The sequence below is a fragment of the Homo sapiens genome, chromosome 16 (assembly GCF_000001405.40).
Source record: "Homo sapiens chromosome 16, GRCh38.p14 Primary Assembly".
Classification (NCBI taxonomy): domain Eukaryota; kingdom Metazoa; phylum Chordata; class Mammalia; order Primates; family Hominidae; genus Homo; species Homo sapiens.
This window is the reverse complement of record NC_000016.10, coordinates 33,467,286-33,539,374: the sequence shown is the minus strand read 5'-3', so window position 1 is coordinate 33,539,374 and position 72,089 is coordinate 33,467,286. Positions and strand designations below refer to the sequence as shown.

The following is a 72,089-nucleotide window of genomic DNA, read 5'->3' as shown; positions in this document are numbered from 1 at the left end:
GATGACATGAAATGACATAAAATGAGATGAAATAAGATGTAATGATGAAATGAGATGAAATGATGAGATGAGATGAAATGAAATGGTGAGATAAAATGATGATATGAAATGATGAGATGAATGATGAGATGAAATAGATAAGAGGAGATGATGAGATGAAATGATGAGATGAACTGATGAGATGAAATGAAATGAAATAATGAAATAATGAGATGAAATGATATGAAATAATGAAATAAAATGAAATTGAAATAAAATTGAGATGAGATGAAATAAGATGAAATGAAATAAAATGATGAAATGATGAGATGTGATGAGATGAAATGATGAGATGACATGACATGAAATAATGAAATGAAATAATGAAATGAAATTGAAATGAGATGAGAAGATACGAGATCAGATGAAATGATGAGATGAAATGATGAAATGATAAGATGAAATGAGTTGATGAGATGATGAGATGAAATGATGAGATGAAAAGATGAGATGAAATGAGATGATGAGATGAAATTAGATGAAATGAAATTAGATGAAATGTAATGAGATGAAATGAAATGACATAATGAAATGAAATAATGAAATGAGGTGAAATTAAATGAGATGATGAAATTAAATGATGAAATGAAATAATGAAATGGAAATGAAATGGAAATGATGAGATGAGATGAAATGATGAGATGAATGATGAGATGCAATGATGAGATGAAATGATGAAATGATGAGATGAGATGAGATGTAATGATGAGATGTAATGAAATGAGATGAAATGAATGAGATGAAATGAAATAATGAAGGAAATTGAATTGAGATGAGATGAGATGAAATGATGAGATAAAATGAGATGAAATAAGAAATGATGAGATGAAATGATGAAATGCTGAGGTGAGATGAGATGAAAGGAGATGAAATGATGAGATGAAATGAAAGGATGAGATGAAATGATGAAATGAGATGAGGTGAGATGAGATGAAATGAGATGAAATGATGAAATGATGAGATGAGAAGAAATGAGATGAAATGAGGTAAGATGAGATGAAATGATGAGATGAGATGAAATGAAATAAAGTGAAATGAAATGAAATAATGAAATTGAGATGAGACGAAATGAGTTAAACTGATGAGATGAAATGATGAGAAGAAATGAGATGAAATGATGAAATGAGATATGATGAGATGAAATGATGAGATAAAAATGATGAGATGAAATGATGAGATGAATTGAAATGAGATGAAATGATGAAATGATATTGAAATGAAATTGAAAGATGAGATGAGATGAAATGATGAAATGTTGAAATGAAATGATGAAATGAAGAGATGCGGTGAGATGAAATGATGAGCTGAAATGATGAGACAAAATGAAATGAAATGAGATTAAATGAGATGAAAAATGATGAGATGAAATGATGAGATGAAATGAGATGAGATGAATTGAGATGAGATGAGATGAAATAATGAGACTAGGTGAAATAATGAAATGAGATGAAATGAAATAATGAAATGAAATTGAAATGAGATGAGAAGAAATGATGAGATGAAATGTTGAAAGGAGGAAATGATGAGATGAGATGAAATGATGAGATGAAATGAATTGAGATGAAATGATGAGATGAAAAATGATATGAAAAATGATGAGATGAAATGAGATGATATGAAGTGACATAATGAAATAAATGAAATTAGATGAAATTAAATGAAATAGTGAAATGAAATAATGAAAATGAAATGGAAATGAGTTGAGATTTGATGAAATGATGAGATGATATGAGATGAGATAAAATGAGATGAAATGATGAGATGAAATGATGAAATGAGATGAAATGATGAGGTGAAGTGATGCACTGTCACGTGTGTGTCTATTCTTTTTCCCAACCAACAAAAATTATAATTCATTTTAATTTTATTATTTAAGAATATTCTTAAGAGTTGAAGGAAAAATAATATCTACATTATGGGTTACAATCTAAGTATAAATAATACATAAATATATTAAAACTTACAAAGAATACGTTTTGGAATCAAATATACCATGCTTCTGTGATGACAGTTATTTCATGCTGGTTGTCACAATTTTACATGAAAAACTAATGAAAAAATGTTTTTAACTGTTTCTAAAAATAAGTTTCCAAAAGAGTTTTACATTCAAAATATGAAAAAGATGTCTTTGCGTTTCTTAATCTGATGAGATTTTCACACTCTGCACATGATAATTGTTAGATTTTTATTGTGTTGATAAATTGTATATCAAATAAAAAATGTTATTACCTCTTAGGATTTTTAGGTGATATAGGCAGAAAGGAGGGCAAGTTTTTATAACTTTGTCTAAATGAACTTTCTAAATGCCTGAGTATTAAAAGATAACGTCTATAAATCACAATGTATATATTACTGTATGACCTAGGACCAATCAAAACCGTTATCTCTGATAACATTATATTGTGCCCAATATAAAATAGATATAATAATACCTCAAACTTAAATCCAGGCATTGTCATTGAATATCTTAGGAATATGCAGCAAAGGTGCTTTTAAAAATACAAGCTAGTGATTGTACTAAATTTGTAAATCACATAGGATAGTGGGTCATTTTAAGAATATTAGTTATTTCAATCTATAAACGTGGATGTCTTTCCTTTTTTGTGTTTTCTTTAATTTCTTTCATTAATATTTGTCATTTTTGTTGTAGAAATCTTTTACTTCCTTGGTTAAATTTATTTCTAAGTACATTTTTGCAGCTATTGTAAAAGGAATTGCTTTCTTAATTTCTTGTTTCAGCTAGTTTACTATCAATATATAGAAATGCTACTGATTTTTGTATGTTGATTTATATCCTGCAACTTTATTAATTTCATGTATCACCCTAAGAAGCTTTTGGTAGCATCTTATTTTTTTCCGTGTATAAGATCACATTGTCTTTAAACAAGGACAATTTGACTGTCTCCTTTCCAATTCAGATATCCTGTATTTCTTTCTCTCACCTAATTGTCCTGGCTAAGACTTTCACTATGTGAAATATGATTGGTGAAAATAGGCATCCTTTTCTTGTTACAGTAAAATCTTTTTCTTGTTCACAGTAAAATCTTTCACCTTTTCCACACTCAGTATGATCTTAGCTGTAGATTTGTCCTTTATGTCCTTCTGTGTTAAGGCATATATTTTCTACACTAAATTGTTAAGAGGTTTTTTGTCATGTAAGAATATTTAATTTTGCCAAATGCTTTTATTGTGTTTATTAATTTGATCATATGGTTTTCAGTATATATCCAAAGGAAAGAAAATCAGTATATCAAAGAGTTACCTGCACCTGCATGTTTATTACAACACTATTCACAATAGCCAAGATATGGAATCAACAAAAGTGTCCATCAACAGATGAATGGATAAAGAAATGTGACATACATATATAATGGAATATTATTTAGTCGTAATAAAGAACAAAATCCTGTTATTTGTGGCAACAAGAATGCAAGTGGAGGGCATTATGTTAGGTGAAATAAGCCTGGCATAGAAACATAAACACCACATAACTACGTGTTCTCACTTATGTATGGAAGCTAAAATTTTTAATCTCGTAGAAGTAGATAGTAGAGTTTTGGTTACCATATCCTGGAAAGAGTAGGAGAAAGAAGAGTATAAGAAAAATGTGGTTAATACATACAAAATTACAGGTGGAGAGAAGGAAGAAGTTCTAGTTCTCTACAGCACTGTTGGGTGACTGTAGTTAGCGGGAATTTATTGTGTGTTTTCAAATAACTAAAATAAAAGATTTTGAATATTCTCACTGCAAAGAAATAATACATGATTTAGGTAATGGATATGATAATGACTGTGACTTGATCTTTATGCATTGCATAAATATATCAAAATATCACTCTGTACCCCATAACATGTACATTTATTATATGTCAAAGTAAATTTAAAAGAGAAAAAATGAGGTAAAGGTAAATGTACAGAATTTAATTACTTTTTCTTCTATAAAACCCAAGAGTCAGTACCAAGAAGAGTCAATTTATTAGTTTTCTAAAATAAAAAAAATCAAAGTCGCCAAAAAAGAGCAATATCCAAGAAAACATTGAAAATGAAACACAACATTTAGTAAGAATAGAAAACTTGGGCACTGTATCACCCTGTTCCTAGATACCGATTTACTGATAGCAATTTAAATAGAATTTTATTCTATCTAATTCGTTTATACTCCCAGAGTTCGAAATTACATTTTACCTACAATAAATGAGATAACACTTGCAAATTATATGGTACTCTGCCTAACACACGTTAATAACTCAATACATGTTAGCAATAAACTTTTAGTATAGTAGTCAAAGTATTAATTTCTCACATTGCAAAGTTCCTTCAAAGACATGAATACAACCTTTCTAATGACTCCTTGTTCATCAAGATACCTCTTCAAATTATTCTATTTATTTCATTCAGTATATTATCTGTGTATACCGATATGATATTACACTCTTTTTTTTTTTTGAGATGGAATCTCATTCTGTTACTGATGCTGGAGTGAGGTGGCATGATCTCGATTCACTGCAACCTCCACCTCCCAGGTTCAAGCGATTCTCCTGTCTCAGCCCCCCAAGTAGCTAGGACTACAGGTGCACACCACCATGCCTGGCTAATTTTTGTATTTTTAGTACAGTCAGAGTTTCACCCTGTTGTCCAGGCTGGTCTCAAACTCCTGACCTCAGGTGATCCACCCACCATGGTCTCCCAAAGTGCTGGGATTACAGGCATAAGCCGCCGCACCCAGCCTGATATTGCACTCTTGGATTTTGAACACTGAATATCTTTTTGAGAGATTACACCTCTTTACCTCTTTGTGCTTCAGAAATTATTTTCCTTCAAGTGTTCTAAGAGTCTAATGAAGAATGAAGTCATGTTTTATCACTTTTGTCCTTAAAGATTTCAGACATGCTGAAACTGATTGAAGTATCATTTGCTACCAGATAGATTAATTATCTCTAGTTGTAGGAGTGGATACATCTTTAATGGTATATTTTGGGTTATTGTCTTATTTTTGATGCAGTGTTCTATAAATAATTTATTAAACCTGGCATCCTTGGGTGAGCATGGATTTTTCAACTTTGGTGTTATATTGTGTTTGCTTTTAAAAACTGCTTTTGAGGCCGGGTATGGTGGCTCTTGCCCATACCCAGCACTTTGGGAGGCCAAGGTGGGCGGATTACCTCAGGTCAGGAGTTCAAGACCAGCCTGGTCAACATGGCAAAACCATGTCTCTACTGAAAACACAAAATTAGCCAGGCATGGTGGTACATGCTTGTAGTCCTAACCACTCAGGAGGCTGAGGCAAGAGAATCACCTGAACCTGGGAGGCAAAGGTTGCTAGGTTGCTGTGAGCCAAGTTCGCACCATTGCACTCCAGCCTGGGTGAAAAGAGCAAAACTCTGTCTCAAAAAAAAAAAAAAAAAAAAACCACCAAAAACTGCTTTTGAATGGAGTTGTACATACAATCTTTATGAAAAAAAATATCAAGTGCATAAGTTCATAATAGAAAAACCAATAATACTCCAGGCACAAGTTAGTACTAAAAAAGTTATGTTGAATATTCTCTAATACAACATGCTTTTTCCCTTCATGAACGATTTGTGTTTTACTGAGAAGAGTCATTGTTTATGGTAGACATTAGACTACAGATGAATATGTACTTTAAACACTCTTAGTTGCTTTCGTAATTTTATATCTGCTGCTTTATGCTTCTGTTTATTTTCATTCTTTCCAATGTCCACATTCTAGTAAATTTGAATATTTTAATCCAAGTTTATATACTATTTAATATTGCTTGTATAGTTTAGTATTTTTAAGACTCAAAAAGGTTTACAGAAAGAAGAAAAAGATCAACATGTTATTAATCATTTAAAGATCATTTTAAAATCTTTGACCTTTATATTTTAATGAATAAAATGTTGGTAGTTATTAGTATAAAATAATTTATGTCTTTTGGACTTAGCATCCAGTATTTCTTTTTTAATAAAGAAAATAATTATTCTCTTGCAATATACTATGTTTATCTGGGTTTTGAAAAATGATGTTTCCTAATATGAGAAAGCCATTTACATTTTTAAATCTACAAAGGCAAATGGAATGGTACTAAATTATTTACATAATAATGTTTAGGTGGTGGCCCTTATAACATTCTTTCTATACTTCCTACAGAGTTGGGGATATGCAATCCTAGAATATTTCTGGGAGCTAATCCTTTAGCTTGATGAATGAAACAAGACTTTTAAATAAAATTAAACTTTCAAATTATCCAGGTAATGGGCCTGTCTTTTAATTCAATGGATATGGAGCATAATGAATTATCCCCTGTTCATTGGGTAATAAGTTCTCATTCTTAACTTCTAATACTCAAAATGTCCTTTAATTTTTAATTTTCAATAGTCATATCATTATCCCTAGGTATTTTAGCTTCTATCTTAAATTCTAAAATAATTTTGAAACAGGAGAAAGTATTCTTTATTACTATATGTATTAAACATCATGGTTTTCAAATTTAACTGCAAATGTATCTTTTCATTGCTTCTTGGTGACGCCCTTCACCCTATCCATATTGTCACTACCAAGTGGTGATTACTTTTCAGGTTCACATACTTGTTCTTTAGAAAAATCTTCCCTGTGCCTTATAAAGAATATGATTGTTGGCATTCAAAAGCCAGCGAAGTATACATTATTAGCCTGTTGCCTAACTCATTTCTTTAAGAAACTACACTAATTACCCACATACTTATGTTTTTATTTCCTCATTATTTCTGGAGAAAACAAATACTGCTAACATGATATTTGTAAGAGAGAAAAAAGTCTTTTCTTGAAAAGTGCTGTCATTGTAGTACTAACTTATAGTATCAACTTCTTTATCAACTCCTTATACACTTTTTATTCTGAGAGAAATAAAAAAGCTAAAAGTGAAATGACTTTTTTTACTCTCCATATTATAAGCACCCATCTTGGTAATTTAGGGTCTTTATAGTTAGGGTAGGTTGTGTCATACCGAGGTTACAAAATAATAAGTATTTTGTCTCTTTGGGCCTTTCCTTATTCAGTAATACTGTCAGTTTGGCTTTTTTTCTAGGTCAACTTATTGATCTCAGTATTCTGAAATAATATGTTTACTATCTTTTGATAAGCATTTAAAATATTAGATTTATTGTTACTCTTCTGCCTTCATTGGGCTGGAAGAATAATTGTTTCTCTCACTCCACAAAAGCCAAGTTGCAGAGAAAAACACATAGACATTCAACTGCAAAGCAGAGAAACTCGACTATTTCCTGCAATTTTAAAGTGTATATTGAATAAAACCATCTTTTTATTTTCTTTTTTGCTCACTGGCAAATATTAACAACATCAAGTGTGTTATTATAATGTTATCTAGTTAAAAATCTCAAAAAGTTTTCATAATTACCATTTAAAAATATATAAATAGGTGACCTAATGTTAATTTGTATTGTCTGAGACCATGTCTGTTATTTCACTCTTTAAATTCAGTTAGTCATGCAGAACCTAGCACTTAGTGGATACTCAAAAATTATTTGCTGGATAAAAAAAGGTTAAACATGTAATATATACAAAATGTACTAGAAAAAATGCACCAAACAATTTTGTTATGGCAGTTTAATGTAGAATATTGCCTTTAAAAGATAATATAGTTTTCAGGTGTCTACAGTGATTTTGTAATATTTGTGCACATATAATATTTCCAAAAATGTAATCCAGTGAGGAAATATACTTTCTAAATTCTAGATTTATAATTTAGGGTTTAAATTATAAAATCATTAAGACACAAGTGAAATATAGTCAAATATCCCCTTGGAAAAAAATTAAGTGGCCTCTAAAGTGAGGTATTCATATATGTAATTTTACAATCCTCTAGTGATAGAATTAATTAAATACACCACCAAATTGATTAATTCCTACAGTGTTAAAAGAGAAGCACTAATAATGCCAGTGACCATGTAACATGGATTAAGCTACAAGTCATAGAAATGTGATGAGAAGCCTCAGCGCTGTAAAACAGAGGGTGGAGGAAAGCTTTTCCTCTCTCAAATGAGATTTGCCAAGTATACTTCTTGAAGAATAGGAAGTTGAAGTGTTCAGGACTTTTATGTCTATTCTACTTTGGCTTAGTTTACATGATTCTTAGTTTATTAGCCTAGAAATGGCCAAGAAAACTTAAGGCTCAATAATTAGTTATAAATATGAAATATCCCCAATTTTTAAGATAAAAACAACTTATAAATGTATTTGTCTGTAAAAATTGTGTATATTTTTACAGAACATCTATTTCTTTCTTTTTTTATTTTTTTATTATACTTTAAATTCTAGGGTACACATGCACAATGTGCAGGTTTGTTGCATATGAATACATGTGCCATGTTGGTGTGCTGCACCCATTAACTCATCATTTATATTAGGCATATCTCCTAATGCTATCCCTCCCCCCTCCCCCCACCCCACAACAGGCCCTGGTGTGTGATGTTCCCCTTCCTGTGTCCAAGTGTTCTCATTGTTCAATTCCCATCTATGAGTGAGAACATGCGGTGTTTGGTTTTTTGTCCTTGTGATAGTTTGCTAAGAATGATGGTTTCCAGCTTCATCCATGTCCCTGCAAAGGATATGAACTCATCATTTTTTATGGCTGCATAGTATTCCATGGTGTATATGTGCCACATTTTCTTAATCCAGTCTATCGTTTTTGGACATTTGGGTTTGTTCCAAGTCTTTGCTATTGTGAGTAGTGCCACAATAAACATACGTGTGCATGTGTCTTTATAGCAGCATGATTTATAATCCTTTGGGTATATACCCAGCAGTGGGATGGCTGGGTCAAATGGTATTTCTAGTTCTAGATCCCTGAGGAATGGCCACACTGTCTTCCACAATGGTTGAACTAGTTTACAGTCCCACCAACAGTGTGAAAGTGTTCCTATTTCTCCACATCCTCGGCAGCACCTGTTGTTTCCTGACTTTTTAATGATCGCCATTCTAACTGGTGTGAGATGGTATCTCATTGTGGTTTTGATTTGCATTTCTCTGATGGGTCTATTTATTTAAAACAAAGGGAGGGAAGTCTCATTTACATTCGTTTTTTTCATAGCCTTTTGAACTTTGCAATTTCTATGTTTCAGAACCTATTTCTTACAGTTTTTCTACGCTAAACTCTGTCCTGGTCAGTTCTAGAGTGTATGGAGAACCAAATGATGTAACTGTATGCGACCTGGCTGTAGTGGAACAAATTTGACTCTTAAGTATGCAGGCTCTAATTTTTCTGTCTGGTTTTGGTAAGTATTCCTTACACAGGTTTTTCTTTGAAAATCTGGGATTGAGAGGTTGATGAATGAAAATTAATCCTTTCACTTTGTTGTGTATAGGTTTGCAATAATTAGGTCAGAGTGGAGTTTTAAGGTCATGGAGGGGGCTGATGACTTACAAATAATGGGCTCTGATTGGGCAACTGCTCATCTGAGTTCCTTCCACTTGACCTAATTAAGCTTGTGAAATTTACACTAAGCCATGAGCTCATCTTTAAAAAGTTTTATTAAAAGATTTTCAGCTGTTCCAAATAGGACTTATTGGTGGAATGTGTTTTAAAGGATCCTATCAGATGAATGAAAGGTATTTGATCCTTTGTTTCCTTAATAATAAAATGATGGTTTGGAAAAATAGGCTAGAGTCTAACCACAGTGTTATTATTAGGCTTTCTTGTTAAACATAGGTCTAAGCCCAAGTATGTCAATACAACAAATACTTACTGTTTCATTTCTAGTAATAAAAAAATAAAGTCTTTCTGGCATAAGGATGATTTTCATCTGGTTATTTTGAAACATTTTTGTAAAATAAATTTCCATCTATAAAGAACATTTTTAATTTGTAAGGAGGGGTATGTCTCTGTGCACTGGAAGAGAGGGAGGACTAAATCACTGGGAAGTCTTATGATAAAGAAGCCATTGGCTTAAATCAGCAAAGCAAGCCATCCCTTGGTTTAAGGTGTTTTTCCTGGCCATCCTGTCTTGACTAGAACTTTACCTACACCTTCCTTTTTGGTTTAGGCAAATTATCATATCTAAACCTGAAGTCTCAGCTCTGTGTCTTTGAGATATAAATGTTCTACCACGTCTTCTCTGGAACCTGATAACTATCTATCTCTTTAAAATGCAAGTCTAGGGAGATGACTCATCAGAAAAAGAAGAAAAAAGAGGTATTTGGAAATTGTGCAAATTAAAGCAGCCCCTGATGCCAAAGTCTACACATTCCTGAGTGAGTCAGTTCTGGCCAGTTCTAGCTGGATCAAGAGAGCTCTGCTGGGCAAGCCTGAAGAGCACCTGGATGGCAGACACCTGAGGAGCCAGGTGCCTGAAACTTCCTCCACCTGCTTGAGGAGCGCTAAAGCCCAGGTGCTGGCTGGACAACCCCTTCTGGTTGCCTAAGCAGGTGGCAGAAGAAGGAAACAAGGTCAGAGGCAGAGTGTTGAACCCTGCCTCCCAGGTGGGTGGAAGATGCCTGTCGCCAAACTAGGGCCCAGCTTGCCGGGTGAGATGGGTGAACTGGTGATCCCCCGAGAGAGTGGACGTCAGAACTACATGGTCCTGGACCTCACCTCGGCCAGCGAAGGAGAGAGAGGGTTAATGTTAACTGCACGAGGCCCACTCTAGCCTTAAATTCTGAAATTCAAACCCTTCCCTTGGAGACAAAACAAACATGACAAGGAATTCTGACATCAGGGGACAAGAATCACAAGTTCCCTAGTGGGAGACTGAGGAGGCAGTGTCCTTCCTGCCCTTGGTCTACTGGCTAAGAACCTTCCTCAGCCTGACCTTTCCACATTGCGCTTCCAGCTCTGTTTGCAATTTTCCTCCTTTAGTGCTGAGGGAATCCCAGTGTTCGATCCTGAAATCTATAGGTTCCTAATGGGTGGTTAAAAAAAACCTCAGCGAGAGAAGCAGAAAATGTTTCCTCTTCCTGAAAAACTGTAGAAAGGCAGGCACCATTCTGGGTGAGGACATGGTCCTTGCAAATGTCTTTGTGTTTTGTTTTGTTTTTTTATTTTGAGATGAAGTTTTGCTCTTGTTGCCCAGACTGGAGTGCAGTGGTGTGACCTCTGCTCATTGCAACCTCCGCCTCCTGGGTTCAAGCAATTCTCCTACCTCAGCCTCCTGAGTAGCTGGAATTACAGGCACCTGACACCACACCTGGCTAATTTTTTGTATTTTTAGTAGAGATGGGGTTTTGCCATGTTGGCCATGTTGGTCTCTTAACTCCTGACCTCAAGTGAGCCACCCGCTTCTGCCTCCCAAAGTGCTGGGATTACAGGAGTGAGCCACCGTGTCCCACTGTGAGTGAGTGAGCCACAGCAAAAGTCTTTAAAGACAGCATGTTTCAGAGGCTGTGACGGTGCCCTGTGAACATGCCAAATCTCGCAGTCCCGGGAGCTCTGAGGAGCAGGCCCAGCTCCTTGCCAGGCTGATGGTACTGAAACTCTGCTCTCCAAGACATAACCTGATGGCCGTGCAAGATTTCTTAATTGACTGTGGACCGTGAGAGTCTGCATCTCATTTTAATTAAGACAGGAAAAGAAAGAACAAAAGAGCAACTCCCAGGTTATAGAGAGACTGGATTTTAGTATAATATTCAAGTGTAGCATTGCTAATAATAACAAACCTTTCCCCTCCCAAACGGTAAACACTTGCACTGCCTATTATACAAAAATTCAACCATCCTCTCTGTTCCCCCAATATCTCCTCCCCAGTGACCCCCCTCTCATGCGGCCTCATGAGCCTGGCCAGTGGTGAATGACACTTTCATGGGCATGAGACTCCACGTGAGTGGGACTCAGCTGGGACCCCTCTCCACGTGGGAGCTGGAGAAGCCACCCTAGTACCAGCTTAAAGTGTCCGTGATGTCCCTGCTGCTGAGGTAGGGGCTGCCTCTGAGCTGGTCTCGGGGTGTGAGCTGCTGCTGGTAGTGGGCTCTGCCCTGAGGGCCTGGTGGCTGGTCGGAAGGGCAGGCACACATGGGTGACTCCCCAGGATCTCAGGCCACCTCCCCACCACAGTCCTGCACTGTGTGTTCCAGGCATGTGCTGAGTGCCTGGTCAATCACCAGTGCCCTATTGATCCCCGTCTCCAGAGAGATCATTTAGCGTCACTCCACAGAGGGGGAAACTGAGGCCCAGAGAAGTAAGGTGACTCTCCCCAGTCACAGGTCTGGTCAGGAGTAGGATGGGAGGCTAGTCCCTTGCTGTCTGACTCCCTGAGCCCACCCATATCCCAAGGCAGCCAACCTCTGCCCGCCCTGGCTCAGGCCCCGACTGGCCCCTGTGGTGGGTGATGTCTATCTTCCTGGCCTTTGTGCTCCCAGCCAACTGGGATGGAGCCTCCAGCTGGCATGACAGGTTGTAGCTACGGACAGAAGAGTGGCTGTGAGGCTGCCAGGAATCTCACCAGGGCCCCCTCCCAGGGCCTGTCCAGAGTGAGGTCTGGGTACCCCAGGCATTGCCAGACCACAGGATCTGATGTTGGCCAAGAGGCTATGGCCACAGGCTTTCTGAGGCTGGCCCCCAGGGAGAGTTCAATCCTACTGTCCCAATTCCTGCCCTGGCCTTACCTCTCAGTCTCACCGAGCCGCTTCATGGTCCCAAACCAGGACCCAAAGTGCTGCTTGGGCTTAAGGTTGTAATTATTTGCAGCCAACTGGAGCAGCGGACCTCCTTGCTTACTTTGAATTCCTGGGTCCAGAGGGAAAAACTGGGTGGTGACAGGGACTGGACAGGGATGCCACAGGGGCCCTGTGGGGGTGTTAGGTGGGGTGGTGGCCAGTCTTTGCTCATAGGGGACTCCCTCCTCCTCTCCAGTCCTGTCCCCACCTGTTCTCAGAGCTGGCTCAAGCAGCAGCTCCTCCAGGAAGGTGTCCTTGGTTTCAACCTGGTACTCCCACCTGCAGGTCTTCCTGGAGTGTCTCCTCTTTGTCTGTCTCCCCATAAATCTAAGACGAGGGGGATGGATTTGCCCACCGCTACTCACCGTATGACTCTTGGGAGGTTGATCTGTCTCCCCTGCAAGGCCAACAGCTGAAGTCCATCAGAAAGGGTCCTCTGGCCCAGAGCCAGCCCCTGCCCACCCCTGTCATGCTGCACCCAGGGTGCAAGACCCAGATCAGGTCTCGGTGACAGGAGGGGTATAGAGGGGCTGAGGCTCAGGGGCCTTCTAGCCTAACTTGTCTGGAGACAGTTGGGGAAACTGAGACGCCAAGCAGGGAGGTATGGCTCCGAGAGATTATTCTCATTAACCTGGAACACTTTTGCAAGCTGTTAGGTATAGGAAGTCTGTCACAGGTAAGAGAAATGCTTTTTGAGAGCATGAGAGACAGCAGGGTTGTGACAATATTGAAACACCACTGTGCAGATTCACCAATTGCCACCACCAGGAGCCCCCTGAGAGTCATTGCAGATGCACAGCCCTCCCCTGCAACCCCTGGACCTCCCCATGGTCTGGCACCTAAAGGGTTATGACTCATGGCAGGAATCAGGGCCCTCAGGATGCCCTGCCCACTCCAAGGTTTGCCTCTGCTCTGATTGGTCACTGCCATTCAGATTGTCACCCAAATATAAGGACGTTAACAGAAAGACTCATTCAATACAAGTGGACTCAGACATAGATAGGATTTGGGTTGCAAAAAGCCCCTTTTGTTCTTTTATTTTATTTTGGAAAAAACTGTTATTGTGAAAATTCACACATATATATAGAAAAAAACCCAATCAATGCAAAAGGATAGACAATGAACAAATGAATTCCCCTTCCACTCCAGATCCGCACCTCAGATCCAGACCTCCTGAGCCCACTTCCCCCATCTCATCACAGATCCAGACCTCCTGAGCCCACTTTCCCCATCTCATCACAGATCCAGACCTCCTGAGCCCACTTTCCCCATCTCATCACCAGTGATTTCTTGGGCTCTGCATTAGTTTTCTATTGCTGCTGCAACAAACAGCTACAGACTCAGTGGCTTCCATTTCTGTCTTATAGTTCTGGTTGCCAAAATTCCTAAGAGGATCTCACTGGGCTAAAATCAAGGTGCTAGCGGGGCTATGTCCCTTCTGGAGGCTTAAGGGATGAATCGGCTCCCTGCCTTTTCTAGCTTCTGGGGGCTCCAGCTTCTAGGTTTGTGGCCTTCTTTCTCTATCCTCAAAGCCAGCAACAGCAGGTGAAGTCCTCGCCCATCGTGCATCACTCTCCCTTCTGCCTCCTTCAACTTTTTTTTTTTTTTTTTTTGTATTTAGGGGGAACGAGTACAGGATTCTTACATAGTCAAAAAGCTCCTTATAGAGAAGCTCGGAACTTTGAATACAGCTTTGCCTTTTTTGCCATTTTAATTTTCCATTTAATTTAAATGTATTCTCTCATTTGACCTTCATACTCTGTGGAGAAATATTTCTATTTCGGCTTGTATTGACAAGCTGTTTTCACACAGCCCCCGCATCACCCAACCAACCAGCAGAGATCCTCATTCCCATGAAACAGATAAAGAAACTGAGGCCCAGGGAGGCTAAGTCCTGCCAGGATCATTCACCTTCTAAGGTAAGGAGCCATTTCCAGACCTGGGTTTGTGCAGCTCCAAGCTCCCCCGTCTTTCTACAATGCTAGATTTAGACTATAGCAATCTAGCAAGTGTGGCCACACAATGGTCAAGTTGGATTTAGATGATGTTCTCTATAAATCCATTCTCCTCTCCCGTGTAAGCAAGGCAAAGTACTCTAGGCCATGGGGAGTCCCTGAAGACTCGATGAACTGCAGTGGCCACGTCAGGAGGTTGCAGGTTGACCAGAACTCACCGACACAGCAGGAGAGCAGCTTGGAACCTGCAACTCAGCCAAGACCCAGTGCCTTGGATTGGGGGAGAAAACATGCAGCCATTCCTCTCTCTCTCTCTGTTGGCTAGAGGGGATTCTGGCTTTTCCTGCCAGAGCCACCCCTTTCCCTCCTCCTAAAGTTGATGGTGGTTCTTTAAGGAAAGGGAGAAGTGCACGGTGTGACAGGGCAGGAAGAGAAGAAAACGGAGGAGAGGAGGGGACTTTCCCATAAGCAGGCAGAAGAAAAGGCAGCTGTGGTGTGTGATGGACATGGAAGCAGTGGTGTCCAATGTGGGGTCAGCCCTAGAGGAGAGACAGAGAGAGAGACAGAAAAGTGAGAGAGTCCTGACCCTTACGATTAACATGGGATCTGCCTGCAAATGCTGTTTAGGGCCATCGCCTCTTCCTGTACTGCTATTTTTGAGAGTGATGCTCCTGAGCCCCATGACCCAGTCAAATTTGATGTCCCCTTGAGCCAGATTCAGTGCTGGGAGTCCAGTGTGATCTGCCTGGATCTTGCTGCATTGAGAACAGGACAGATCTTGACACCAATACAGGGGCTGGATATGAACAGGCAACAGCTGGGTTTCTGAGTCAGAAAGACTTGGTTAATTGCTAATTGCTTAGGCGAGTAATTCAATTTTGTTCAGTCAGATTCCTCAGCTATAAAATGCAGATGACAGTACTTATTCCTCCAGGTTGTGGGGAAAATGGAGATTCTGAGCACGATGTCCATTTCACAGAAAGGTACCAATTTGGTGGCTTATTTTCCTTTCTACCTTCAGAAGTGGCTAACCCTGCCACCCAAACAGACCCTTGACTCTCAAGTGGATGGGGTCCCATTTGCACAGGGGGAGAGCTTACAGCCTATGTTGAGTCTATACTTACCACTTAGTGAGCATGGTATCCGCTCAGGGGCCTCTGTGGGCATCCGTCTCCTCTGCGGCATCTTTCCTCCCCACCGCTGGGCCTGCACATGACCCCCTCCTTGGGTTAGGCCTCTGATCGGTGATGACCTTGGTATGGTGGTGATGGTCAGTCTTGGCACCAAATGAGCCAGTTTATATCATCAGCTATTCAATAAAACACTAATCTAGGTGTCACCATGAAAGTATTTTGTGACATTGTTATGTACGTGTTGTTACAAATGTGCATGATGCATTTACTACAGCATACAATTTTGCCTGGGTGCCAGCCTGAAGTCTGTCCGACAGATCATAGCCATGTTAGTCCCACAGTCACAGGGGCCAATGGATTAAATTATTTTATCTCCCTTGAGAACTAAAAATAAAATCCTAAGCCCCCCACCCGACTTAGCAGACCCCCTTTTGGCCAACGGAACCCGTTTCTTTTCTTTTTTTTCTTTTTTGATTGAGATGAAGTCTCATGCTTGTCACCCAGGCTGGACTGCAATGGTGCAATCTCAGCTCACTGCAACCTCCGCCTCCTGGGTTCAAGCGATTCTCCTGACTCAGCCTCTCGAGTAGCTGGGATTACAGGCACCTGCCACCATGCCCAGCTAATTTTTGTATTTTTAGTACAGATGGGATTTCACCATGTTGGTCAGGCTGTTCTTGAACCCCTGACCTCAGGCAATCTGCCCGCCTCCCTCCCAAAGTACTGGGATTAGAGGCATGAGCTACCATGCCCGGCCGCCCTTCTCTGTTTCCAGAGCATTTTGTATTAACTCCCTCTCATGATATCTTCCATGATAGGCTGAATAATGGCCCCTCCAAAGTGTCCTCAACTTAATCCCCAGAATCTGTGACTATGTTCCTTTCCATGACAAAAGGGACTTTGCAGATGTGATTAAGCATCTTGAGATGGGAACTTATCCTATGTTGCCTGTGGGCCCAGTATCCCATCACAGTGCTTTTTTTTTTTTTTTTTTTTTTTTGAGACGGAGTTTCTTGCTCTTGGTGCCCAGGCGGGAGTTCAGTGGCACAATCTTGCCTCACTGCAACTCCACCTCCGAAGATTCAAGCGATTCTCTTGCCTCAGCCTCCCGAGTAGCTGGATTACAGGTGCTCGCCAACATGTCCAGCTAATTTTTGTTTTTCCAGTAGAGATGGGGTTTCACCATGTTGGCCAGGCTAGTCTCAAACTCCTGACCTCGTGATCTGCCCACCTTGACCTCCCAAAGTGCTGGGATTACAGGCATGAGCCACCACATCCAGCCTACAGTGCTCTTTTAAGAGGGACTCAGCAGTCAGGGGAGATTCCAATGCGATGGTGACTGAGTGTCTTAGTCTTTTTTGTATTGCTATGCAATAACTGAGACTGGGTAATTTATAAAGAACAAGTTTATTTCTTACAGTTCTGGAGGCTGGGAAGGTCAAGATCAAAGGGCCTGCATCTGGTGAGGGTCTTCTTGCTGTGTCATCCCATGATGGAAGGTATCACATCAAGAGAGAAAGGGGGCTGAACTCAATCCTTTTATTAGGAACCCAACCCCATGATAATTAACCCTCTGCTGAGATAACATCATTACTCTATTAATGAGGGCAGATCTTTCATGACCTAATCTCCTCTTAAAAGTCCCACCTCTCAACACTGTTGCATTGGGGATTAAATTTCCAACACATGAACTTTGGGGAACACATTCAAACCATAGCACTGTGCAGAGATTGGAGTGGTGTGCATTAAAAATGGAGGAAAGGGCCACAATCCAGGGAATATAGGTAACCACTAAAAGCAGAAAAAGGCAAGAAAATGGGTTTTCCCTTCAGAGCCTCCTGAAGAAATCAGTACTTTACAACTTGACTTTAGCCAAGTGAAACTGATTTGAGGCTTCTGACCTATAGAACAATAAGATATTAAGTCTGTGTTGTTGTAAGCCAATCAGATCGTGGTAATTTGTTACAGCAGCCATAGAAAACTAATTGACTCACCAATGGGAGAAATCAGCTGCTGATTTAAGGCTAACAAACACCTACTTCCTTTCCTAACCTCACTTTAATTTTATCTTGGAGGAATTCTTTTCCCTATCCCATTAAGTTATGGGAGATGGGGCCAGGCATGGTGGCTTAGCAATCCCAGCACTTTGGGAGGCTGAGGTGGGTGGATCACTTGAGGTCCAGAGTTTGAGACTAGCCTGGCCAACATAGTGAAACCACATCTCTACTAAAAATACAAAAATTAGCCAGGTGTGGTGGTGGGCACCTGTAATCCCAGCTACTCCAGAGGCTGTGGCATGAGAATTGCTTGAACCCAGGAAGCAGAGGTTGCAGTGAGCTGAGATCGCACCACTGCACTCTAGCCTGGGTGACAGAGTGAGAATCTATCTCAAAAAAAAAAAAAAAGTCATGGGAGAGGATGGTAAAGCTAAGTATCTTTTGCACCTACTCCCCAGCCCCACCACTGCAGAAGCTGAAGGGGTTCCTAGAGGCTTCTTCTGCCGTGGAGCGGTTCCCACTGGCCCCTAGCTAGAGGTGGGTGTAAGACTTTGAAACATGAACAAATGGAGCTGGGATGGTAATGGCGGGAACAATATTGTGCTAATCTGAACTCTGCACTTCCTAACTTTGGCTCTGGGTAAATTACCTCAAATTGCTGAGCCTTTGTTTCCATATTTATAAAATAGGTGCAGTAAGAGTACCAACCTCTTCTACGCTGTTTGGAGGAGGCAGGTCCATTAGGTACCTGGCATGTGGTAAGGGATTCATGAATGTTGGCTTCTATCATTAAGGGTGGGGGAGCCACATAAGTAGCCAGAGGGAGTCATAGAAAGTTCTTGAGCCAGAGAAGTAAGACAATCTTTTCAGCTTTTTGTGCAGCATAAAAGGCGGGTAATTTGCTTGCCTTTGACCAAGGAAATTTGGGACGTGCCAGGCCTGGGGTGAATGGTGGGAACCCAAGTAGAGGGATATTTCTCATTGGCTGAATTAACTGTGACTCCGTTTTGCGGAGCAGCCAGGTTGCTTCATGGTGGACCTGCTGCATGCCTACATGATGGTGCCGTGGATAGCTCTTGTTTGTGCCAGCCCTGTACCTGATACCTCTTGTGGTAATTGCATCCCTATTTTCCAGAAGGAAGCATCCCTCCTCCCACTTTCTGGTTTTCCCCATGTCCTTCTGGAGGGGATGACCCCAACCGCTTCCTGAAGGAGCTTCATGAAAGCCAGGTCTGGCCAGGCTGGATGTGGTGGTTGGCTCAGGCAGGGGCATGTGGCCCAAACGGGTCCAGTGAAAGTCAGTCCTGGGACTTTGGCTGGAACTATTGGGGAACAGCCTCTGCTTTCTTGCGCAGATGTGAGTTAGGAGCTGCTCAGGCCACTATGTGGAAAGAATTGCGTGAGAATGAAGTAATCAAAGGGAAGCAAGCACTGAGAGATTAGAGAGACTTATCTTGTATAAGTGCCTGTATCCAGCTATGCCTGAAGTGAGGTACCACCCCAGGCCTTTTCAGTCATGCTATCAGTTTTGTTCCTTTTTTCTGTTTTACTCTTGGTGTAGTTATTTTTTTTTTCCTTGTTACTTGAATAAGAAAAATACCAAACTAGAAGGCTGGGTGCAGTGGCTCATGCCTGTAATCCCAGTACTTTGGGAGGCCAAGGCAGGTGGATCATGAGGTCAGGAGTTTGAGATCAGCCTGACCAACATGGTGAAATCCTGTCTCTAATAAAAATACAAAAAAATTAGCCAGGCGTGGTGGTGCGTGCCTTTAATCCCAGCTACTAAGGAGGCTGAGGCAGGAGAATTGCTTGCATCTGGGTGGCGGAGGTTGCAGTGAGCTGAGATCGTGCCACTGCACTCCAGCCTAGGTGACAGAGCAAGACTCCATCTCAAAAAAAAAAACAAAAACAAAAAGAAACAAAACAAAAAAAACAGACTAGTAAATGCAACCATTTACAAATCCCAAGAGACTCTTGAAGATTCTTTTTGTTAGTAGGGAAAACATTCTCCATTTTTCTGCCAACTTTAGGGTTTTCAGAGAAGTTTGGGGGAGAGAAAGGAAAGCAAACAGGTGGGAAGAAAGAGTCCTTGCAGCCCCAAGTCGGGCGAACTCCTCCCAGCTACTTATACCACAGGGTTTTGGGAGCAGAGCCCCTTTCATTAAACTTTTAGGATTCTTGGATGGATAGGGTGGGAATTACACCAGTGAAACTCAGCTTTGTGTGTGCCAGGCATTGGGCCCTGGGATATGCAGTCATGTGTTGTATAATGACATTTTAGTCAATGACAAACCACATGTAAGTCACTGGTACCATAAGACGATTATGGAGCTGAAAAATTCCTATTGCTCAGTGACATAGCCATTGTAATGTTAGGGTAATGCATTTCTGTGTTTCTGGTGATGCTGGTGTAAACAAATCTGTGCTGCCAGTTCTATAAAAGCATAGCATGTACAATTACATACAATATATAATACTTGATAATGAACAACTATGTTACTGGTTTATTTTATTTTTTTGAGACAGAGTCTTGCTCTGTTGCACAGGCTGGAGTGCAGTGGCGCGATCTTGGCTCACTGCAACTTCTGCCTCACAGGTTGAAGCGATTCTTCTGCCTCAGCCTCCTGAGTAGCAGGGAATACAGGCACCCACCACCACGGCCAGCTAATCTTTGTATTTTTAGCAGAGATGGGGTTTCACCACACTGCCCAGGCTGGTCTCAAACTCCTGACCTCAAATCATCTGCCCGCCTCAGCCTCCTGAAGTGCTGGGATTACCCACATGAGACACTGTGCCCAGCCCTGGTGTATTTAGTGTTTTTCATAATTTTAGAATGTATGTCTTCTACTTACATTAAAAAATAGTTAACTATAAAACAGCCTCAGGTAGGTCCTTCAGGAAGTATTCTGGAAGAAGAAGGCATTCTTATCACAGGAGATGACATCTCCATGCGTGTAATTGCCCAGGCGGGAGTGCAGTGGCACGATCTCGGCTCACTGCAACCTCCACCTCCTGGGTTCAAGTGATTCTCCTGTGTCAGTCTCCTGAGTAGCTGGGATTACAGGTGCACACCACCATGCCTGGCTAAGTTTTGTATTTTTAGTAGAGATGAGGGTTTCACCACGTTGGCCAGGATGGTCTTGAACTCCCGACCTCAAATGATCTTCCTGCCTTGGCCTCCCAAAGTGCTGGGATTGCAGGTGTGAGACACCATGACCGGCAAAATTTTTTAAGATACATTTCAGTAAGCTAAGGTGAATTTATTGAAGAAAAGCTTTAAAAATTTTTGGTGTAGCCTAAGCATATGGTGTTTATAAAGTCTACAGTAGTGTACAGTAAGGTCCTATGCCTTCACACTCACTGACTCATCCACAGCATCTTCCAGTCCTGCAAGCTCATTTCATGGTAAGTGCCCTATACAGGAGTACCATTTTAAAATCTCTTATACTCTATTCTTACTGTATTTTCTCTATGTTCAGGTACACAAGTACTTACATTGTGTTACAACTGCTTATGGTATATTCAGTAAAGTATCAGGCTGTAAGGGTGTGTAGCCTAGGAGCAATAGGCTACGCCATACAGCCTAGGTGTGTAGTAGGCTATACAAGGTTTGGGTAAATGCACTTTGCTGTTTGCACAATGCTGCAGTCACCTAAGGAGGCATTTCTCAGAACCATCCCATGATTAAGAGAGGCATGATCATATAGTCATCATCACCCTGAAAGCTCAGTCTACCCTCTGCAGTGCTACTGCCACACTCCCCTTTTGCACATGTAGAAATCAAGGATCTTTGGCTCCTCTGAGTGACTTGTTCAAGGTTTCTCAGTTTCCAAGAGATGGAGGTGGGACTTGAATTGAGATTTCCCTTTCTTGAGAACCTGTGGTCCTTAACCATTAAAACCACTTAAGAGGTCTTCTCTCTTGATCACTACCTACTAAGTGCTAGGCGCGGTGCTGAGGCGTTCTCTTGATTATTATATTGAGTCTTTAGATTTAGGAGAAACAGGCTGAGCGTGCTGGCTCACGCCTGTAATCTCAGCACTTTGGGAGGCTGAGATGGGAGGATCACGAGGTCAGGAGATGGAGACTATCCTGGCTAACACCGTGAAACCCTGTCTCTACTAAAAATACAAAAATTAGCAGGCGTGGTGGCAGGCGCCTGTATTCTCAGCTGCTCGGGAGACTGAGGCAGGAGAATGGCGTGAACCCAGGAGGCGGAGCTTGCAGTGAGCCGAGATCGCGCCACAGCACTCCAGCCTGGGTGACAGAGCGAGACTGTCTCAAAAAAAAAAAAAAAAAAAAAAGATTTAGGAGAAACAAGTCCCGAAGCCCTGACCCTAACACGCAAGGGTTAGTGGAGATGTGGGACTTGAACTCAGCTTCTCCGTTGACTCTGGCTGTCTCCCTGACGCAGGCATGTGCTCGCACACCTCCAAGGTGGCGATCCCGCCCCCTTAGTAGCGTCCTTAGCTAGGTACTTCTTGCGGGGAAGTTCCTCTTGGCCCAGACCCTCTTCCTAGGCCCCGCGTGGTGGGGGAAGCGAAAGGGGCAGTGTGGGGAAGTGGCTGAGGGGTTGGGTCCGGGGTGGTCTGCAGAGAGGCAGGCGGCGGTGCGGAGCCGGGAACCACGCACTCACCCGCCGAGTCCGACGGGCCCGGCAGGGGTGGGCAAGGCACTGGGAACAGCCGCCAGCTCTAGAGGGCGTGAGGCGGGGCGCACGGGGAGGGGGTGCGGCTAACGCGCGCGTGCGCGGTTCATGTGTGGGCCCGCGGGGGCGCGCGCGTGGTTAGCGGGCAGCGAGGGTCGCCTGGGCGGTGCGCAGCACGGCGGGAACATGGCGCGCGGAACCGGCGCGCGCGCCTAGCTGGCGGGACCGTTAGATCGAGGCGGATGCGGCCCGGACCCCGTGGATATGGAGCAGTCGCCGCCGCTGGCGCCGGAGCCCACCCAAGGGCCAACCACCGCAAGGAGCTGAAGGCGGCGGGAGCCCGAGTCGCCGCCGGCGTCGGTGCCGGTGAGTGCGTGAGGGGCTGGGGCCCGGAGACTTTCTTTGTGAAACTCCGGCGGTGGGAGCCAGGCCGGGCCTGAGGCTGAGGAGCGCCTGTGAGGCGGAAGGCGTCTCGCAGTCCGGGTTCCATCCCAGCTGCGAGCCTTCAGGCGGCGGGACCTGGTCCAAAGCCTGCCTGCCTCAGTTTCCGCTAGAGTGGGTGTGGGTGTGTGAGGGTGTGTATGGGTGTTGGCCTGCGCACACCGGAGAGGGGGTGTCGGTATACAGTCGGCGCCTAATGCTCGCGGCGCCTCCCCCACTCTCCCCAGTCCCCGTGGGTCGGAACCTGGGGACTGGAGTCCACTGGAGCAGTAGGCGGCACCCGCGGGGAGACAGGTGTCAGTGCAGCCCGGGAGGCTCAGGTGCTACCTTTCCTGGGTGGGGTTTGTGAGGAGGGAGCTCTTCGTCCCCGGAGGTGAGCAAGTCTGTCGGTGGCTCATCACAGAGTGCTGTTTTGGAAAGCGTTCCACCCACCTCAGCTTCCTGCTGTGTTTGGGCCACTAGTCAGGGGGAAGGATGCTGAGCGACATGGACTTTAGAGGTGGGGCCCCCGCTGGACGGGATGGGTCTGGGCTCTCGAGCTAACCCCCACCCTTTCCTCCCAAACCCGTTAGAGCGTAGGAATCATTGGGAGCACCTGATAAAAATGCCACGGATTGTGGCTCACCTAAGCAGGGAAGCCGATTTGGAACTTAAACAAGCTCCCAAGTTGTGATCAGTCGAGCTTGGCAAGCACTGTTTGAGAGAGTAGGCTTCCCGCAAGCAGGAGCCGGTTTTGTGTATACCTCACCATGGCATCTTGGTACCTGGCATGGTGCCTGACACACGGTAGATGATCAGAAAATATCTGTAGAAAGTCTAAATTATTAGGGAGAGTGCAGCATAGTAGTTCTTGAGACATTTTCAGGAGCTTCCTGAGATTAATATCTGTCAGATTTGTTTTACAGTATATGATTTTTCTCAGCTCCCAACTTTTGTGATTGTTTTAATGCCGTGTTTTCAGTATGTTCTAGGCAAAAGCAGGGTATATGTTGCTTAGTATACACTATCCACTAGGCCGATTGCGGTGGCTCACTCCTGTAATCTCATCACTTTGGGAGGCAGATTGCTTGAGCCCAGGGGCTTGAGGCTGTAGTGAGCCAAGGACTTAGAGACCAGTGTGGGAAACATACCGAGGTTCGTCTCCGCAAAAATTAGCTGGGTGTGGTAGTGTGCACTTGAAGTCCCAGCTACTCTGGAGGCTGAGGTGGGAGGATCGCTTGAGCTCAGGACGTACAAGTTGCAGTGAGCCAACTTGTGCCACTGCATTCCATCCTGGATAACACAGTGAAACCCAGTCTCTTAAATAAGTAAATAAATACATAAACGATTATGTATACTCCAGCTAGATTAAAATTAATTCTGAATCAAAATTCTAAATTAAAATATGCATGTGTCTTTCTCTTCATCATTTGAGAACACTAGGCTTTTAGGATTTCATTCTGTTGAGGCAGGTAAATATCAACATTTTTGACAAAGCAAATATGAATTACTGTTAATTCGAGAAAGGTGGGAATTTGCTTAAACCTGAGTATTTGTAGTCTTTGTGATTTTTTTAAATTTTAAATTTAAATTTTTCTTTTTTTTTCTTTTTTTTTGAGATGGAGTCTCACTCTGTCGTCCAGGCTGGAGTGCAGTAGCACAATCTCAGGTCACTGCAACCTCCACCTCCCGAATTCAAACGATTCCCCTGCCTCAGCCTCTGGTGTAGCTGGCATTACAAGTGTGTGCCACGATGCCCAGCTAATTTATGTATTTTCAGTAGAGAGGAGGTTTCACTATGTTGCCCAGGCTGGTCCCAAACTCCTTGACCTCAAGTGATCTGCCCACCTTGGCCTCCCAAAGTGCTGGGATTACAGGCGTGAACCACGGCACCTGGCCTTATTTTTATTTTTTTGAGACAGACTCAGTCTGTCGCCCAGGTTGGAGTGCTGTGGCATGATCTCCACTCACTACAACCTCCACCTCCCAGATTCCAGCGATTCTAATGCCTCGGCCTCCTGAGTAGCTGGGGTTACTAGACCCGGGTAATTTTTGTTGTATTTTTTTAGTAGAGACTGGGTTTCCCTATGTTGGCCAGGCTGCTCTGGAACTCCTGGCCTCTAGTTATCCACCTGATTCGTCCTCCCAAAGTGCTGGAATTACAGGCATGAGCCACTGCCCCCAGCCAATCTTTGTGATATTTTGAAATTGACGTTTATATTTTGTTCAGAGTCAAAGCTAAAATAGAATTGTTTGAAAATTAATATTTCAGGAACTATTTTTTAATTAAGTCGAATTTTATTTTATTTCATTTCAGGAGGGTTTTAACTTAAAAATATATATATACATATATATGTATATGTGTGGGTGTGTGTATATGCATATATATATATATATATATATATATATATATATATATATTTTTTTTTTTTTTTTTTCCTGAGACAGAGTCTTGCTCTGTCACCCAGGCTGGAGTGCATTGGCATGATCTTGGCCTCACTGCAGCCTCCACCCTCCTGGCTCAAGCAATTCTCCTGCCTTAGCCTCCCAAGTAGCTGGGACTACAGGTGCCCACCACCACATCTGGCTAATTTTTATATTTTTAGTAGAGATGGGGTTTCACCATGTTGTCCAGGCTGGTTTTGAACTCCTGATCTCAAATGATCTGCCCTCCTTGGCCTCCCAAAGTGCTGGGATTACAGGCGTGAGCCCCCGTGCCTGGCCTAAAAAATATTTTTAAAGACAGGATCTAGCTATGTTGCCTCAGCTGGTCTTGAACTCCCAGTCTTGGCCTCAAGTGATCCTTCTGCCTCAGCCTTCTGAGTAGCTGGAAGCACAGCTGTGAGCCAGAACACATGGCTTTTTTTTATTTCTAATAAAAAAATTAATAGAGTTTCTTGTTTCACTGGACAAAATATGCATACATAGGAAGGAAAGACTTTTTGACTTCAGATTGCGCTGAAGAAGAAAAATGGAAAAATTAGGCATTTTAGTCTCTCAGTGTGTTATTTTTGTAGGTTATACAGATGTCTTTTTAAAGTTTCTTTAGAAAGCTTTATTGAGATAAAGATAAATGAGATAAATTCACCTACCATGAAATCAACCCCTTGAGTGCAGAATTTTATGGTTTATAATATGTTCACAGAATCACACAAACAAGACAGGTGTCTAGATACTTTCAGACCATTTTCATCAGTCCACAAGAAATCCCACACCCATTAGCAGTCATCCTTATTCCCTTTTCCTCTCGTCCCTGGCAATAACTAGCTTACTTTCTGTCTCTGAGTTTAGCTCTTCTGGAGATTTCACAGAATGAAATCTTACTACATATGGTCTTTTGTGATTGACTTATTTCACTTGGCACAGTGTTTTCAAGGTTTATCCATGCTGTAGCGTATATCAGCACTTCACTCTTTTCTAATGCTGAGTAATCTTTTGAATGGATATACCATATTTTATCAGTTCCTCTGTTGATAGGCACTTGAGTTTTTTTTCCAATTTTTGGCTATTATGAACAATGCTGCTATGAACATTTGTGTACAAATTTTAGTGTGGATGTATATTTTCATTTCCCTTGGGTATATCCCTAAGGAATAGACTATCTGGGTCATCTGATAATTGTTTAAGAATACAGGCACATGCAACCACACCTGGCAAATATTTAAATTTTTTTGTAGATAAAGGGTCTCGCTATGTTGCCCAGGCTGATATTGAACTCCTGGCCTCAAGAGATCCTCTCACCTCAGACTCCCAGAAAGTGTTAGCATTACAGATGTGAGTCACTGCACCTATAAAAGAGGCTCATACCTCTTTTTACATATTTTTTTAAGACAGGCTTTCACTCTGTTGCCCAGGCTGGAGTGCATTGGTGGGATCACAGATCACTGCAGCCTGGACCTCCCTCCATATGATTCTAGCTGTGGGTGTCTTTCCTGTAGTTTTTATTATGTTGTGGTATGTTTCTTCTGTACCCATTTATTTGAGGATTAATAGCATGAAGGGATGTTGAATTTCATCGAATGCTTTTTCAGTTTCAGTTGACATGATCATACTGTTTTTGTCATTTATTTAGTTGATATGATGCATCACATTGTATGTTGAGTGACCCTTGCATCCCAGGGATACATTCCACTTGATCATGATGAATTATCTTTTTAATGTATTACTGAATTTGATTCACTGGTATTCCGTTGAGGATTTTTGCATCAATATTAGAGATACTGGCCTGTAGTTTCCTTCTTTGATGCCTTTGTCTGATTTTGGTATCACAGTAATAATGGTCTCATAGAATAAGTTTGGAAGTATTCCCTCCTGTTTTTCAAAATAGTTTGAGTAGGATTCGTACGAGGTCTTTAAATTGTTTGGTGTGAAGCCATCAGCAGTGAAGACATCAGTTCCTGGGCTTTTCTTTACTGGGAGACTTTTTCTGATGGCTTCAATCTCATTACTTGTTACCAATCTGTTCTGGTCTTGGATATTTTCATTATTCAACCTAAGTAGGTTTTATGCATCTAGGAATTTGCCAATTTCTACTAGGCTTTCCAATTTATTGGCATGTAATAGCCAGTTATGATCCTTTGAATTTCTGAAGTTATTAGTTGTAGTGTCTCCTTTTTTTTAATCTGTTGATTTTATTTGAATCTTGTCTCTTTTTTCTTAGTTAGCCTGGTTAAAAGTTTGTCAATTTTGTTTAGCTTTCCAGAAAACCAACTTTTCATTTAATCTTGTGTGTTTCTTATTTCAATTTTATTTCTGCTACGATCTTAGTTATTTTCTTAATTTCGGTTTAGTTTGTTCTTACTTTACTAGTTCTTTAAGATGTATTGTTTATTTGAAGTTTTTCTTTTGTTTGGATGGTAGGCACTTATAGTGTAAATCTCTGCCTTTGTACTGTTTTCTGCGTAACAAGTTTTGGTATACTGTGTTTTCATTACCCTTTGTTTCATGAAATTTTTGAATTTCTGTCTTAGTATCTTCATTGACCCGCTAGTCATTTATTCAGGAGGGTAGTGTTTAACTTCCATGTGATTGTATTGTTTCCAAAATTACTCTTCTTACTGATACCTAGTTTTATTCCTTTGTAGTCAAAGAAGATGGCCAGGGAGACAGCAGCGTGGTCAGAGTGGTAGGAGCTGGCCATCGGTGAGAGCTGCTCCATGCCTGGCTGCTGGGTTCTAGAGCTTGTGGACCACTGGCTTGCCTCACTGTGGTTGGTGGTGGCGGTGACAGAGTGTGCAGCACGACCAGAGTGGTAGGACAGGGGCTATCCAGGGCTGCACCTTTTGCAGTGTGGGGTGGGTTGGGGGCGCTATGCAGGGTGTCATTGCCTGCATTAGGGGTACTGGTTGGTAGCACTGTACAGGGCTGCACTTCCCACGGCAGGGAGGGTGGGTTATGGGCACTTTCTGGGGCTGCAATGCCCATGGAGGAGGACACGTTAGGGCACTATAGGGTATACGCTACTGGTGGCATTGGGGGACGGAGGTGGGGGGCGCTATTGAGGGCAGGACTAGCCGTGGAGGGGGGACGAGTTCAGTGCTATCAGTGGCTGCACTGCTGACGGCGGTCAGGAGAGTTGGCATCCAAGGAAGGAGTGGTTCTCCTCTCCCTGACTCCACGTTCCAGAGGGCGACCCACTCTTGGTCATACTGGAGTGCAGCAGGCATGCAGCGTTTGCGTGGGAATCCTGAGCATGGCAGAGCCCCCACACCCACCGTGGTTCCTGGGCCTGTGCACTCTGGGTCTGTGCCTCAGAGGCTGCCAGGCACCCCTGGGGACACCACGGGGGACAGGGCCCTGTGCGTGGAGGCGTCTGGAACAGGAATTGGCACCTAGGTGCGGAGGGTTGGCTGGGTCTGAATTTTTCTGCTTCTCCTGCTCCCCGAGGAGTGCAGCCCCAGTGGGCCCAATGATTCCTGTGGAGTGGGGAGCTGGGTGCTGTGGTATCTCCAGCACCCACCCCAGACTCCAGTTCCGGGCCAGCTTGGACCAAAAGGAGAGGCTGGACTTTGGAGGGTGGGTGTGAGTGCCTTTGCTGAAACTGGCCCCTGCCACCCAGTGGCCAGCATGACAAGTTGAGGCTCTAACCCTTCCGCCCCTCACATCTTCCTCTAGGCTTTTCTGGCTTTGCCCGCCCAGCTGCTCCATGCCAGGAGGAGGAGGAGACACCTAGAGCCTGCGACACCATGGCTCGCCTCGCTGCAGGTGGGTGGCAGCAACGGAGACTGCAGTGCGCCGGAGCGGTAGGAGAGCGGCCGCGCTAGGAGGGCAGGCGGCTGCAGCCAGGGTTGGGGGTCAGGCTTGCAGTGATGGACGGGCTGCAGCAGTGGCCAGGTGGTAGGAGCCTTGTAGGGAGGACTGGTGCATTGGCAATGGGCCTGGCTTTGTCCTGCCCCTGCCATGGATCTGGCCCTGTACTGCCCTGCCTTGCCCTGTACCTGCCCTACTATTACCTGGACTGTCTCGGCCAAGTCCTGCTCTGGTCCCATCCTGACCCTGTCTTGGCCCTGTGATACCCTGTCCCTGCCCTGGTCTTGCCCTGACACTGGCCCTGCCCTGAACCTGTACTGGCCTGACCTTGGCTCTGGCCCTGGCTCTGGCCCTGCCCCTTGTCCTGACCCTTGTCCTGTCGTGGCACTGGCCCTGCCAATGGTCATGGTCCTGCTCCTGTTCTGGCCCTGACCTGGCCTTGGACATGTCCTGGCCCTGCTTTGGCCCATCCCTGCCCTGGCCCCACCATGGGCCTGCCTGTTCTGCCCTCTCCTGGCACTGACCTTGCCCTGTCATGGCCCAGTGGTGCCATTGCCCTGCCTTACCCAATGGTTGTGCCTTGGCCCCGCTTGGTGCTGGCCGCTCCCTGGACCTGCCCTGACCCTGCCTTGGCTTTTGCCCTGCCCTCACTATGGCCTGTCCCTGGCCCTAGCCCTGGTCCTGGCATATCCCTGGCCCTACCCTTATCCAGGCCCTGCCCCTGCTGCTGCCCTGGCCCTGGCCTGGAACCTGGTCCTGTCAAGGACCTGCCCTGACTCTGCCATGGCCCTGGCCCTGCTCTGCCTTGTTCCTGGCCCTGACCCAGACCCAGACCCTTTCCTGGCCCTGCACTGGCCTTTCCCTGGCCCTGAGCTGGCAGTGGTCTGCCCCTGGTCTTGCCATCACCCTGCCCTGCTGTGCTCTGGATGTGTCATCATGCTGCCCTGGCCCTACTCTGCCTTTGACCCTGCCCTGGCCTTACCTTGGCCCTCACCCTAGTCTTCGCTAGGCCCTGCTGCTATTTCCCTGCCCTACCCTGCCTTGGCTGTGCCCTGGCTCGATTCTGGCCCTGGACCCAGCCCTGCCCTGGATATGCTCTGACACTTCCTCAGCCTTGACACTAGCGTGGCTTTTTCTTGGCATCAGCCCTGCTCTCTCTGTGGACCGGCTCTTGTCCTGTCCTGCACTGGTCATACCATGCCCTGCCCTGCCCTGCCCTGACTCTGGCCTGGCTCAGCCCTGGCCCAGCCTTGGCCTTGGCATTGCCCCTGGTCTTGACATATTTCTTGCCCTGTCCCTACCCCAGCCTTGGCCCTGACCCTTACCTTGCTCTGGCCCTGCCCTTGCCCTAACGCAGCCCCTGACCCTGTCATGGCCCTGCCCTGGACCTGTCCTGGCCCTGGCCCTGGCCCTTCCCTGCTTGAGACCTTGTCCTGGTTCTCCCCTGGCCCTGACCCTGAAATGCCTGGCCCTACCCTGGCCTTGCACTGCTCTGGCCCTTGCTCTGACTCTGGTCCTGTCACTGGCCTAGCCCCAGCCCTGTTGCTGGTCTTACCATGGCCCAGACCCTGCCTTGGCCCTGCCCTGACACTATCCTGGACCCTGGCTGTGCCAAGATCCTGCACTGTCCTTGCCCTTGTTTTGCTCCTGCCCCAAACCTGGACCTGCCCAGGCCATGGCCATGGCCCTGGCCCTGGCCCTGCCCTGGCTGTTCCCTGGCCCTGCCCAGGTCTTGGCACTGGCCTGGCCCTGCCCTGCCTTGGCCCTATGCTTTCCTGGCCCTGCCTTCCGGCCCTGCCCCTGCCTTGGCCCTAGCCTGGCTTTGACCCTGCCCTGGCCCTACCTTGACCTTCACCCTAGCCTTACCTGGGCACTGTGTTGGACCTGGCCATAGCACAGACCTGCTTGTGGCCCTGGCCCTGCCATGGCCCTGTCCCAGATGCTAGCCCTGCCAGGTGCTTGTCCTGGCCCTGCTGTGGGCCTGGCTTTGTCCCTGGTTCTTAGATGAACCTGGCCCTGCCCTGCCCTTGCCCTTGCCCTGGCACTGGCCTTGGAAATGTCCGTGGTCCTAACCCTGGCCCTGCCCTGGAGCTGCCACTGTCTTGGCCCTGCCCTGGCTCTGGCCCTGCCCTGGACGTGGCCCTGCCACAGCCCCAGCCATAGACCTGCCCTGGTTGGTCGTGCCCTACCTTAACCCTGTGCTACCCTGGGCCTGCTCCACCCTGCCCTGGCCCTGCCCTCCCTTTGGCCCTGCCCTGACCCTGCCTTGGCTCTCACACTGGCCCTAGCACAGACCTGGTCCTATCTGTGGCCTTGGCCTGGCATTGACCCCTGCTCCTGACCCTGGTCCTGCCATGGCCCTTGCCCTGCCAATAACCCTGACAGCTCTGGCCCTGGCCCTGTCTTGGCCCTGGCCCTGAACTGGTGCTGCCCTGACCCTGGCCCTGAAGTGGATTTTCAGGTGTCTTGTCCCTGAGTTAACCTGGCCCGACCACAGCCTTGTCCCTCTCCTGGCTCTGTCCTGGTCTTGTGCTGACCCTGACCCAGAACTTGGCCCTGCCCCAGCCTTGTCCTAGACCTGGCCATAGCCCTGCCTCTGCCCTAGACCGGCACTGGCACTGGCATGGACCCTGGCCCTGGCCCTTCAATACTTAAGGCCATACACTGACCCAGCCCTGGTCCTGACCCTGTCCTAGCCCTAATTTGGCCTGGCTCTACCCTGGTATGCTATTCTGGCCCTAGCCCTGACCCTCTCCCTGTCCCTGTCCTGGCCCTAGCCCCGTTGCTGGTCCTGCCATGGCCCTTGTCCTGACATTGCCCTTTCCAGGTCCTGGCCCTGGCCCTGTCCCAGCCCTGCTCTGGCCCTGGTCTGAACCCTGGCCCTGCAATGGACCTGCCTTGGTACTGCCCAGACCCTGGCTCTGGCCCTACCTCTGCCCTGGCCATACCCTTGCCCTGGCCTGGACCCCGGTCCTCGTCCTTGTCCTGCCCCAGCCGTGGCACTGACCCTGCCCCACCTGTGCCCTGCCATGGCTGGCCCTGCCATTGCCCTGCCCTAGCCTGCCCTGCTTGTGCCCTAGATCTGCCCCGGCCTTTGCCCCATCTTGGTTCTAGCCTTGAAAACAAAAAAAAAAGGAAAAGAAACATTTTGTATTCTCTTTTAGAAAGGGTAGATGACTGGAAAAGTATTAATAATGAAAATAACCAAAAATTGGACTTATAAATTATAAACTATGTAATTATAAATATTAGTATTTGAAAATATATGCAGATCTACAATTCTTCATGTGGAATTACAAAATTCAACAGTTATGAATACCTAAACCTAAGTTTTGGAAAATCTGATCTATGCTGATGTAGGGGTATTTATAGTTTTTTTTTTTTTTTTTTTTTTTTTTTAAACAGAGTTTTTGCTCTTGCCCAGGCTGGAGTGCAATGGCATGATCTTGGCTCACTGCAACATCCAATTCTTGGTTTCAAGTAATTCTCTTGCCTCAGCCTCCCGTGTAGCTGGGATGACAGGCACCTGCCCACACCGAGCTAATTTTTTTTTTTTTTTGATACGGAGTCTTGCTCTGTCACCCAGGCTGGAGTGCAGTGGCTCAATCTTGGCTCACTGCAAGCTACACCTCCTGGGTTCACGCCATTCATTCTCCTGCCTCAGCCTCCCGAGTAGCTGGGACTACATGTGCCTGCCACCATGCCCAGCTAATTTTTTGTATTTTTAGTAGAGACAGAGTTTCACTGTGTTAGCCAGGATGGTCTCGATCTTCTGACCTTGTGATCCACCCACCTTAACCTCACCAAGTGCTAGGATTACAGGTGTGAGCCACTGCACCTGACCAGGGGTATTTATAGTCTTATTGATCCCAGTTCATGTGATTATTCATATGATTTGCCACTAGAGTTATTCCATAATAGGCAGAATATTTACCACATTACCTTTCTAAAATCTAAATATTTTTGGATTGTAATTTCAAAGAATCTGACTTGGAAATCTTATTTTGAAATCTGATCCTAAGGAATTCGGATAAGCTATTGGAAAATATCACAAATGACAAAAATTTTGCGTTAAGATAAAATTGTTGATAAATTTAAATCACTTTGCAGCCGAGCATGGTGGTTCACACCTGTAATCTCAGCACATTGGGAGGCCGAGGCGGGTGGATCATGAGGTCAAGAGATCGAGACAATCCTGGCCAACATGGTGAAACCCCATCTCTACTAAAAATACAAAAAATTAGCCGGGTGTGGTGCTGCGTGCCTGTAGTCCCAGCTACTGGAGAGGCTGAGGCAGGAGAATTGCTTGAACCCAGGAGGCAAAGGTTGCAGCAAGCTGAGATCGCACCACTGCACTCCAGCCTGGTGATAGACCGAGACTCCATCTCAAAAAAACAAAAAAAAAATTAAATTACTTTGTATACATAAAGTTCTAATTTTTTAAAAAATTGTAAAATATCCTATACGTTCATTAGTATTACTTATTTGTTTTTATCACTCCATCAATGTGAGGCATAAATAAAATTTGTTAAGTTAAAACTTTCGGTGTACTTTCATTCATTTATTTATTTATTTTGAGACAGTTTCGCTCTATCATCCAGGCTGGAGTATAGTGGCATGATCTCGGCTCACTGCAACCTCCGCCTCCAAGGCTCAAGTGATTCTCGTGCCTCAGCCTTCCAAGTAGCTGGGACTACAGGCATGCACCACCATGCCTGGCTAATTTTTAAAAGTCCTATATCATATAAGAACATTAGAGTTCTGGGATTATTTTTTGTTTGTTTAAGAGACAGGGTCTCACTGTATTACGCAGGCTGGGGTGCAGTGATGTGATCATAGCTCACTGTAGCCTGGAACTCCTGAGCAAAGCAATTCTCCCTCCTCAGCCTCCCCAGTAGCTGGGACTACAGGTGCTTGCCACAATGCCCAGCTAGTTTTTAAATTTTCTGTAGATATAGGTCTCACTGTGTTGCCTAGTCTGGTTTCAAACTCCTGGCCTCAAGGGATCCTCCCCACTTGGCTTCCCAAAGTGCTAGGATTACAGGTGTAAGTGACCATGCCGGGACAAGAACATGAGACTTCTCTTACCATTTTTTTATATCTAAGTGGAATAGCATAGTATTATGTGTCAGTGTTGAATTATTTTAAAATATTATGCACTGAAACATGGTAATAATCTGGGTCAGTTTCTATCTTGACCTAGGTTTAAACATATTAGCTAACATGAGGGGCCCAAAATTAATAATGATTCCATACCATCTCCTTGTTTATTTATTCATTGAGACAGAGTTTTGATCTCTCACAAAGGTTGGAGTGCAGTAGCACCATCTTGGCTCACTACAACCTCCACCTCCTGTGTTCAAGTGATTCTCCTGCCTTAGCCTCCTGAGTAGCTAGGATTACGCCCACCACCACAACCAGCTAACTTTTGTATTTTTAGTACAGATAAAGTTTCACCAGGTTGGCCAGGTTGGTCTTGAACTCCTGATCTCAAGTGATCCGCGGCCTTGGCCTCCCAAAGTGTTGTCATTATAGGCGTGAGCCACTGCCTCCAGCCACCATCTCCTTTCATTAAAAATATGTGAGCTGAAAATAATTTGAGGGCAGTTATTTTCATATAGTCATTTTATCAAACGGATTATATTAATGACTAGTATTAATATTTATTTTATCTAAAATTATGTCTGATTTTTCTAAATTCTCTGACTTGCTAATAATGTTAAACATTAGGTTTAATACATATAATTAGGTCTGTGTGGATGCACTATGTAAATAAAATTGTTTTTAACATTTTGTAAGGTCTGCTGCTTTACAAGTCTTATTATCTTTGCTCCATTTTTGATACCAAAATTTTAACTGTGATAATTAGGCTGGAGATAGCAAATCAAGGGTATGTTTATATAATCACTCTCAAGGATCTCAAGGGTCATTTTCTGGTTACATTATGAAAATTGTAAAAGGAATCAAGTATATATTCCAGATAATAGCTCTTGATAAATCATATACATCTATATAATAGCTATAGATATAGTTTAAGATTTAGATCTAGATATATTCAGCAACTTTGTAATTTATCAAAAGGTTTTGGTTAAAATGTAAGACATTCCTCAATATAGAATTAGTTCTAAAAATTTGTTGCAATGAAGAATGTTAACAACTTACCTTCCTGTTTTCTCTGAATATGAAACAATTCAAGATAGACATAGAAATAAAGCATAATGAACTTTGGGAGGCCGAGGCAGGTGGATCATGAGCTCAGGAGATCGAGACCATTCTGGCTAACACGGTGAAACCCCGTCTCTAATAAAAATATACAAAATTAGCTGGGCGTGGTGGTGGGCGCCTGTAGTCCCAGCTACTTCGGAGGCTGAGGCAGGAGAATGGCGTGAACCAGGTAGGCGGAGCTCGCAGTGAGCCGAGATTGCACCATGGCACTCCAGCCTGGGCTACAGAGCCAGACTCCATCTCAAAACAACAACAACAACAAAAAAAAAAAACAGAAGTAAAGCATAATGAAATAAACATGTGAGCTCTGTAGCTCATGGTGTTGTTGGCGTGGTGCTTAGCAACAGGGATTTTCCTACACTACACTCCAGTACAGGGCACAGAGCAGAAACTTTATTGCTAAATTTACCGCATAGCAGAGGCAGAACAGAATTCATTTTCACTGCAGGCTGGGACATCCTAAAGACAAAAAACATGGAATGGGTGATATGAGCTACCCTAGTTTATTTCTTTCTTCCAATATCTCCAGTCACCTCCACTATTGATCTAGTGAAAACAGGCGCAGGAACAGTGCTCTAAACGACATTCGATGTCCTTCAATATCTTTGTCAGTCTGAATTCAAAGGAAATATTTTAACTCAAGTAAAAAGAAGACTACAAAAGAAAGATAACCCATATGGGGATAGCAGACTTTTTTGTTTTTGTTGTTGTTTTAAAATCTCTTGTTTTTGGCCACAGGCACTCTGAGCTAGAAGAAAATATTTAGGAGAAGGATGAGAAATCCTTCTGTGTTGAATAAGGGAATTACTTCCAGATGGCAATGGTGTAAATCTACTATGATAACAACTATATATATATATATATATATATATATATATATATATATATATATAATGAAATATGTTTATAGAAAATGTCTGGAATCTTTTTACAGTCTAGAGTCCTTCTCAATGGCCTTAATTTGCAAAAATAGCCTCAAATTATTTTATTTAATTAAAAACTGCAAGAGATTAACATTTTCTCCTCATAAGGTCCAGTCAAGTATTTTTCTTTTGAATGAAGAAAAAAAATACATTGCCTGTAAAAAATTAATTCTTTGACTTAGTAGTTAGCAGTGAACAGTTGATATGGTTTGGATGTTTTATCCCCTCCAAATCTCATATTAAAATGTGACCTGTATTGTTGGATGTGAGGCCTAGTGGGAGGTATTAGGTCATGGGGGCAAATCCCTCATGAATGGTTTGGTTCCCTCCCTTGGGTAATAAGTGGTAAAGAGTTTACAGGAGATCTAGTTGTTTAAGAGTGTGGCACCTTCCCTCTCTCTCTCTTGCTCCCTCTCTTGCCCTATGACATGCTGGCTCCCCTTCAAATTCTGCCATGATTGTAATCTTCCTGAGGCCCTCACCACAAGCAGATGCTGACACTATGCATTGTGTACAATCTGCAGAACCAAGGGCCAAATAAATCTATTTTCTTTATAAATGACCCAGTCTTAGTTATTTGTTTTACAACAACACAAACACACTAACACACTGGTGAAAATCAACTTAAATACTTAAATACAGATAATATAAATTTAAAATGCAATCTAAGAGTTGTAAAATTTATATTTCCCCTTCAAAAATTAGCATTCTAAATTATCTCCTTACTATTTGTTTTGCTTTATACACTTCCAACTTCCTATGCTCAAGTTTTCAGAAGACATTGAAGAACATCACATCATTAGAGAGAAGAAAAGGAAAAATTGGCTACAAAAATTAACCATACAGTGTATTGAATTAATAGAGTTTTGCTGAACAATTTTTGTTAATGGAGTTTATATTTTTAGGTATAAATATTTTTCTACATGATATATTTAGACAAAGTTTTTTTTTTTAAATATAGGATATTTGCAGCAAACGGTCCAAAGGATCCCAATTATTAAACAAAACACAAATATAAATTGATTACAGTATATCAAATATGCCTTAATAATTAGGTAGCTATAAAAAGTAGAGTTACAAGATTGAGAGGTACTTTGTCTTCTGTGAAGGCTTTAAAAACATGAAGCTACATTTCCCACCATCAAAGATTTATGTGTAAGAGATTTGTCTTCATTTTGTTTTAATTAGATGAAACGATTTGCCCATGGGGCATCTAAACTCAGAATGAGTTTGACATCACAACACAGTTTATATTCTCTCAGGAAAAATGAAAGGAAACTAAAGGATTTTATTTTTCAGACATCAAATCACAAAACAAAACAGTCCAATTTTCTTTGGGTTCTCAGTTGTACATTTATGTCTTCAGGGTTTTAAAAAACCACACCGTTTTGCATGCTTAAAAATAAAAGATTCGGTTCAAGAGTTCATCTTTGTAACATCTTTTCAATTTTTCTTTAAATCTCTAGGTCTAAAACTTTGCTAAATAAAAAATATTTAGCGAGAAACAAGTTTACATGTGTTGCTTGCTGAAAGAAACTGCTAAAGGGAATGCATTAAGATATGGAACACAATTATGCAAAGTAAATACTCAGTTGAACATGCCAGATGTTTCCTAAATTTAAATTGTTAAATGGCCATCGTGGAAGAATCATTTTAGTTTTAAATTCTGTAATAAGCAAAATAACTTTCTTACATAGAAACATTTGTTCCTTTGTGTATGAACCAAATCAAATATCATATAAAAATTATACATAAGATATGAATCTGAATCATATATAATGTAGCTTATCCAAACATATTTTAGATGAAACTGTCAGTATTTTTTATATTATCAACATAGAACTGTTTTAAGATAAATCATTTATTCATTTTTCATCTCAATCAATATTTTTATAAGAGATGACATAAGTTAGATGATTCAGCTAATCTACACTGAAAGCAGTGGATAAGTCAATTACAATTTTTGCTCAAATATGGAAAAAATCTGACTGATTATAATCAAAATCATTAACTGTCATTTACTTTTCCTGAAAGCTCTTTATTTAATATAAAATCTAGACATAAAGAAACTAATTTATCCTCTTAAGTGCTATAAACATTTTCTCTCATTTCATTTTTTTTTTAGTTGTCAATTTTGATAGTGTTCAACTAGAAGTCACGAATAGGCAATCCACTAACATAGGTTCACAGTTCTCATATATTTTTGAAACATTGAAATCAACCTGTCCCCAACTCCACTCCAGAGGCTAATGTCAAAATACCTGCTGAAAGCAATGCCAAGCCAATATCTCTGAAATATAAAGTTGGCTATTATAATTCTCTTCATGATTATATTTTTATGTATATATGAGAGACAGAGCAAACATTATACATGAAAAATAATACATTTTACTTAAAAACATGTTAAGGTCTCTTGGGTGTGGTGGCTCATGCCTGTAATCCCAGCACTTTGGGAGGCCGAGGCAGATGGATCACGAGGTCAGGAGATCGAGACCATCCTGGCTAATATGGTGAAACCCTGTCTCTACTAAAAACACAAAAAAATTAGCCGAGAATGGTGGTGGACGCCTGTAGTCCCAGCTACTTGGGAGACTGAGGCAGGAGAATGGCATGAACCCAGGAGGCAGAGCTTGCAGTGAGCCGAGATCGTGCCACTGCACTCCAGCCTGGGCGACAGAGTGAGATGCCATCTCAAAACAAGCAAACAAATAAAACATGTTAAGGTCTATAAGGTCTACAACTTAGTCATTTCTTAACTATACGACCTTGGGTGGGCCACTTACTTAGTTTCTCATTACTTTGGTTTTCTTTCTTGAAAAGTGAAGAATTGTTTTCTTCACAGTTATAATTGTTTTCTGAAAATGTAAAACACTAGAAACATTGCCTGGCATTGAGTAAATTATTAGTTTTTATTATTAGTACTGATTCATATTTTTCCTACTTAAAATTAGATAATGACTCCTCATATTCTGCATGATTTTATAGGATATAAGTTTAAATACAAATCAAGACATATTTGAAATAATGTTCTATACATTCAACCTCAGATTTATTCGATGAAACCCCACATTTCTATTTGATAGCGTAGGTGACATCCACATCCTATTTTGCCTCATTATTGAACAGTGTCTTACCTAATTTTCTAGATGTCATAATTTATTTACTCTTGTCTCGTTTTCATGATGGTGTGTATACTGCATATTTTGAGACATAGTACATTTAATTGAGTTATTTTCTTGCTCAAAAAGAAAACTAGTTCCACCTCCATTGAATCTTCAGTTTAAACTTAGAATTTAAAATAAAAAAAACTGTTCTATGGCAATGATCATAAACTAGCAAATTGGTATCTCATGGGTTGGATTAAGGCTGGCTGACAGAATGACCTTGAAGGGCCATGTGTGTGCATGTTTACTCACCTTAAAATAAAAGAATTTTCTGTATGGGTTTATTTTACTAAGATTAGTGAGCCTTTTAAAAGAGTCAGGTGCTTCTGATAAATCATATATGTCCCTGCCCAGTCTCTCTGTACTCACAAATCAGTCTGAGTGATGTAATATCATTTGAAGGTAGACTGTGATAAGTTAAAGCTGCATATTATGAACTATGAAGTAACTACAAAAATAAAAAGAGTTACACCTAAAACCTAATAAAGAAAAAAAAGATCATAAAAATCAACATAAAGCAGAAAAAAAAATGCATCAGAAAAGCATATGATAAAATAGAAAATAGTGAGATGTTAGATTTAAAACCAACAATACAATAATTATTTTGGAAGAGTAGATGAAATATAAATTTGAGGCTACCAATTTTAAGTGGATTTTGAGGACAGTCACTGTATTCTTAAGAAAGTTCTATTAATTTTGCAAATACTTTGAGGGGTATAAAAATAGAGATATAATAAATTGTACACTAAAGACAATAAGTGATGATTAAGTACTTTAATTTATCACAGATGCTACGTATTTCCGAAATCCAGTAGAAATGTAATCAATTTGTTTGACAGAACTTCAGTCTTTCTATTAACAAGTCTTTCAGATCAAAATTAAAGAAAATCATATTGTATACTTGAGCGATGTCCTTTATAGAGTCTTCATCCTCAGTCATAGGCTCAATTGCATGTGTCTGGTAAGAATTATAAATAATAGGACAGTTATTTCAGTTAATATGTTCTGTTAATCTATTTCAATTCAGAAAAAAACACCTATTTAGTTTTAGGATCTAATATATGTGAACAAATTTGGGAGGATTTCTTTAATAATCTATATGCATTCTTTGTTTTACATTCTTTCAAGCAAACATATGACATGGACAAATATGTGCAAACACAAAATCACTGCAGTATATTAGAGTGGAAATGCAATGGCAGCATTCTTTTTCAGTAAGTTCAGTAAAATATTTGAGTCATGCTGAGTACAAAATACTTTGTTAAGGCTAATTAGGTTGCAGATTATAAAATGTATTGGTAATAAATAGTACCAATAAATTAGACTCACCTTTCTCAAAAGAAAGTGACTAATAATATTTTGTTGCTGAGTTAAACAGAATAAATGTCTAAGAACTTAGCCAGAAGGCTGAGATTTTAATTAGTTATTAAGGTGTTCAGGTTAATGTAAATCAGATTTGCCTTTCTAGATAAAGAATACAGATTGACAGTGGCATTAACATTGTCATTAAATCTTAAATAAACACTAATTTCCCAGTGCTTGCAAGAATCTGACCTGGAAAAAGATGAAAAAAAGGAGATACTATAGAGTTTTTTGTTAATTATCAAGCTTTTCCTTTGTGTTTTGTTTATCAGATATATAACGTTTGAAACTGAAGCTGATAATCAAATGAAATAGTTTTTAAAAACTACTTGTTGGAGTCAAATGACTACTCTTGGCTTTTCTTTCTTTTTTTCCATTTCCATTTATAATAGCCAAAAAAAGTTTCTTGTCACTGTTTCTAAATAACACCATGACCTCCTGCTCACAAATTAAAATGTATTGCAATTCTCTAAATAAGAACAATCTACCCTTTCTAAAATTTCAAATTAAATGTGCTTTATTTTTAGTATAGTGACCTACCCTGCATGTATAAATTAAATGTAAGAAACATTTTATGTTTAGTAGGCTTGAAAATGAGACTATTTTTCCCTTATTTTTTCTCCTTAAAACTTATTAATTCCTTTTTATATTCTAGATCTATAAATACTAAAATATTCTATCTATTAACTGCTCTAATCTTTATGTAACAGTGTAGGTTCTACCCATGTAACAGATGAGGAAACCAAGGAGCACAGTTATTTACTAACTCGCACAAGGCAAGTTTCAAAATTGTCTTTGAAAATAATGATTGCTTTTAAGGTTTATTCTATAATGGTTTAAGATCATGGGTTACAGAAGTAGAACAACAGTGTCTAATTACTAGTTCTAATAATTCTTATCGGATTTGTTGAGATTTTATACACATACATGTTTGTTTTTGTGTATAAGTATATATGTAACAATGTATTACACATATGAATTAACTGTTTAATATGTGTGAACTATTATATTCATTACTTGGCATTAATGTTTAGGTTGTTTCGATTTTACCCTCAAAATGTAATGACTTTTTGAGAGCCTATATCAAATTATTGGAAATACAAATGTATTTTTAAAGGGATTAGGGATTCTTAGTATTTGAATATGAATTGTGAAGATTAGTATTGAAAAAACTCTTGGTAACTTAGCAGGAGTAGCTGCAAAGGTGTTCCTTCTTTTCCTAAATGAATTATAAAGTATAAGAGTATTAAAGTCTACTTGTTTTTACTGCTAAATATATATATATATATGTAGAATTTGAAGCTTTAGTTCATCTAACTACGATTCCTCTCTCAGAGCCTTTCCTGAGGAAATTTTTTTTTTGGTGGAGAGACTGAGAACACGAGGTGCACAGTGACCAGCTAAAGGGAGAATGAGGCAGTTCCAAAATGAATTATAAAGTATACGAGTATTAAAGTCTACTTGTTTTTTATTGCTAAAGTTGTGTATATGTGTGTGTATATATATATATATATATATATATATGTATGAAAATGTAGAATTTGAAGCTTTGGTTCATCTAACTGTGATTCCTCTACCAGAGCCTTTCCTGAGGAAATTTCTTACCCTGGGCCATCTGTCCTGTGTGTCTGTCCTCCTTGTGATCAGTTATTTGCACAGTGGCTCTGACCTGGCAGCCCACCTCTGGGTCCCCACTCCCCCAGAACTTCCCAGTCTGCCTTCTCCTGCCAGACACCCTGAGGCAGCTGTGTCCCCCAGACATAGCCTGGATGGGTATGCACCTGTCCCCACCACCGTCTGTCACCTCTGCTCCACACCTGACCAGTGGCCAGCACCACACTGGGGTTGACTGCCTTCACCGTGTCCATGCCTGCTCCGGCAGTGGGAGCTCAGTGCCAGGCTGTGGGGGGCATCTTGGAAAGCAGAGGTGTCCCTGCAGGATCTCTATGAGACTGTGTTGTCGGTGGCCGCGCTGGTTTCCCCGGAGTAGCGCCCGATGTCACTGCCGAGACCTTAACGGAAGGTGCGCGTCCAGTCCTCGCACTGCTGTGTGTTCTGGTCAGAATGGAAGTGGTGGCCTCCACTAGGAGCTTCTGTGCTTTGGGAGAATTTGTCCAAACCGTGGTCCCGTTTGTTCTCCAATCCTGTGTAGACACCATGACCCAGTTGTGTAAACACAGGCCCCTTGCAGCTCAGAGGCTGCCCTCTGAGAGTCACCGTCGTGTCGCTTTGGGGAAAAGATGAGCCCGCCCGGTTCCTCTCTGTGCACCTCATGCCTGGGGCTCCGTCCCGTCCTGGGTGGGTTTTCACCTGCACCGCTGGCCCCTCCCCCGGGAGCGTTGGTGGAGCCGGCTTTCTCAGCCAGGAGCCTGTTGCGGGGTCAGCGGCTGGAGCTCAAGGTCGGCTCAGGGGACTTTCTCGTGCTGGAGGTTGGCTGCGGAGCAGCCTGCATTTCTCGGAAAACAGGGCCCAGGGCCTGCTCCACGCCGCTGTCCACGTCTTCACCATCCCCTCGTTGCAGGTTCGAGGCCGAGCTCAGACCTGTGGAGCAGAAGCTGAGTGCGCTGCAGTCCCCGCTGGCCCAGAGGCCCTTCTTCGAGGTGCCCTCACCCCTGGGCGCCGTGGACCTGTACGAGTATGCATGCGGGGATGAGGACCTGGAGCCACTGTGACGCCACCCATGAGAACGCCGCTGCGGGGCCGCTCCACACGTGCCACGGCCACCACTGGGACACCGCCGCTTGTGTAAAAACTGTTGTCTTTTGTGGAAAATGAGTGTGTTTGCATGGAATGATAAATTTTTATTTATTCACAGAAGCGTGTTGATTGCCGCTGTGGGTTCGTGGCTGGACCTGCCTAGAGCTCTGTGCCCGGGGGACATGTAGGGCCGCTCGTGAACAGGACAGGTTCTGACACTGTTCTGACTGACACCCTCCGGCACTTGCCATTCCCGACTTGACTCGGCCTCAGTTCCAGGGCCTGCATCTTTCTGGAAAGGGTCTGTGTAGGCACAAGGGTGACCGGCGGCTCCCGGGCGCCTTGCCAGTCCTAGACAGGAGCCTCCGCCATGGCCTGTATGAATGTTTTGTGTAAATGTACAAAAGCGTTTCTGGCGATCACACTTGTATTTTTGAATGAATGTTTGGAGGATTTTTCAGTCACGGGCTTGGCTCCCTCAGCCACAGCATGGCTCCTTTCAGAATTTACAAACGTCGGCGCTGGAGGGGGACCGCGGCCACGCCAGATGCATCGGGATACAGTCTGGGCCTCTCTGCGGGGCCTCCTCCCCAGCCAGGGGTCCCCACCCTTGGGCTGTTCCCTCCCAGAGCCATGGACCCAGGCCACATTCCACAAACGACCCCAGAAGGAAGGAGCCCTCGCCAGAGTGGGGACGTCCACACCTGGGAGCCACGTGCAGCGACACCTAAATGAGGGGGTTCGGAGGCCCCGCCAGGAGGAGCCCTGTGTGCAGGGGAGGCCACGAGCCCCCAGGTCCCCCAGGGGCACCCGACATGGATAAGCCCAGGCCCAGCTCTGTTCCCTCTGCAAGCAGGGGAGGGTCACAGGTGGTGACCATGGGAATGACCCCGTCCTCACACAAGACAAAATGCTCCCCCAGGAAAGGGAGGTGGCAGCATCTACAGGGCAGGGCACAGGCGGGCAGGGCGGCCCTGGGCACTTGGTGGGGAGGGCAGGGCCGGGCCGGGCCGGGACCACCCCAAGAGCAGCACACACGCCCCGTTAATCTACTGGCAGCTGTGGCTGTGAAGGAGGTGGATGCACAGGGTGGTCCCATGACCCCTGAGGAGAGACGGTGCGGGCTCCAGGCAGTGGGTAGACTGGCCGCACCTCCCAGGGAAATGGCTGCTGCCCCCAAGGTGTCCTCTGTCACCAGGTGCTCCCCTGAATTCCCGGATGCCCCCACCTGGGTCTGCGAAGGGTCAGGGTCCCCAACAACAGGACAGGTGCAGGGCCGGAGAGTCTGACTGTGGCTGCTGCAGGGAAGTGACACTGGGAGCCACAGCCTGCAGGCCCCACCCTGCCCCAAGCTCCGGGGAGCCCATCTGGGAGAGCATGTCTGCCCCACACCACCTCAGGACACCCCTCACACACACCTATGAGCTGGAGCCCATGGTCATGGGAGTGAGGGGCCAGAAGTGAGGGGTTCACCTCTGACTGGGACCCTCAGCTTCCCACACTGACACTAGGAGCCCCCCAATTAGGGTTCAAGGCTGAGACATCAGAAGCCTCCCTGGGGCTGTGAAACGAAAGACAGCGTCCCCCACCCACATCCCTGGTGAGGCTCCTGCACAGCCTGAGTGTCCTCCGACATCCCCATACCCACTGCATTCCCCAAGCACCCCGTCCTTCCCTAGCCACGGCCCCAGATGCTCTGGGCTGTGCCAGGGCCGGGCATGCACACCCACACCTTTGCTGGAGAAGTGGGGGGTCCTCGTGGACGGCAGCACTGCGGTGAGACCCAGAGCCCAGCGGTCCTGCCCTCCACGAGTTCTGGGGGTCCATTTCCCTGAGAGCTCACGTGTGAGGTGGGCCAGGGACCCCACAAGAAAAGCACCTGCATCACCCTCACCGTGGCCAGCGTCCAGCATCCTGCTAGGACAGAAGCCAGGGTGTTCCAGGCAGAGGCGCCTCTGGCATCCCCACCTCACCCTCTGTGAATGACAATCTTGGGTCCCTGGCATTTCGTGGCCATCACCCCTTGGCGATCCCCATGCAGGGACCCAGCCCACCCCACCCCTCCCTCACATGGTCCCTTCATGTCAGACCCAAGAGTGTTCACGGGGGCAGCCCCAGGTTCACCCAGAAGCAGCAGGAGCTCTGTTGCAGGATGACCATGAAAGGTGACAGCCACTCCACAGCAACGATGCCAGCCATGGCCCTGAGGTCCCCGGGCACCTCCTTGTGGGACAGGACACAGCTCCTCAAGGTGCAGCAGGGGTGACGGGCACCACAGGCTCCCAGCACTGGCACCAGACCGGCATCCAGAGCGCTGTCCTGAGGGGCGGCAGGGATGGGCATGGCAAGACGGGCTTCCCAGAATGAGGGGACCCAGCCTGGGTGGGGGATGGGGCTTGGACAGCCATGAGACGGGAGACACAGAGGAGATGGAGAAGGGGGAAATGGGGGAGAACTGGGGGGCATCAGATACAGGAATGAGGCAGAGCCGGACCCAGCCATGGCTTGCAGCCCTGAGGTCCCGGGGCACCTCCTCGTGGGACAGGACACAGCTCCTCAAGGTGGAGCAGGGGTGACGGGCACCACAGGCTCCCAGCACTGGCACCAGACCGGCACCCAGAGCCCTGCCCAGAACAAGGGGGGACCGAGCCTGCGGAGGGATGGAGCCTAGACAGCCATGACATGGAGAAGGGGGAGTTGGAGGAAATGGAGACGGGCAAGACGGAGGGGACGGGGGAGATGGAGGAGATGGAGGAGAAGGGGGAGATAGAGAATGGGGGAGTTGGGGAAGAACTGGTGGGCATCAGATGCAGGAATGAGGCAGACCGGACCCAGCCATGCCCAGCAGTTCCTAGAGGAGACACGGCTCCCAGGTGGGACTGGGAGGCCTTTATGACTCAGAGCCAGGGAAGGAACAGAGGCTGGAGGTCGTCACCAGCACAATGCCCACTGGCCGCCTTGCTCAGGCCAAGGGGTTGGACCCCACATGGCACAGGAGCCCCATCTGCTGCAACCCTAAGATGCACATCCTGTGGCTGAAAGAGATGCGGCCCCTGGGGCGGCGCAGACCCCACGTGGCACAAACGACCCGGCTGAGTTTAAAGCCTGCAGACAAGACCACTCACGCAGCAACACACTGCTGTGTGGCTACAGGAGGGGCCTCGAACCATGTTCCCCATGACCCACAGGCAGACCCTGGGAGGGCAGGGATGCCCCCTGTCGCACCAACCTCTGTAGAAGTCACAGCCCCAGCCTCGGCTGCCGCACACGCCAAGCCAAGCCAAGCCAAACAAGCCAGCCAGCCAGCCAAGCCAGCTAGGCCGGCCCAGCCAGCCAAGCCAGCCAAGCCACCCAGCCGGCCAAGCCATCCAAGCCAGCCAACCAACCCAGCCAGGCAAGCCAGCCAAGCCACCCAGTCAAAGCCAGCCAGCCAGCCAAGCCAGATAAGCCAGCCAGCCAGCCAAGCCAGCCAAGCGACCCAGCCAGCCAAGCCACCCAGCCAAGCAAGCCAAGACAGCCAGCCAGCCAGACAAGCCAGCCAGCCAGCCAAGACAGCCAAGACAGCCAAGCCACACAGTCAGCCAAGCCAGCCAGCCAGGCAGCCAAGCCAGCCAGCCAAACCAGCCAGGCAGCCAAGCCGGCCAAGCCAGCCAAGCCAGCCAGCCAGGCAAGCCAGCCAAGCCAGCCAAGCCAGCCAGCAAAGCCACCCAAGCGAGCCAAGCCACCCAAGCCGCCAAGCCAGCCAAGCCACATAGCCAGCCAAGCCATCCAAGCCATCCAAGCCACCCAAGCCACCCAAGCCACGCAGCCAGCCAAGCCAGCCAAGCCACCCAGCCAGACAAGCCAGCCAGCCAACCAGCCAGCGAAGCCGGCCAGCCAGCCAAGCCACCCAGGCAGCCCAGCCAGCCAAGCCACAGAGCCACCCAAGCCAGCCAAGCCACCCAGCGAGCCAAGCCAGCCAAGCCAGCACAGCCGGCCAAGCCAGCCAAGCCATCCAAGCCAGACAAGCCACCCAGCCAGCCAAGCCAGCCAAGCCACCCAGCCAAAGCCAGCCAGGCAGTCAAGCCAGCCAGTCAGCCAAGACAGCCAAGCCAGCCAGGCAGCCAGCCAAGCCAGCCAGCCAGCCAAGCCAGCCAAGCCACACAGCCAGCCAAGCCAGCCAAGCCAGCTAGCCAGCCAAGCCTGCCAGCCAGCCAAGCCAGCCAAGCCACCCAGCCAAAGCCAGCCAGCCAGCCAAGCCAGCCAGACAGCCAGGCAAACCAAGCCACCCAGCCAGCCAGGCCAGCCAAGCCAGCCAAGCCACCCAGCCAGCCAAGGCAGCCAAGCCTCCCAGCCAAAGCCAGCCAGCAATCCAAGCCAGCCTAGCCAGCCAGCCAGCCATGCCAGCCAAGCCAGCCAGCCAGTCAAGCCAGCCAAGAAATCCAGCCGGCCAAGGCAGCCAAGCCACCCAGCCGGACAAGCTAGCCAAGTCAGCCAAGACACCCAGCCGGCCAAGCCAGCCAAGCCACCCAGCCCGCCAAGCCAGCCAAACCACCCAGCCAAAGCCAGCCAGCCAAGCCAGCCAAGCCAGCCAGGCCAGCCAAGCCACCCAGCCAGCCAAGCCAGCCAAGCCAGCCAGCCAAAGCCGGCCAGCCAGCCAAGCCAGCCAGCCAGCCATGCCAGCCAGCCAGCCAGGCCATAATTTCATCATTCCACTTCATCATTCCACTTCATCATTTCATTTCATTTCATTTCATCATTTCATTTCATTTCATCCTTTCATTTCATCTCATCATTTCATCCTTTCATTTCATCATTTCATCTCATCATTTCATCTCATCATTTCACTTCATCTCATCATTTCATCATTTTATCTCATGATTTCATTTCATCTCATGATTTCATTTCATCTCATCATTTCATCTTTTCATCTCATCATTTCATTTAATCATTTTATTTCATTTTATCTTTTCATCTCATCATTTCATCATTTCATTTCATCGATTCATCATTTCATCATTTCATTTCATTATTTCATCATTTCATCATTTCACTTCATCTCATCATTTCATTTTATATCATTTCATTTCATCATTTCATCTTTTCATCATTTCATTTCATTTCATGATTTCACTTCATTTCTTCATTTCATTTCCTCATTTCATTGCACCATTTCATCACTTCATCATTTCATCATTTCATTTCATCATTCCATTTCATCATTTCATCATTTCATTTCATCTCATCATTTCATCATTTCATTTCCTCATTTCACCATTACATTTCATCTCATCATTTTATTTTATCATTTCATTTCATCATTTCATTTATTCATTTCTTCATTTCGTTTCATCATTTCATCATTTCCTTTCATTTCATCATTTCATCTCATCATTTCATCTCATCATTTCATCTCATCATTTCATCTCATCATTTCATCTCATTTCATTTCATTCATTTCATCATTTCATCTCATGATTTCATTTCATCTCATCATTTCACTTCATCTCATCATTACACCATTTCATCTCATGATTTCATCTAGTCATTTCATTTCATCTCATCATTTCATTTCATCTTTTCATCTCTTCATTTCATTTCACCGTTTCATCTTTTCATCTCGTCATTTCACTTCATTTCATCATTTCATCAATTCATCATTTCATCATTTCATTTCATTATTTCATCATTTCATCATTTCACTTCATTTCATCATTTCATATAATTTCATCATTTCATTTTATCATTTCTTTTAATTTCATTTCATCATTTCACTTTATTTCATCATTTCATATCATTTCATTTCATCATTTCATCTTTTCATGTCATTTCATCATTTCATCATTTCATTTCATTCATTTCATCATTGCATTTCATCATTTCATCATTTCATCTCATGATTTCATTTCATCTCATCATTTCACTTCATCTCATCATTTCATCTCATGATTTCATCTCATCATTTCATTACATCCCATCATTTCATGTTTTCATCTCGTCATTTCATCATTTCATTTCATTTTGTCTTTTCATCTCGTCATTTCATTTCATCATCATTTCAGTTCATTTATTTCATCATTTCATTTCATCATTTAATTTCATCATTTCACTTCATTTCATCATTTCATTTCATTTCATATCATTTCATCATTTCCTCTTTTAATTTCATTTCATAATTTCATCATTCCACTTCATCATTTCGTTTCATCATTTCATTTCCTCATTTCATCATTTCATTTCATCCTTTCATTTCATCTCATCATTTCATCCTTTCATTTCATTCTTTCATTTCATTATTTCATCTCATCATTTCATCTCATCATTTCATCATTTCACTTCATCTCATCATTTCATCATTTTATCTCATGATTTCATCTCATCATTTCATTTCATATCATTTCATCTTTTCATCTCGTCATTTCACTTAATCATTTTATTTCATTTTATCTTTTCATCTCATCATTTCATTTCATCATTTCATCATTTCATTTCACTTCATTTCATTTCATCATTTCGTATCATTTCTTCATTTCATCTTTTCATTTCATTTCATCATTTCATCATTTCATTTCATTTCATCATTTCACTTCATCATTTCATTTCTTCATTTCATTTCCTCATTTCATTGCACCATTTCATCACTTCATCATTTCATCATTTCATCATTCCATTTCATCATTTCATCATTTCATTTCATTTCATCTCATCATTTCATTTCATTTCCTCATTTCACCATTACATTTCATCTCATTTCATCATTTTATCATTTCCTTTCATCATTTCATTTCTTCATTTCATTTTGTTTCATCATTTCATCATTTCCTTTCATTTCATCATTTCATCTCATCATTTCATCTCATCATTTCATCTCATTTCATTTCATTCATTTCATCATTTCATCATTTCATCTCATGATTTCATTTCATCTCATCATTTCACTTCATCTCATCATTACACCATTTCATCTCATGATTTCATCTAGTCATTTCATTTCATCTCATCATTTCATCTTTTCATCTCGTCATTTCATTTCATCATTTCATTTCATCTTTTCATCTCGTCATTTCATTTCATTTCATTTTATCAATTCATCAATTTATCATTTCATTTCATTTCATTATTTCATCATTTCATCATTTCATCATTTCACTTCATCATTTCATTATTTCATATAATTTCATCATTTCATTTTATCATTTCTTTTAATTTCATTTCATCATTTCATCATTTCACTTTATTTCATCATTTCATATCATTTCATCATTTCATTTCATCATTTCATCTTTTCATTTAGTTTCATTATTTCATCATTTCACTTCATCATTTCATTTCATTTCCTCATTTCATCATTTCATTTCATTTCCTTTCATCATTTCATCTCATCATTTCATCCTTTCATTATTTCATTTCATCATTTCATGTCATCATTTCACTTCATCATTTCATCATTTCATTTCATCATTTCACTTCATCTCCTCACTTCATCATTTCATCTCATCATTTCATCTCATCATTTCGTTTCATCTTTCCATCTCATCATTTCATTTAATCATTTCATTTCATCTTTTCATCTCATCATTTCATTTCATTTCATCATTTCATTTCATCAATTCATCATTTCATTTCATTTTATTATTTCATCATTTCATCATTTCACTTCATTTCCTCATTTCATTTCATCATTTCATATTTCTTCATCATTTCATCTTTTCATTTCATTTCATCATTTTATCATTTCATTTCATTTCATCATTTCACTTCGTCATTTCATTTCATTTCCTCATCTCATTTCACCATTTCATCATTTCATCATTCCATTTCATCATTTCATCATTTCATTTCATCATTTCATCATTTCATCATTTCATTTCATCATTTCATCATTTAATTTCATCATTTCACCATTTCACTTCATCTCATCATTTCATCATTTTATCATTTCATTTCATCAGTTCATTCCTTCATTTCATCATTTCCTTTCATTTCATTATTTCATTTCACCATTTCATCATTTCATTTCATTTCAGTGATACATATATTTAAGTGCTAATGTGATGCCCAGGAGACATCCTACTTCCCTTTGTAAAATACCTCCTTCAACAAAAGGCAACCTCTCATGGCTGGCTAAGTCTACAGGGATACCAGGCTCTCCTCAACCACCCAATTTGATTTAGAACCTCAAACAGCACCTCAGTTTCATGAAAACCTAACACATAAACACAACACTTGGTTGTAAGTGAGCCAACAGCTTCTTGTCTCTTTCTCTGCTCAAGGCTTAAGGCCGTGTCTCCCCAACTACGTTCAGTGGAAGAAAAGATCCCCTGGACAAATAAGTTTGAGGACTGTCATTGCAGGACTTCTCAGAACCTTTAAAACACAAATCCTCATCCGCAGGGATCTTCAGGAGGGAGACGGCTGATGCAGCACAACTTTCTTTCACAGGAGCATCTTGCAGAATACAGTATGAGATACAGAAAGGCTGCACTGAGTCTTTTTAAGGGTCTGGGCCTTGGTGGGGGTGGGGTAGGAGCTCTCCAGATAGCATCTAATGAGTAGGAACATTCAGGTTGCTTTTTTTTTCCCTTATTGGCAAAACTGTGTGTGCACCATGAATGAAGCTGGTCTCCCTTATCCACATCAAAACTAAACCCAAATTAATTGGCTAAATTGGGACTCAACACCACCAGGAGCCACGTGGAAGACAGCCCTACCACACTTTAAAGTAGCTTACCTCATCATGTTTGAGGAAAGCAAAACGCTTATGACCAGTATGCTGCTAATACAAGTCTACAGATAATGCTGTAGGAAAAATTATTTTTCCCAATCATAGCTGGCATAGTCCACATTTTGCATTACAATTTCCCCTTTTTTAAAATTTAAACACAGGTCTTTTTCTCTTCTTTTTAAACATTTTAATTTAATTTTACAAGACGGAGTCTCAGTATGTTGCCCAGGCTGGTCTTCAACTCCTGAGCTCAAGTGATACATCCCTCTCTGCCTCCCAAAGTGCTGGGATTACAGGCCTGAGACACTGTGCCCGGCCTTCAACATAAAGTTTAATTCATTCTTACAATTATCCTGAAGTTAGAAAAATGGAAGGGGAAGAAAAATGGCAAGCAGGTAGGCTGACTTCGACTTCATTATTTGGAAGGACAGTTTGCTCGGTTAAAACACTCTACTGCCCAAAAGGCCAAGACAACAGAAAAATACAGACTTACATAAATAGATTTTATATGTGACAGCAGTTTGAATGGAGACTTTTTCAATGCAAATGACAAACAGCTGTGCTTGGGAATAAATGACAAAGAATTTTTTATCTCAACAGCTGTCCTGAGAGCACGTCTCTACATCTATACCTGCATTCTGGAATCAGGGAGAAAGCCAAAACGGATGACAAGACACTAGGTCAGCCGCGTCCAACCCTTTGACTACAAGGACTTTTCCACCTATCTGTGGTGGTGGGTATCATGAAAATTATGCACAAACCTTTTTTTTTTTTAAGCTCATCAGCTATCGTTAGCATTAGTGTATTTTATATGTGGCCCAGGAGCATTCTTCTTCCAATGTGACCCTGAGAAGCCAAAAGACACCTGTGCACTAGATCAAAAGGCTACTCCTTCTGGAAGCAATTGTAAAGAATTTCTGACATTATCTTCACATGACAACCAATGGGTAGTGGGACAGAATGCAAAAATCTTCAAGTATTTTTCTTGTTGGTTTTTTTTTTTTTTTTTTTGAGTCAGGGTCTTGCTCTGTGGCCCAGGCTGGAGTACACTGCTGAGATCACAGCTCAGTGCAGGCTCAAGTGCTCCTCCCACCTCAGCCACAGTAGTAGCTGGGACTACAGATGTGCACAACCACCACTGGCTAATATTTTATTTTTTGTAGAGACAGGGTCTCACTATATTGTCCAGGTTAGTCTCAAACTCCTTGACTCAAGGGATCCAGGACAGGATAACAGGTGTGAGCCACCACATCTGGCCATGTGCATGAACTTTTAAGACAAACACAAGGCCCCACAAAAGTTAAAGTTTTCCCACCTAATTTCCAGGGGATCTTTTGGTGCAAGGATGAGAAGCCCTTAAAAGTACCCAGACAACTCCAAAGATTCAAGACAGTTCATTGGGGCTGAGCCAGCCCACTGGGCAGACTGACCTTCAAAAAAGGCCCACCCATGATATACACCAGATGGCTCTCCAAGAATCTCTCCAGTCCTCAGGGTCCCTAAGGTACTGGACAGAGCTAGGAAAGCAAACCCATGTGCTTCTTCCTTCAGGCAACCCCTTGAGGTCAAGACCCCACAATCAGATGAGGATGGAGTGGCTCACCCTCAGTCAACAGGCCAGACTCAAGGTGGTATTATGTCTTAACCAAGGGTGTGGGCCTCCAGGTCTCACTCCCAACTCAGTGCTCCTTTAATAACCACACTTTGTTAATTCTCCTTAACAGGGGTTCCAGGCAAGTCAGTTCTCCCTCAGGCCTTCGGTTTCCTCACCCACAAGATGAGAGGGCTGGACCAGATGGAAATTCAGGGGGTAAGGGGATGTCCGCTCGCAGCCCACCTCGCCCATGGGCCCCTCAAGCCTCCCTGCCAGTTCCCACGACGCACCCGCCCCACAGATCCTGCCCAAGGTGAGGGCTGGTCCCGGGTCCTCCGGCTGCCGCATCAGCGAGTGCAGGAGGGAGGGGAAGCCTCCAACGGGGCGACTCGGGCTCAAGGATGCAACTCGGCCAGGAGTGAACTCGGGCACGGAGGGAGGTGTCTGGGCCGCTCCTCGAGCCCAGCCTGGGTCCACGACCCCCTTACCTCCAGGGTCCGTATCTCCTGCTGGGTGAGGTCCTTGGACACAGCGCACTTGTTGCGCAACCGGCTCAGGCTGCCAATGGAGATGCGGATAAGCTTCTGGAGCTGCCCACAAGCTTCTGGAGCTGCCCACACTGCTGCAGCGTCTGGCTGGCTGCGGCCCCTGCGCCTCCCAAAGAGGCCGCCGCATCACCCCCGCCACCGCCCTCCTTCTTCTCTCCCCTGGCCGCTACGCGCAGCGCCGCTCTATGCAGGCCGCAGCGGCCAAGGCGGGGAGCTCGGGGCGCGGGCGCCTAGGCAAGGAACCCCCGAGCCGGGAGAGCTGGACCAGGAGCGCCCCTCGGCTCCGCCCGAACAAGGACGCCGGTAGAGCCGGCAGCCGAGTGTGCCGCTCCCGCCCTCAGAGCCGCGTCGGTGGTGGCAAAAAGCGGCGGCGGTGGGGGCAAAAAGCTGGGGCGGCGGGGACAAAAAGCCTCGGTGGCGGGGGTAAAAAGCCACGGCGGCAAAAACCGGCGGCGGCGGGGGCAAAATGCCGCAGGGGCAAAAAGCCGCAAAAAGCCGCGGCGGCGGGGGCAAGAAGCCGCGGTGGCGGGAGCAAAAAACTGCGGCGGCAAAAAGGGGCGGCGGCGGGGGCAAAAAGCCGCAAAAAGCCTCGGCGTAGGGGGCAAAAAGCCGTGGCGTCGGGGGCAAGAATCCGCGGCGGCGGGGGCAAAAAAAATATATATATAATTATATTATAAATATATATATTTCTATATAAAATATTATAAATATATATTATATTTATATATAATTATATATATTTATAATATAAAATATATTTATATATTATATATATTAATTATATATATATTATAAATATATGTAATAAATCTTGATTCTAAGAATGTTTTCATTATTATCACTAAAACTTATGATAAATGTTTTATTCATTCGTTTGTGACTATATTGCATGATAAAAATTTAAAGATTTATTATGTTTGAATCAAACCCCACGATTTGTGTCATTTCCCCCTGTAATGTGGAAGTCTGAGTTTTTAGTTCACAAATTTGGCAGAACAATAAACAGAGCGGCACAGCTCAAAGCACTAACTCCTCCGGAAGCAGCAGGTCAAAGTACATGCCAGACATTAAGCAGCAGAGCAACTTAGCAAGAGAAGACAGATCCTCAGGTTGGTGGGCAATGTCTGAACAGTCTGCTCATGGCACCAATTGTTAGTCACTTGCAAAGATGTGGCTTTAAGAGGGTAAGAAATTACTACTCACATAAATTACATTTGTGAGGTAAGTAGGAAGGCCTTTCAAGGTGATCTGACATGGCTTGAATGTGCAAGAAAAGGAGCCAGGCCTGGATTTTTATTGAGGGTAGGTGGCATGCTAGGGTGAGAATTTATTCCCATGGACAGGGGTTTGAATGGTTTCAATCTGCTGCTGGTACCAGAAAAGGGACCACCCAGGTTTCCTCTTACTGTATTATTTTATACACACACACACACACACACACACACACACACACACACACACACACACACGGTTTAGGATTAAAAATAGAGACAACCATCAAAAAATGAAGATAGTTCCTTTTGGTCAGCCTGGCAAGTAAGGACGTAGAAGGTGACATTCGCATCAGCGAAAGTAAAAAGGGAAACATAGGCCAGCAATTCTCCTAACATCTATCAGAAAAATAAGTTCACAGGGCAAATCACCATCCCAAATTGGACAGAAGGACACACACATCCAGAGAATTATAACTTACTTGGTTAGTAAACCACAAGAAACCCCTATGGGAACAAATACAGTTGTAAGAAAACAAACCATTATTGATGAATGGCTAAAAGTTTGAGAATTAACATTTTCAGGGTATACAAATTTATGAACTTTACTTTCAGAAACATGACATGGCTTTTACAGGGAAGATGATAGAAAAAATGCTTCTTGATTCCAGTAGGAGGAAGGGAAATGTAGCCATTTTTAACTATTCCCAGAAAATTTTCTTTTTAACATTCCTATCTTCAATATAAACTATGTATCAAAAGCCTAACCAACTGAGATTTTACCAGAGCCAGACTTCCTGGAGTAAGAGAAATGCCCAATTCCATCCCCCTCTAACCTTCTTGATCCAGTTAAGAGAGGTAAAGAGTGAGAAGTCCTCATGAAATTCACAGCCTAGGGATACACTGTTTTGTTTTGATTTGTTTTAATGAGGCTAATGCATAAGTCAATAGAGTGCTTTGCCTAAGCTCTCACATAACCACTACATCAACAGCAGAATAAATACATGGTAGCAGAATACAACTGAAAGAACTGTATGCCTCAGATCTTGTTAAATAAGTCTCTAAGAGACCACAAGGAAATTGAATAATGTTGATAAAGTCGACACATGTATATGTAGAAATACACAATGTACTGACACTGAGTCATGAACAAATAGAAAATCTGAACAGACCTATAGTTGCAGATTGATGCAAAAATCACCCCTCCAGAAAAAAAAGTACAAAACTGTTATGCTGCTGAATCTATCAAACATTTTAAGAATTAATTACCAATTATCCTCAAACTCTTGCAAAAACCTGAAGATGCAGAAACACTTCCAAATTTATTCTATGAGGTAGGCCAAAATTACAGTGACATAAAAAATGAACAAAAGCACTACAAGAAAAGAAAGTTGAAGAAAAATGTTCTTTATAAATAATATAAAATCTATAAAATAAATATTAGCAAAATATATTTAGCAGAATAATAAGAGGGTTATCTACCAAGACTAATTGAGAGTTATTACTGAAGTGCAAAGATGCTTTAACATATAAATATCAATAAATGTAGCCAGGCACAGTGGCTTGTGCCTGTAATCCCAGTTACCCAGGATGCTAAGGTGATAGGTTCACTTCAGTCCAGGAGTTCAAGAGCAGTCTAAACAACATCATAATATCCTGTCTCTAAAAATAAATAAATAATAAATAAATAAACAAATAATCATAATATACCGCATTAGTACTGTTAAACACCACAATATCTCAATTTACACAGAAAAAGCATTCTACAAGATATTACTCATTCATGGTACAAACACACAACATAATCAACAGTGAAATACAAAAAATGTTTTCCCTTAATATCAGGAACTAAAAATAGTTCCTCTTTTTTACCACTTCCACTCAACAGAGTATATAAAACTTTAGCTTAAGCAATAACAAAAATAAAATAAAGACAAAAATGCATATGTTAAAAAGAATAAAATAGAAATATCTCTGTTCACAGTAATCATGTATGCACACAATTCTGAAGATTGTACAAACAGAAAAACACCTCAAAACAGTTTAAACAAATTAAGTAATGTTGCAGGATACAAAATTAACTTACAAAACTCAGTTGCATTGATGCACACCAATAATGATTAATCTGAAAAGGAAATTAAGAAAACAATACCATGAACAACAGTATTAAAAAGAATAAAATGCTCTGGAATCAATTTAACCAGGATGACAAACTATTTGTACAATAAAAACTTTCAAAATGCTGCTGTAAGAAATCAAAGGTACAAATAAATGGAACAGTATCTTCTGTTCATAGGTGAAAAGACTTTTTAAAAAATTTCAACTTTTATTTTAGATTCAGGGGTTACAGGCACAGATTTGTTATGTAGGAATATTGTATAATGCTCAGGTTTGGAGCACATAGGTAGTGAGCACAGCAACCAATATGTAGTATATTAACTTGCCCTCCCCTCTGCACACTTTAGTAGTCCACCGTGTTTACTGTTCCCATATTTATGTCCATATATGCTCAATGTTTAGCTCTTATAAGTAAGAACATGCAGTATTTGGCTTTCTGTTTCTGCATTAATTTGCTTGAAATTATGGCCTCTGGTTCCACCTATGTTCATACCAAGGACATGATTTCATTATATTTCACAGCTGTGTAGTATTCCATGGTGTATACATACCAGGTTTTCTTTATCCAATATACCATTGATGGGCATCTGGATTGATCCCACATCTTTGCTATTGTGAATAGCACAGTGATGCATTCAAGTGCATATGTCTTTTTGGTAGAATGATTTATTTTCTTTTGGGTATATACCCAGTTGTAGGATTGCTGGGTAAATTGGTAGTTCTGTTTTAAGTTCTTTCAGAAATCTCGAGACTGCTCTCCACGATTGCTGAACTAATTTACAATCCTGCCAGTGACGTAAAGTGTTTCCTTTTCTGCACAGCCTTGCCAACATGTTATTTATTGACTTTTTAGTAATAGCCATTCTGACTAACATGAGATGGTACCTCATTGTGGTTCTGATTTGCATTTATCTGATAATTACTGATGCTGAGCAATTTTTCATGTTTGTTGGCCACTTGTATATCTTCTGTTCAGGCATATCTGTTCATCTCATTTGCCCATTTTTTATTTTTTAATGGTTTTTTTTTTTTTGGCTTGTTGATTTGAGTTCCCTATGGAGTCTGGATATTAGGCTTTTGTTAGACTCATAGTTTGTGAATATCTCCTCCCATTCTGGAGGATGCCTCTTTCCCCTGTTGATAGTTTATTTTGCTGTGCAGAAGCTATTTAGTCAAATTAAGTCCTACTTGTCTATTTTTGTTTTGGTTGCAATTGCTTTTGGGGACTTAGCCAAAAACGACTTGCCAAGGCTGATGTCAAAAAAATATTTCCTAGGTTATCTTCCAGAATTTTTATAGTTTGAGGTCTTACACTTAAATTTTTAATCCATTTAAATTTAATTTTGGGGCATGTTGCAAGGTAAAGGTCTAGGTTCAATCTTCTGCCTATGGCAAGCCAGTTATCCCAGAATGTATTGACTAGGGAGTCCTTTCCCCATTGCTTGTTCTTGCCAGCCTTGTCAAATATCATATGGTTGTAGGTGTGTGACTTTCAGCAGTGTTTTGTAGTTCTCCTTGAAGAGATCTTTCATTTCCTTGGTTATCTGTATTCCTAGGTATTTCTCTTTTTTGTGGCTATTTTAAGTGGAATTGTGTTCTTGATTTCACTCTTGGCCTGGACATTGTTGGTGTATGGAAATGCTACTTATTTCACCATAATCAGTACTGTTTACACTGATTTTGTATCCTGAGACTATACTAAAGTTATTAATTCTAGGAGCCTTCTGGCAGAATCTCTAGGATTTTCTAGGCATAGGATCATATTTTCAGCGAAGAGAGATAGTTTGACTTCTTTTCCTGTTTCGTTACTTTTTCTTTCTCTTGCCTGATTGCTCTGCATAGGACTTCCAGTACTAAGCTGAATAGGAGTGCTGTGAGTGAGCATCCTTGTCTTGTTTCAGTTCTCATAGAAATAGTTTTAAGTTTTTAACCTATTGAGTATGATGTTGACTGTGGGTTTCCCATAGATGACTCTTATTATTTTAAGGTATGTTCCTTGGATGCCTAGTCTATTGAGGATTTTTACCATGAAGTAGTGTTGGATTTTATTAAGAAGACCTTTGTGTATCTGTTTAGAAAATCATATGGTTTTTACTTTTGATTCTATTTAGCTGGTGAATCACATTTATTGGTTTGCATATGTTGAACCAGCTTGCATCCCAGGAATAAAGCCTACTTGACCATGGTGTATTACCTTTCTGATGTGGTGCTGAATTTGGTTTGCTAGTATTTTGTTGAGGATTTTTACATTTTCTGTTCATGAGGGATCTTGGTCTGAAGTTTTGTTTTTTCACAGTGTCTCTGCCAGATTTTCATATCATGCTACTGCTGGTTTCAAAGAATGAGTTAGGAAGGAGCCCCACCGCCTCGATATTTTGAAATAATTTTAGTAGGATTGATATCATTTCTTCTTAGTATGTCTGGTAAAACTCAGCAGCCAATCTACCTGTTTCAGGCCTTTTTGTTGTTGTTGTTGTTGTTGGTAGGTTCTTTAGTACTGACTCAATGTCAGAAGTTGATATTAGTCTACTTAGAGTTTTGATCTCTTTCTGATTCCATCTTGGGAGACTGTGTGCTTCCTGGAATTTATTCATTTTCTCCAGATTTTCTAATTTGCGTGCAGAGCTGTTCATAGTACTCGCTGAGGATCTTTTGTATCTCTATCTGATCCATTTTAATATAACCTGTCATTTTTATTGCGCTTATTTGGATCTTCTCTTTCTTTTTTATATTTGTTAATTTGGCTAGGAGCTTATCAATTTTTTTTGAAGAACCAATTTTTTGTTTTCTTGGACTGTTGTATACATTTTTGCATCTCAACTTCATTAAATTCTTCTCTAATTGCTGTTATGTCTTCTCTCATGCTAGCTTTGGGGTTGGTTGGTTCTTTTTTTCAAGTTCCTTTAGGTGCAAAGTTACATCGTTAATTTGAGACATTTCTAACTTCTTGATAAAGGCATTTAGGGCTATAAAGTTTCCTCTTAACACTGCTTTGGCTGCATCTTAGAAATTTTGGTAAGTTGTGTTCCTATTTCTATCAATTTCAAGTAATTTTTATATTTCTGCCTTACTTTGATGTTTACAAAGGATTTATTCAGGAGTAAGTTGTTTAATTTTCATGTATTTCTGTAGTTTTGAGAGATCTTGGTATGCATTTGTATTTTTTATTGTACTGTGCTCCAACAGTGTGCTTGGTGAGATTTCATTTTTCCTTAATCTATTCAGGCTTTATTTATCACTGAGCACGTGGTTGAACTTAGAATTTTTTTTTGTGCAGATGAGAAAAATGTACATTCTGTGGTTGTTCGATGGAGTTTTCAATAGATGTCTATTAGGTCCAATTGGTCAAGTGTGGAGTTTAACTCCAGAGTTTTCCTGTTAGTTTTTTTTTTTTTTGGCCTCAGTGATATGTCTAATGCTGTAAGTAGGGTGTTGAAGTCTCTTACTACTATTGTGATGTTGTCTAAGCCTTTTTGTGGGGAAAGAAAAAGTCATTTTGTAAATCTGGGTGCTCCAATATTAAGTGTATATATATTTAAGATATTTAAGGCTTCTCACAGGATTTTATCCTTTATCAATATGCCCTTGTTATTCTTCTTTTCATTGGTAGGCAAAGAAGAAGTCATTTTATGAATTTGGATGCTCCAGTGGTAATCACATATATATTTAAGATAGTTAAGGCTTCTTGTTAGATTGCACCCTTTATCAAAATGCTCTTCTTGTCCCTCTTAGTGTTTTTTTTTTTTTTTTTTGGTTTAAATTTGTTTTATCTAATATAAGAATAGTGACTGCTGCTTGTTTTTGTTTCGTTTGCATGGTAGAATACACTCCACCCTTTTACTCTGAGGCAAAGGGTGTGTCTTGAAAGCAACAGATGGATGGGTACTGTCTTTTTATCCAGGATGCCACTTTGTGTCTTTTAACTGTGGTGTTTAGCTTACTTACATGTTAGGTGAGTATTGATATGTGTGATTTTGAATTCACCATCATGTTGTTAGCTGGTTGTTATGTAGAGTTGATTGCATTATTGCTTTATAGTGCCTGTGGGCTATGTGCTTAAGTGAGCTTTTTTGGTAGCAGATATCATTCACTTGAATCCATGTTTAGCACTACCTTAAAGACCTCTTGTAAGGCTGGTCTAGTTTAAATGTATCACGTCAGCATTTGCTTGTCAAAGGAATTTTTTTTTTCCTCTTTCACCTATGAAGCTTAGTTTAGAGGGATATAAAATTATTGGTTAATTTTTTTTCCTTTAAAAACTCTGCAGATAGGCCCCTAACCTCTTCTGGTTGCAAGGAGTCTGCTGAGAGGTCTGCTGCTAGTCTGATGGAATTCACTCTGTGAGTAACCTGCCCTTTCTCTCTAACTGATCTTAAATTTTTTTTTGCACTGACTTTGGTGAATCTGATGACTATGTGACATGGAAATAGCAATATGGTTTGGATCTGTGATTCTGCCCCAATCACATGTGGAACTGTAATCTTCAATGTTGGAGGTGGGGCCTGCTGAGAGGTGATTGGATAATGGGGATAGATCCTTGTGAATGGTTTAACACCAGCCCCTTGTGCTGTCTTGCGATAACGTTCTCATGAGATCTGGCTGTTTAAGAATGGGTAGCACCTCCCCGCTCTCTGTGTTGCTCCTGTTCTTCCATGTAAGATGCCTTGCTCCCCCTCTTCCTTCTTCCATGGTTGTTAGTTTCCTGAGGGCTCCCCATAAGCCAAGCTGATGCTGCCATGCTTCCGCTGCAGCCTGCAGAATTGTGAGCCAACCAAACTTCTTTTCATTATAAATTACCCAGTATCAAGTATTTCTTTATAGCAATGTGAGAACTGACTAATACAGACTGTCATATATTATTGTATCTGACTAGGGGCTGACTGGGGTTCTCTTGGATTTGAATGGCAACCTCGCTAGTGAGATTAGAGGTACTTTCATGAACTATATCTTCATACATATTTTCCAACTTGCCTATTCTCTTTCCTTCTCTCTCAGAAATGTTGATAAATTGTAGATTTGTTCTCTAAGTAATCTCATATTTCTCAATGGGGATGTTGATTTTTCTTAATTCTTTTATCTTTATTTTTGTCTGACTATGTTGATTCAATAAAACAGTGTTTGAGCTCTGAGATTCTTTTCTCAGTTTAGTCTATTCTGCTGGAAATACTTCTGATTTTATTATAAAATCCTCACAGTAAATCTTTCAGCTCAAGAATTTTTTTAGTTTAGATATTTCTTAAGATTGCTATTTTATCTTTCAGGTTTTGAATCATTTAACCGGATTGCTTGGCTTCCTTGGGTTAAGTTTCAACTTTCTTCTCAATCTAAATGAGTTTCCCTGCTCTTTTTTCCATGTCTGTCATTTTAGACAATTCAGACTGTTAAAAACCATCACTGGGGCACTAGTGGGCTCTCTTGAAGGAGACACTCTGGCTTTTTGCATTGCCAGAGATTTTGAGCCAATTCTTTCTCATCTGAGAGAACTGGTATACCTCTAATTGGGGTATAAATTGAGTATAGTCTATTGGCTTTCTTTTTTTGAAGGTTTTCAGAGGACTAGGACTCTGTACAGTGTCTTTGTTGTTGAATTCTTGCTCTTGGTTTCACAGGGGAAGAATTAGTAAAGTGATTTTTGGTGGTGTAATCTCTACTGCGATCCAGTAGATAGCACTTGAGAGCAGTGGGATGTAGATAGGTTCTTTACCATGCAGTTCCTTTGTGTATCTTCTTTATTTGCAACTATGTTCTGTGGTACAGGTCTGTTCATGAGTCTTGAGAGACTCACTTCCAATCACTGGCACTATGCCCATTATTATTACTATCATTATCTCCTTTTTTTTTTTTTTTTTTTTTTTTTTTTTTGAGACAGAGTCTTGCTCTGTCGCCCAGAGACTGGAGTGCAGTGGCAGGATCTCAGCTCACTGCAAGCTCTGCCTCCTGGGTTCATGCCATTCTCCTGTCTCAGCCTCCCGGCTAGCTGGGACTACAGGCGCCCGCCACCACGCCTGACTATTTTTTTGTATTTTTAGTAGAGACAGGGTTTCACCGTGTTATCCAGGATGGTCTCGATCTCCTGACCTCGTGATCCACCCGCCTCCGCTTACCAAAGTGCTGGGATTACAGGCGTCAGCCACCGCGCCCGGCCTATTACTATCATTATCATTATTGTCATTGTTGTTAGGTGTTTCAAGCTGTGGGGCTTCCTCAGGGAGATGTCTTCTAGAAAAATACCCTGCATCTTTACCATAACAGCCCTGTGGAAGGAGGTGTGCCTAGGGCCCACGCCAGCCTGTGAACCTGTGTGAATCTGGCCTCTCAGTTTCTGAAGAGTGTGGGTTCCTCCCCCATTCAACTGCCCAGCACAGATCCCAGCTTGACACTCCTGAACCACAGGCCACAGCACTGGAGTGCCACGACTTGCTTATGACTCCCTCTTCCTGATGCTTAGGGCCAGGTTCCAAGTGTGGTGAGGGATCTGAGGGATTTCTGGGCTGCCAGAATGCATTCAGGTGGAGCCAAGCATCCAGGTTGGGTAGCAGAAACTACAATGTATACATGCTTCTCCCAGGAAGCCAGGCAGGGGCCATGTAAGAGGCTGGTGGACAGGCATGCCTACAGGATAGACATGTCCCAGTCCTGCGGGTAAGCAGGCCTTGCTTTCTCCCTGCAGTTTAGCTGGGGCCAAAGCCTCTGAGAGAGATAGGCAGCTGCAGAGGTGGGACTTTATGGTTGAGCTCCACCAGATCCGACCCATGCTAAAAAGTCCTGGCTCTGTGCCTGCTACAGCTCCATCTCCATCTACTCTCCAGGGAGATCTCCTTGCCAACTCACATGTCCATGGGGGTGTGGAGTTTCCTGCAGCCAGGATCCCAGTGGTCTGCAGCGAGAGTGAGCAGCCTCCCAGTCCCTTTACTCACTTCTTCCCCAGATGCCACTCAGGGCCAAAAAGCAGTCATAGCGTTCAGGCACCCCATAAGGGCACCCCAGCTTCCTTGCTCTTCAGTCTTAGAAAACGCACCTTTTCTCCATCCACACTATCCATTTTCTCTCCAAATATCTATTCAAACTATGTTGATGTAGTCAAAATTGTGGTCTTTCTCTTTGGGAGCAACACTTGCTGGCTGCATCCAGTAAGCCATCTTGGAAACTCTCTTAAAAGTACTAATGTGGCAATTTCTCCTAAAATTATCTATAAATGCAGTGCAATCCCAATCAAAAGCCCAATAACTTTTTTTAAATGGAAACAGAAACTAACATTCTAAAATTCAAGTGAAATCTCAAGGAACCAAGAATAGTCAAAACGATCGCAAAAAAAAGAGATAAAAATGTTCAGAGCTCTAATTTCATAATGAGAAATTTCCTAACGTCAAAAGTTACTCACAGTCATGTTACTCAAAACAGTGTGGTACTGGGATAGAGACTACAAACAAATGAAATAAAATAGTGTCTCTCAGAGGACACTATCAATAGAGTAACAGGACAACTCTGAATAATAGAACATACTCCATAACAATACTCTAATAATACATCTGGCAAGGTATTAATATAGGGAAAATACAAAGTAAAAAGGTTTGAAAATCTTCAACACTCCTCATGATAAAAACATTAAATAAACTGGAAATAGAAAAGATATTGTAAGACATCTATAAAAACCCCACAGCTAACATCATACTTGATGTTAAAAGACAAAATGCTTTCTACCTAAGATCAGAAATAAGACAAAGATGTCTGTTCTCACGACATCTATTCAACATGGTAAAAAAAAAGCTGTTAGCTAGGAAATTAGGCAAGAACATAAAAGTATTAGTGATTTTAAAGCAAATACACACATAGCACCCAGGCATAAATACAAAAGCAGACTTTTCACTGCACATAAAGGTGGATACACGCAGACAAAGACACGCAAGCTTGTTAACTGTCAGAGTTAGCAGCTGAAACACATAAATAAATGCTCAGAGAGACACCCAGTTTAGACCTCTGCTCTCTTTACCACACTCTCCTCCCACATTAGCAGTAACCACTATCTTACACATTGTTTATTTTACTTGTATTATATATTTATTTTTTCCTAGAATATCAGCTTCAAGTGGGCAGAATTATTTGTTTTGTTTTAGTCATTGCAGCACCTCCTAGAACATCTGCTACACAGGGCAAGATTAATACATAATAAATCACTGGGCTCAAATTCACACAACTATACACAGTGCTTTTCCATGAACCTCATCATAGGCCCATATAAACTTGATTTGCACAAAATGAGTTTTTCTTAACTCGATCTTATGTGGCAGGGTGGTGTCTTCTGAACTCCAAACAAATTCCTAAAGGTTAGCTTACTCAAATGAATTGAAAATGTAAGTCCACACAAAAACCTGCACAAAAAAGTTTACAGCAATATTAATTGTAGTTTTCACAAAACTTGGAAGCAACCAAGATCATGTATTCACCAAGGTCAGAGGTACAAAATTATTATACAAAAATCAATTCTACTTCTATACACTTGCAATGAAATATCTAATAATGCAGTTGAGGCAAAAACAAATCCATTTACAATAGCAATTAAATAATAAATCATAGAAATAAATTTTTAAAAATGTGAAAGGAACTTATAATCTGAAAACTACAAACCTTATCGAAAGAGGTTGAAGATCTAAATAAATGAGAAACCATTCCATGTTTATGAATCAGTAGGTTTAATACATTATGATGACAATAACTCCCCAAACAGTCTACATCCAGTACAATTAGATTCAGTACAATTAGAATTCAAGGTGACTACCATGTAAAAACTGAAGCATTGATGCTGAAATTCATATAAAATTAAAAGGGACTAAGAATATCTTTAAAAATCTTTAAAAAGATGCCAAATAAAAGGACTCACAAATTACAACTTCAAAATTTGCCTCAAAGCAACCTTAATCAAGATGGTGTAGTAACGACACAAGGAAAGTCATTTAGATCAATGAAATACAACTGAGAACCCAGAGAGAGTAAAATCAGCAAAATGTCAAGAATGTACAGCTCCAAACACCTGCTCCTCCACAGAAACAGGGAAAACCAAGCAGAACTGTCAGAAACGATGTTGTAAAACCTGTTGAAAACCATCAAGTTGTACAGCAACCATGTAACTACAAAATCAAGAAAAACAATGAAGAACAGGAGAAAAGCCTCGTGGACTTTTTACACGTCCTTGCCCAAATCCTTCCCTTACTTGATGGCAGTCTTAAAAACAACATCCTGAGTTGCCAGTATGGGCCTCTGCTCAGTGGTTCCAGAGGGAAAAGAGGAGGTCTTACTTGCAAAGTATTGTGTTGTTACATTAAAATCTGTATTAGGGCTATCCAGAGGTCTGAAACAAGGCTCTCTTTTTTCTCTAAGTCAGAAAAAAAAATCAGTTTAAAAAATTGGCACGAGTTACTTGGGAGTATTTTAAGGAAACTGAAAGCCAGCAGCCCCCTGGAGAACAGATTACAGACGACACATACAATAGGTCACATAAAGCCAAGAATAAAAAGCTAACGTGAGATTTTGTTTTGTTTTACAAATTAGGCTATTAAAAAGCACCCAGGTATGCTGGCAAATTGACAAAGCACTCTGTGCATAACCACGAAAAACACATTTTCTTAAAGACCCAAGAAGACCCTCATTTTCAGCACTGGCTGACCTTCAGGCTCAGCTCAGCAGAAAGTGAAGACTGAAGCAAAGTTTTCAACAGTCTGCACATGTGTTAAAGGAACGCCCCAGCCCAGAGCCATCCACAAAAACTGGAAGAATCCGTCAGTTTGTCTTTGTCTCAGTTTTGTCATATAGACCTTTGTGACACACAGATCTATATACAATGGAAACTACAAATTTCTAATGAAAGAGCCATGAAAGATCACAAAAGATCTTAATAAATAGAAAGACATTTAATGTGCATGATCATAAAATCTCAATATTGTCAAGATATAATTTCTCCCCAATTTGAGTTATAGGCAAGAGAGTCACATCATCTAGGTGATTGGCCAAACATATGTCACAATCCCTTCCATTGACAGCTCCCAAAAAAGGAGTTACATCACCTAGGTGCTCAGCTCTGAGATGTGTCACAACATTGCCCAATACAGGCAGGCCACAGGCGGGAGAGTCACATTTCCTGGGTGCTTGGCCCAGTGGTATGTCACATTTCCTTATGTAGGAAGGGCACACGTAGCAAGAGAGAGTCACATTACCTAGGTACTGTGCTAGAGCTATCAGTCTCTGTGTCGTTCAATGTGAGAGTTATGATCTCTTTAGACATCCATGTAACAGAGCCTCAACTCCTTCATCCTCAGATGTAAAGGCTAGTGAAGACCAAATAAGCCTTGAAAGGTAATTCCCCTAAAAAGGCAGAATGTCTTAGGCTTTGGCCTCTCCCCTTCAAGCACAATGAGATCATAACCTCTCTTTTGACTTCTCACTATGCCCAGCACTGGAACAAAGCTCCTGACTCCACACCCTCACCTTTCCACCCTTGTGCCTTCACTGGGCAGACAAGAGATGAGAAGACCTGAACTCTGGGACAGTCTGGGGAGAAAAGAATCCAAAAAGGGTTGAGGCGGCAAGGGCTGAGCTCCCACGGGTGCCCCGGCCCAAAGGTGCAGGTCCAGGCTGTTTTCCAGGTGGCATTCAGTGCAGGTTCTTCAATGCCACTGGAAGGCATGAAAAACCCACTGTAGCTGCTGCTGCTTCCTTTTCTTAAGCTGTGAAAATGCAAACACTTTTTCAAGGTTTTCAGATATGCCCAGGTACCCCCAACTGAAAAGGAGGATAATGGCATTGTTCATCATGGCTTATTGTCTTGCCCAGGCAGGAGCCAGCCCCTGACTCGCCAATCCAGCTGCCCCAGGCTGGAGGTGATCCTTTCGAGCCTCCTCCCTGCAACTCCACTCCTCTTTTTTCTCTTCCTCAACCACCGGCATACTTTTGGTCATCCTCCTTGTTGTCACAATGGGGGCGTGATGCCATAAAGACCTGGGAACCCCAATGATCTCAGGTCCCGCAGGGGTCAGGTGAGCATATAGGAAGTCCAGAAGGACAGTCATCTGCCACCTCCAGTTGAAAAAGAACAAAACCCTCGCACTCCAGAAATGAGTCAAGAACCCAGCGAAGGCCACAGGTCTAGCCCACAACCACCTAGGTATGTGGGGTCCTCCAAGGCTCACGCTTGTGTCCTGCAGGCTGGAGCCCATGCGAGGGTCTGCAGTCTTTGTTCCGGATGGGGAACTACTGCTTCAGCTGGTTACCCAGGTGTCCCCGATGGGGAAAGGAAGGAAATGGTGAGAATCTTCAGCACAACGGATCACATCACCCTGGCAGAGACCAGTCCGGCCTGTGCATGGCACCAGCAGCCGCAGGCTAGAGGCAGTCATGTCAGGCCTCCTCCATACAGCATCTCTCCTGCTTTTTTTTCAAACGGCCCTAATCACTTAATTTGGTCATCTTCCCTGTCACAATGGGGCACCTGGCGCTATAGACACTTGGGAAACACACAGATCTGGGGTCCTACAGTGTCCAGGTGAAGACGCCGGGAGTCAGAGAGGAAAGTCTTTTGAAGCCTCCAAAAGGAATGCACAGGACCCCACTTGAAGAGGTGGAGTGCCCAGTGGCGGATACAGGCCCCACACATCGCAGCAGTAAACAGGTAAGGCGCTCCCTGGCCCATGCCTGTTTCCTGGAAACTGAAGCCATGCCCAGGCTGGGAGTCACCATTCCAGAAACAGAATAAGCTGTTGGGCTGGCTACCTCACCCAGCACCCGGCCACGCCAGAGAGAATCTTGGATGCTGCTTTCCCACAGGCTGTAGTGCCTTCCAAGTTAGGCCACCCTAATAACAGTTCTCCCACAGGGACTCCACGGTGTCCAGCTCTCCAGCCTGGGGTTTCTCATCACCCAGTGATTCCAAAAGAAACGATCTACAATGGCATGACTAAGTTCCAGAAACAAATAAACAAAATACTGAGGGAAGCCCGTTGGTCACTTTGATTCTTCAAAGGTGACAATTGTCCCTCCCTGAAATCTTGTGAGTGCATGAACAGGCTATTCTAATGTAAATGAAATTCACACTAAAACTGATTGAAAGATGATTCTGTTTCCAAGGTACTTTGTATTCTCAAATTGCACCTGCTTACCCTGGCCCCCTCAAAATGGAAGAGTGATGACTATTTGTCTTCGTAGCACTGTGGGGACACAGAGCCTTAAATGGAAGAGTGTCAAAAGCAACATTCCATAAAGGGCTGTCACTTCCAATTTTCAAGCAAGGTTGGAAACCAACCATGATGTATGAAACACTGTTGGCCAAAGTGCACAATTAGTAATACAAAATGAATAATATAAACTATTGTAAATATGTGTGGACATCGTGGCAATTTGGACATCAAAAAACACTGCCAAATTCAGAAAGAGGAAGCTGTAAACTCATGGCTGTTAGGAAGCTTAACTTCTGTGTACTAGAACCTATCAAAATTAAATTTCTCCATGTCAATCCGTCCAAACAAACATTGAGATGTTTATTTCTATATAATTCCTATTGAATCCTACTGGGCAGGACCCTTCTGGCCCCATCCTCACAGCACTGGTGCAGTGAAACTGCACTTGCTCCTGCTTCCCCCTATATTGTTAGGAGTGGAAATATTTAGTAACAGGGTGGATTGGGAGGCTACTGAGGCCTCCTGCGTGGGTGGGTCAGGTCTCCTGCAGCCCAAACCTTTTTACAATAAATAAGTTATAGGTAAAATTAGAAAAAAATTAAAAAATGGAACTCATTCTGTTTCTTTGCTCACCACAAAGAGAAACACAGCATCTAGAGATGTCTGTTGGAGCCAGGCTTGTCCTGGGAAAGTAAGAAGTGCTGAGCAGGAGCCCTGGGGATGGAGGGCAGGTGAGATGGGGCTCCCAGGAAGATGCAGCCAAGCCTGGCTCACTCAGGCTGGCAGGGGCCCTCTGAAGTCCAGGAAAGTTGGTCCAGGACACTGAAACTCAAGTGACTCATCTGGGCCAAAGATCTGACCAGGTCGCACTGAATCTCATCAGCCCTGCCAACTGGAGGTCTGATCAGCCTTGAAGATCTTGCTCACTGGAGGCAGACAGCTGGTGGATGGGTCAGGAGAGCTGCCTACTGCCAATGTAGGAGTGCACTCAGTGTAGGCCCGCTGCCCCACTCAGTGGCCTGGATAACCTGCTGAGGCTGCAGCTTCTTCCAGTTTTTGAGCAATAGGGGCATGCACCATTTCCGAAGGTTTTCAGGCAATCCCTGGTGACCTCTGGCAGGGGGTGGTTATCTTGGCAATCTCCAGCAGGGCCTATGGACTTGCTCCCAGGCAAAACCCAGCAATCCCTGTGCCTACCCAGGCACTAAGCATTTGTGGTGGGGCTTTCTGGAAGCTCGCCTTCTCCTGCTGGCTCTTCGTTTTCCCCACCCCGGTACTTCTGGCCATTCTCCCTGTCATCATCACAATGAGACAGCTGGGTGCTGGAGACTCAGAAACTGCCATGCAGACCTTGAGTCCTTCCCAGGCCCAGCCAACAGGGCAGAGAATCCAGGAGAAAAGTCATTTTCACCTCCTGAAGGACCAGAGCTGACCAGGCACCTAGAAGCTGTGCCCCACTGCAGGCTGCCGGTGGAGCTCATGACAAGGCCGGAACAAGGCCGGAACGTGAAGCACTCCCTTGTCTGTCCTTTTTTCCTGAAGGCTGGGGCTTGCCCGGCCAATGTCACCCTTCAGGACAGGGAATCAGAGCTTTGCATGGCTGCCTTACCCCACCAGGGCAACGCCACAGAGAATCATGGCTGAGGCTTTCCTGTGGGCTGCAGTGCCTGACCCTTTAGGGTCCCCACAAAAACACCTTTCCTGCAAATAATCCACCGTGTCCTGCTTGCCAGCCTAGGCTTCCTCATCAGTTGGTGATTTCAATGAAAACAAACTACAGTGGAATGAACAAGTTCTAAATCAGGAACACACAAAGAATCTGTGGAAAGTCCATTTGTCATCTAGATTTTTAAAAGATACACATTTTCCCTTCTTGTTATATTCAGTAGTGCATGAAGCCAATATTATAATAGATGTGCAACTCACACTAAAGCTGACTAAAGGGTGAATTCTTATTCTAAGGTACTTTGTGGTCTCAAATTTATCTGTTCCCACCCCCAGGACCCCATTAAAACTGAATAATTGTCATTGAGAGCAGATGTAGAAAGAAACTAGCTAGGCAGATAGAGCAAAGAGTTCTCAACAGAACGTCCCTTCTAACAGAAAGCAACCCAGGAATTCACTTCTCTTTAACAAAGAGCAGCCTGGAAAATTGGGCTGCAATCATACAAAAGGAAGCTGGAAGCTTGTGTGGGCAGGGATGCCTGCAGCTGCATGGGTAGAAATGACCACCTTGGGCCAGACATATCCAACATGGGGGGCCCCACCCCTCTTTGTAGCATATGCACAGTAG

The 72,089-nt window shown here is 43.0% G+C and overlaps 1 long non-coding RNA gene and 1 pseudogene across 1 annotated transcript, besides 1 other annotated feature; both read left to right on the top strand.

The window, feature by feature from the left end:
• On the top strand, positions 43,283–43,429 carry LOC647208 (protein phosphatase 2 regulatory subunit B''beta pseudogene; annotated as a pseudogene).
• Positions 47,679–47,973: a silencer, noted in NCBI's record as "tiled region #9819; K562 Repressive non-DNase unmatched - State 20:ReprD". NCBI's record gives its function as "represses a minimal TATA promoter and a strong SV40 promoter by Sharpr-MPRA in K562 cells {active_cell/tissue: K562}" and the evidence as "EXISTENCE:reporter gene assay evidence [ECO:0000049][PMID:27701403]".
• LOC105379474 (uncharacterized) lies at positions 52,878–54,610 on the top strand. The gene is made up of 3 exons (XR_005647013.1): positions 52,878–52,894; positions 53,713–53,789; positions 53,886–54,610. It is a non-coding gene; the product is annotated as an uncharacterized LOC105379474 (long non-coding RNA).
• Positions 54,611–72,089: the final 17,479 nt, after the last annotated feature.